Below are 72089 nucleotides of genomic sequence, written 5' to 3'. Positions count from 1 at the left end.
TTCTGTATGCTAATCAATAAAATCAATCAATCAATCAATCAATCAAGGTTATCTGCTATAAAAAGTCAGGCCAGAAAAATCTCCTTCATGTTTTCATGTTCACAATTCTGATGAAGTCTCATGTGTATCAGCACTGATAAATGATCAGAATTATAATATTTCTGACTGTCTGAGGCTAAATTGAATCGAATCAGGACTTTGAGAACCGGAATCGAATGGATTATAGAAATCAGTGATGATACTCAGCCCTAGTGAGCAGCCTAGGCATGACAGAAGTGGATGTAGCTGTAATAAGAAAAGAACTATTGATAACTTTTCTGTTAAGTTAAGGCCTGATCCGTCTGAAATTCATAGCCAGCTCTGACACGGTGTCATCAATCTTTGAATGCTGAAAAAGCAGCAGTGTATCCAGAAAAACACATTATATGCTGCAATAAATGCACTGCCCAAGAGTCCCCTCTCCCCACTGCCTTTCAGCAGCAGGCAGCAGCAAACAGGTCGTCAGAGGCCGAGATGATGATTAAGTTTAACATTTTCTACAATATTGACAAAGCACTTTAAGCACAAGATTGTTAGTTAATAACTTAGAAATGAATATTGTCTGTATGGACTGCAATTTCCCCCCAAAGAAGTGCACATGTAAAACTGCGGTGTTAAATGATGCGGTTGAAAAATTTGTGTGCGCCTAACTTTTGTGGCGGTACGCCTTACTTTAAAAAGTTAGTCTAGAGCCCTGTAAAGAGTTCTTGGACACAATTATCAATGAGACATAATCAGGCTTACAAGGAATCACCATAGCTGATAAGGAGCTCGTCATCAGCCAGCTAGCTGATGACACCACTCTTCTTGAAGAATGCTAATCAAATCCGTCTAGCCCCTAGTGTTATTAGTGATTTCTCTGAGGCATCTGGTTTATGTCTAAATCTAAAAAAAAATGTGAATTACTAGCAATTAAAGGCTGCACTGCAAATGCTATCTGTAACATTTCTGTTAAACAAAAAGTCACATACCCAGGACTGTAAATATCCAAAGACCAAAAGTCAAGATGCTCGTCAAACTTAAAATAAAAAAAAAAGTACGTTCTAAATGAAGCTTAAGACGTCAGTAATCACGTGACTCTGGCCAAACGAATCAAGCCTCGACACAGTGCTTCTGAAGCAGCGTGTTGATCTTTTTGACACACGCGCCGGAGCGTCAGCTTCAAGCGGACCATCACTACCTCTCACATCTAAAGGTAAGTGCCAAGGTAACTTTGAACTGAGTTCAGTCAATCTCGAGTTTTTCGAAGTTTTCTGAATGAAGTTTTCTGTTGCTCTCTGTGAGAGAAGACCGTTAAAGGCGAGGCTCTCCAGAGTGTAGCAAAACAGGAAACAGCAGCTGTGTGTGTGTAAGTGTGCAAACGAACAGATTAGAAGTGCAAGTGAGCCACGAGTATAGAAAGGTCAAGTTTCGTGAGTTGTTTTTCTCACCACTGATCACGGGCTCAACACTCTACCCATACTTGCATCACACGCGCGCTCTCAAGCATCAGTATTGTACAATTCTGGGCGTCACGTGAGTTGCAGGTGTTACCATATAACGGAAATCTCCATTGTTCTGTAGCAGTGGTTCTCAAACGTTTCACAATGACTTTCACCCTTACGAGCGACATCAAAGCGCAGTAGTAGTGGTAGTATATATGTGTGTGTGTGTGTGTATATATATATATATATATATATATATATATGTAGAGAGAGAGAGAGAGAGAGAGAGAGAGATACATATATATATCTATAGATATATACATATACATATATTGGTGGGTCGGCCCACTGTGCATTTGATTCTAATAACAGGCCTCAGTCTCTCCTGCTGTACTGCTACATTTTGTATCAGTGCTCAAACCTTTTGTGCTTGTTTCCAATAAGTTGCCCACCTCGGGAAGCAAAAATGTGTTCTTTTACTTGTCAGATGAACATATGAGACACTTTGACTCTTCAGTGCAGTGTGGAGCCTAACAAAGATCTGTTTTGTGTCCCAGCTGATCAGCAGGAGGAGAAGAGTCTGACGGAGCAGCAGAGGAACATTTTCAGCTACTTGGACTCAGCTCAGCCACTACAGAGAAAACAATGAGCTCAACACAGAAGGTGACAGACAGAGCAGGGCGATATTACCAAAAATATTTATCACGATATACATTTGAAAATTTGCGATAACAATATAAGTGACGATATAATTGACACTAGACAAAATACTTTACAACTCCACAACTTTATTAGTGCAAAAAATCCCATCAACGTATTTTCACTTAAACAAACAGCTGTTTTTTTATGTGCATTAAAGTTATATAAAAATGTAACAGTGCAAATTCCTTGCTGACAGTTTAACCAAAAGGCATTTCCAGTGGAAACTGGCCGACATTTGCTCCGAGGAATTTGCATTTGCACTGTTAATATTTTTGGTCATATCGCCCTGCTCTACTTTCATGTGTTACTGTTTAGGCTTAAATTGGTTTGATGTTTGGTGCCTTTTTCTTAATGTAAAAAAACCCTCAGGTTACAATCAGACATTTTTCTTCACTGAACCTGTTGGGTCTAAACTCAGACCCCGCTGTCTCCAGGACTTATTCCTATGAAAGAAAAACAAGGCAACAGCGATCGATCAATTTACTTGCCCCCCCCCCCCCAGAACCTCGAGAGGCTGGGGAGGGGGACAAATAAATTCCTTTCACCACAGAGTTAAAACAATGTAGAGATGGTAGCATAAAAATGACAACATTTAACAATTCACTTTAACAGAACCAAGCTGGCCATTTTACCAGCTCAGCTCTAATTCATATGACAGATAACATATGGTATAAACATCTAGATGATGGGAAAGTGGTATTCTTGGACTTTAGTGCTGCATTTGATTTGATAAATTTTGATCTTTTGATTGATAAACTAAAATGTTATTGATTTTCACCAGCTGCTCTGTGCTCGATGAAAAGTTATTTGTCTGGAAGACGGCAAAAGGTTTATTATAATGTTTATTTCTCCGAGAGCTGCGACATGAACTGTGCTCTACCCCAAGGCAGCTGCCTCACTTCTCTATTCAGTTTTCACAAACGATCTGCAATATGTCTTGGCTTAATCTTCGGTATGCCAATGATTCCACCATGTTTTATTCAGCCAGTGACAACTCTGAATTGATCAGCATGTCACAACAAAATTTGCTGAATGTGTTTGACTGGATAAGTAAAAACAACATGATTTTAAATGTATCTAAATCCAAATCTATGTTAATTAGAAGCAGATTAGTCAACAGCCCACAACTGAGTCTTTCCATAGCCAGTGTTAGAACACGTCACCCAGATTAAACTACTCGGCGTTACCATAACTCACCACCTTTCATGGTCTCAGCACATCGACTGTTTTTAAGAAAACGGGACAAGGCATAGCTATGGCTATGAAATGCTCTTTCTGTATCACTTCTTCAATTATGAAAGATGTCATTAATGCACTAGTAATGTCTCATCTGGAGTATTGTTCAATCATTTGGTCAGCAGCTAATAAGACAGATCTTAACAGACTTCAGTTAGTCCAGAATAAGGCGTCCAGATTAGATGTTCATACTATACTAATTAAAAATGGACCGATCCTCGCCTCACAAAATGCGCTACTTGGCGTAACCCAGCTTTGCTTATCAGAGAAGTATGTGTCACTCGATAGAGCGGCTGTTGTCTGCGAGACCTGTCGGCGAACTGGTGGAGCATTCGGAGCCTCACTACATGCTTCCAAACCGCAGCATTTTTAATCTTAATCTCTTCCATACTGAGGCGAAAAGGAAGCGATTTGTCCCGTACTTCAGCTAGAATGGAGGAAAAAAAGACTGGAGTTAGTCTGTGTCCTTAAGCTGCAGCTGCCTCTTCTTCTCTCATGTTTTCTAAGTAGCTGACAGCTGGTAACTGTGCAGGGGCGGGTCTAGCAAAGCTTTGCCAGGGGGCAGGTAGGGCATTAACAAGAAAAGGGAGGCACAAAAATACTTTTCTTTGTTATTTCAGTTGTCCATTGTGTGTGTGTGTAGGTGGTTGTGGGTGTGTGTATGTTCAGTCCATGAGTTTAACGTGGGTCAGATGTCAGGAGGCAGAGTTCAGGAGTCTGACAGCTGTGGGGAAGAAGCTGTTCCGGTACCTGGTGGTCTTAATCCGGAGGCTCCTGTAGCGCCTCCCAGAGGGCAGGAGCGTGAAGAGTCCATGTGATGGGTGACTGGGGTCTCTGATGATTTTCCCAGCCCTTTTCAGACACCGCTTCCTGTAGATGTCCTTTATGGCAGGAAGTGGTGCTCCGGTGATGCGCTGGGCAGTTTTCACAACCCTCTGCAACGCCTTCCGGTCCGAGGCGGAGCAGTTCCCGTACCAGACTGTTATACAGTTGGTCAGGATGCTCTCGATGGTGCAGCGATAGAAGTTCACCAGGATGTCTGAGGACAGGTGGTTCTTCCTCAGAGTCCTCAAGAAGAAGAGGCGCTGGTGAGGCTTCTTGACCAGCTTGGAGCAGTTGGTCGTCCAGATGAGATCCTCGGAGATGTGGACTCCAAGGAACTTGAAGCTGCTCACACGCTCCACAGCCGTCCCCTTAATGTGGATGGGTGGATGTGGGTCAGCGTTCCTCCTGTAGTCCACGATGAGCTCCTTGGTCTTCTCGGTGTTAAGCAGCAGGTTGTTTGTGTCGCACCACTCAGCCAGACGATCCACCTCCTCCCTGTAGGCGGCCTCGTCGTTGTCACTGATGAGGCCAATCACCGTGGTGTCATCTGCAAACTTAATGATGGTGTCAGAACCATCGGCAGGTCTGCAGTCGTGGGTGAAGAGGGAGTAGAGGAAAGGGCTCATTTGGTATAACGGAATAGCTTTAGTGTCTTGTTTTTAAAACTTGAGTATGAACTTATACAAAATGCAGCAAGATATTTATTTAAAAAACAGTTTTATTGATTACAAAAAACGCTATATCAGATTCATATCGGTATCTGCAGATATCCATATGATATCGGAATCGGTATTGGACATTAAAAAGTGGCATCGTGCCATCTCTAATACTAATATCTATAAAATGCATTATCAGCTTTCTTGGCTTCCTGTACAGGCTAAAATATTCTATGGCTTACTTGTAGGTATAAAGAAAGCAATTCTGTTAAACACACCACATTTATTTCTGCTCAGCTGCAGTATCCAGATGAAATACATAATGATATTACACGATTTTCAACAAACTGCAATTTAGTAAATGCTCGAGTTAAAAGTAACTTTTTGTAAAACTGTTACATTTAGAGCAACTTTCAAGTGGAATAAATTGCCTTATAAAATTAGAGAATTAGCAACTATTCAAAACTTCAGTGAACATTTAAAAGCCGATTTACAGAACTTTTAGTTGTTGTAATATTGTAAGAGATGAATTGTTTTTGATAATTGTGTAATGTGCCTCAATGTTATTGATATTATTATTATTGTTATTATTGATTGCTTATATTTTAATTGTCAAACCTCACTGTGGATGTAAGAGCCAAATTATGTGGATATCTTGAATCCACTTTATTGTATAATATTTTATGTGATTGTATTTGACGGAAGATGAGCAACATCTGTTGTGGAAGCTAATGGGGTTCCTTTTGAATAAACAAATATAGAATTTATTATCATTGAATAATTATGTATAAATCTATAAAAATTATACAAATATGTATTAGAAACAACAAGTGTGTGTGTGTGTGTGTGTGTGTGTGTGTGTGTGTGTGTGTGTGTGTGTGTGTGTATACAAACCTTTAAGGTGTTTGGTGCCACACTCCACCTTCAGGTTTAAAACTAGTGTTAATGGAGGGAGTTTGAAGGTTCAGTTTATTCCACGACTGCATTTCACTCACTGCCTCTGTTTGTATCTCTGTCACTGCAGGACCAACATGGACCGAGAAGTCAGCGCTCTCAGGAGGCCGACAAACCTCACAGTACAAAGGGGGAGAAGAAATACACCTGTGATGAGTGTGGGAAAGATTTTACTCTGAAGGGTTTACTAAAACAGCATCAGGTCATCCACACTGGAGAGACCGTTCAGCTGTGACTTGTGTGGAAAGTCTTTTTCCTGGAAGTGTTCCCTAAAAGAACACCAACTCATCCACACTGGAGTTAAAGCGTACAGCTGTGATCAGTGTGGCAGAGCTTTTACTCAAAGTAGTCAACTACAGAGTCATCTAGTTACCCACTCTGGAATTAAGGCATACAGCTGTGACATCTGTGGAAAAACTTTCAGCCAGAGAGGGAACCGAAATAGACACCTACGTATTCACACCGGACATGATGTGTACTGCTGTGAACAGTGTGGCAAATACTTTGCTACAGATGCACAGTTACAACAACACATGTTTACCCACACTGAGGGACGACCTTATAAATGTGACCTGTGTGAGAAGACTTTTAAATCTCCACATTACCTGAGACAACACCAACAGATCCACACCAGAAAGAGACTCTACAAGTGCAGTTACTGTGAGGTATGTATTGTTATCTTGTCATTTTAGCCTGACTGTTTGGAACAACTCTGCTCATTAAACTGTGTTAGCATGTTAGCAATTCTACTGCATGGAAAAGCAGCTCTTAGTCATTATTCAGATTTTGATTTCAGTTATGATTTTAGTATTACTGTAGTATTATGGTGGTAGTATTGTAGTTATTGCAGCCCATTAAACATAGTGTGTGTTAAGGGAAATCTCCCAAATAGAAGGCTGCCAAAGTAAAACAGAGACACAGTGAGACAATATAAACAATCACATGTACATGGGGTGAATGTCTCTAATGAGAGTCACACCAGTACTCTTCTTTATTGCAGGTTATATAGGCATGTAGGTTACACAGCAGACGGAGGCAGTCTCCGCCTGTTCTCAGAATATAGATTGCTTAACTGACAAATGCATATCTTACTAAACATTCTGTCCGTACTATACTAAACGTCTGCTTAAGTGGCATTTTCCGTTCCTCTTTGCACAGGAACTTGTCTTCACAGGCATTTGATAAGCATAGGCAAGGTTTCATGTTTATCAGGGTGAATCGTCATTCAGAGTTTACACAATCACAAGCAAAGCATATTTGAATAATAAACAAAATCTTTTCACATTTCCCTCCTGTTGTTTAACTTTCACACTAGTTAAAACACCATTGGTTTATTATCTGTGCATGATTTCTTGCAGCGCATTTTTAATCAGCACGTCATACATTAGTGTATCACAGCATTTCAGTGTCAGGGGGATCATCATCATCTTCGTCCATGGGCAGTGTCAGGTATGCCTGCACATGAACTGCAACAACTTTATTAATCATTGATTGTACACATGGCAAAATACAAGAAGTAAAACAACAGAGTAGGAGTAGAAGAACTCCTACAAAAACCAGTCCTTTTATTAAAAGAGATTTCCAGGAACCACTCAACAGCCAGGTAAGCCAATCCTCAGTGTTTGTGACATAGTCCTGTTGCTGAGCGTCCCTGAGTTGTTTCAGCGTGCGTAAGGCGTCGGTCATGTTGGAAGAGTGAACATTATCTGGAATGTATGTACAGCATGTGTTGTTAAAGAGTATACAGAGTCCTCCTTTCTCGGCCAGAATTATGTCCAATGCGACTCGGTGTTGCATCACAGTTATGCGCAGGGCATCAATCTCTTCATTTTGTTGATTGTTGATTTTGCACGAGGCATTCAGGAACAGTCCAAAGTGGTAGTCCAAAGTTTCAATCCTTAACATGTTCTTTCCGGTGCCCACCCATGGAAACAGTGAGTGGAGGACCTTTTGTCCGGTGGTCCAAAGCTTAAATTCCTCTGGTACATCACTGCCATAGATGGGGTCATGTGGTTGCACTGTGGAGACGTCTCGTCGTCGTCTTGTAGTCTGAGAGCTATTTACAGCTGACATCCTGAAGGTGTGGTCTGAAATGAAGATTGGGGCACAGGTGCCCGTCCATCCGGGCGGCAGTATGAAGTAGGCACGTTGTCCACACAGCCAGGCCATTCCCTGCACCCAATAGGTGCCGTTGCTGGGCGCGGACGTGTTTACAGGTGCGCCCTCTCCGTTGGTTGCGGTTTGGTTACAGTTGGTGGTGTTGCCTAGGGGTCTGTTACCGTTGTCTTGTCGGTAACACATGGAGTGGTTCTTCCCTGGGGTTTGGTCCAAGAACACTGGGAAGTGAACGGACGTGTTCCGATTCGTCACGTTGAAGTTGATCCAGAAGAGCTGGTCACACGTTCTGTTGTCATGTCCAGCGTTTTCGACGATGATTACCTCGTATTGGGGTGGTCCCTGAAATATACTAAAGAAGTTAAGCGAGTAGATGGTAGATGAGCTTGTCTCGTTGATGATGATTTTCTTATGTTGATAGCCAATGCCCGTGAAGCTGGCAGCGCACTTGGCTTGTGTTTTATTCATGTAGTTTCCATAAAAAGTGGGATGTGTTGAAGTGCATGGCATGTGGGAGCAGACGTAACATGCAGTGTTATTAGGCTTTCCCTTAGTCCTGTCATGTACGTAGCGGTACCATGCGTTATTCATCCATGGGTGAATGTGGTCTTGTGTCATGTCACGGAGGTGTGAATTGTCATGGGTCCATCTTGTCCGTAGATGGTGTTGTTCGTCTTCTGTACCATCCTCTAGAACCATGAGGAGTCCTGCTGAGAGTAGGAGGACAGCCACAAGGACAACAAGCGTCTTCATGGCGACCAAACACACCTAGGTCCTCAGGTGAGTAGACTACTGGCAAGAAGCAGAGGGCGGGATATACCCGATCAGCCCTCCCTTCACCAGTCAGATCACCTGAGGGTAGGGGTGCCGGAGTCTATGAGTCTGGGCTGTCACTCACTTTCTTGCAGTGGCTTTGGTGAATCCAAGATGGTCTCTCTGCTATCTTACAGGCAGTTGGTGTGGTGATAAGCACTTGGTATGGGCCTTCCCAGCGGGGCGAGCTCCAATTCTTTCTATGGAGAACTCGAATCAGGACCCAATCACCTGGCTTCAACCTGCAAGATACTGGAGAAGATTCAGGAGGCAGTTTATTGTTCAAAACAATATCTTTGTTTTCTAGTAGCTTCGACATCCATTCTGCTAGTGTGGTCTCTCTGATTGATTTATCTAAAGGTTCACTTGTGATTGGCAGTGGAAATGGTCTGCCATGAATGATTTCAAAAGGTGTGAGTTTCTGAGAACCCTGTGTTAGTCTCATCCACATTTTTACCAGGCCTATACACTCAGGCCATGGTCTCCCTGTTTCTTCCATACATTTTCTAAGCCTCTGTTTTATTGTGCCATTAGTTCTTTCCGCTAATCCTGCACTTTGCGGGTGATAAGCACAGTGATGTTTGATGCTGAATTCTAGTGCTTCAGAGACTTTGCTGATTACCTCATTGACAAAGTGTGTCCCATTATCTGATCTTATCAGAGTGGGGATGCCATATGTTGGAATAAAATGGTTACATAAGCATTTTGCTGAAGTTTCGAAATTTAGAGTGTAAAAGTGTTTTGGAGATTATATCTCTTATCCCTCCTGTTGACGCATTCAGAGTAACTCCATGTGTCACTAAGGCTGCTGTTTTGTGTAGAGATTTTGGAAGTATTGGTTTTCCTTCACAAATCATCAAGTCATCTCTTAGTTGCGCTCCGCATTTCAGCCATTTCTTTTGCTGAGCTGTGGGAGCTGCTTTTTGTTCATCCTTTGTCAGTAAAATTGTTTCCCTTTGTAATTTCATAGTCATTCTTCTGATGTGCTGCACACTTGCAAACTGCTAAATGTCGCATCACATGAGGAGTTTCCTCCCATGTAAACAGATGTGTGCCATGATAAAACCTTCTCCACACACTAGAAACAAAAACTAATTTCAACCGTTGTTACATCTTATTCACTTATTTTATAATACAGTTATTTTTTCAAATCTAATATCAATCAACTAATTTGCACATCAGCTTATAATGCGCTAAATTGACAGGTCAACAGAAATGCACGTTCAAAAGATTATCACAAAAGAGAATTTCCTCCATACAGTAAATTACTTGTGTTGCATCAATCAAGCAGAAAGCATCTCACAATTTATTGTATTACCAACTAAATTTATTGTCTGGTCACTGCTTGGTCATACCAGACTCTCTCTGTGTCTTTATTTTTCCTTCTCTGTTTTCACAAACGTTTCACCTATTGTCCTGCAAGCTGGAGAGTTAAATGTCAGTAGTGGGTAAATTCAGCAGTTGATAACAAAACTATTAAGTTTTTCCTGTTTTAACACCAATGTGAGATATAGAGGCGCACATATAGTGTGTGCTCTAGTGTAAGCTGCTCTTCATTGCATGTATGTGTGTTAGTACGCTTGCATGCAGGGCCTCTGGGCCTGTCTCACCCAAAAGGGCATTTTCTTAACAGTTGCCTTTCACTCGCGTGTGTTAAGAAAGGCAAATGTGCTTGTAGCAGTTGTGAGATTATTATGCTGTCATATATTACATTATACCTGTAATCAAAATGAGTGAATCATGATACTGCTGTAGGCCACATCATACTTCTTGTGTAATCAGTATGTAGTTTTAGTTTGCATCACACTTCTGAGTTAAAAGAATTTGAAAATCATTAGATTTATTAGATAGGTTTGTATTATTCTATACTGCTGATTCACTGTTGATTTACTGTGAGTGAGTTACACTGTTTCATGACATTTCATACTGCCGAGTTATGAAGAGAATATTGTATTCAGAGAGTAGGGGCTCTCTTTTTTTTTTTCTTTGTGATAGTAAAGAGAACAGAGCACATGCCACGGGGCGTCACCCCACCCTTGGTGGAAGCAGAAAAACAGGGAGCCAAGGTCATAACTCAGGCTCACAAAGAGTCAGAAAGAATGTGAATACTTAGTTTTGTGGCTGTGGCGCATTTTGTATGGCTTCTTTTCTTTGTTTAGTAGCTTTCTGCCTTCACCTGAGGGTGTGCCCTAAGCATGTGACTTCAGGTCTCCATAATTGGAGTTTATTTAAAGATAAATAAGATGATTTCATATATTGCTCGCAGATCATGCACTAGACGGTATGTTGCAGTATTAGCCTGCTTCAACACTTAAACAAAACATCACTCTTTGTTTTATTATTATTATTATCCTGTCTCAAAACAGAAAACAAAATTGTAGTTGTTCTTGGCTGAGAAACACAAAACCTCTCTTTTTTTTTCTTTTTTCTTTTTTTTAAACAAGAAACTAAGTTTTAATTTCTCAGCCTTGTCACATAAAACAAAACAGACAACCCAGCTCTCAGCTGGCTCTGGACTTTATCATCATCAAGGACACAAAAAGAAAAAGAAAAAGCTGCTGCCAGAAACAGAGCAGAAGTGTGAGGAAAAAACTGAGCTCACAGACAGCTGCATGTGTGACCTTTAATATGCAGCTTCTGCTCTAAAAACAAATAAAAATAAAAAATGTGTAACTTGCTCATCAGCTTGGTAGTGTCCACATATTTAATTCATTTTATTCAGCTTCTCAAACCTGTAGCTTTAGCTGTTGTATACAGGGTTTGGCTCATTAGTTGTTAGTATAGGTTTGCTCTTCATCTTAACAAAGTCTCATCTAAGATGACAGGTTTACAAGCAGGTCAAGTGTCTCTATGCACCTGATTAGTGTAGTTATTTCCTTATTTTCTTCATCTCCTATATCATTGTACTGAGTTTGAGCAAACCTTAAGCTTGGATCAGACTACTTTTAACAATCTTCCACCTCACATCATAACTGACTGAAGTGCCTCTTCCTATTAATAGTATGTCATTATTAATGTTATCATTGTATTGTTTTTCCTTTTTTATAACAGCAATAGTATATCACAATACACTACTTTACTACTAATATACAATAGTATATTAGTTTATATTTTATTATGTATCCATCATGGGTCTGTGTGAACCTGCAGCTTCACACCTTCCCAAGCTGGAGACATTTTCCTTGGCTGAACAATGACGCAGCCTTAATATGCCTTATGCGTCTCTCTTTTTTATTTGATATATTTTGTGTGAATTATCTGGTTTCACGCATTCTATTCATTCAGCTTGGTTGTCTTCCCAATTTTGTTTCATTGCTTTAACCTTAATTTAACCTTTTGTTTATTCCACTTCATTCCTCTTTCCATGCTTTAAAACATTACAACTCTTGTGTATGCTTTGATTTCTTTTTAGCTTCCTTTTCAGTATTTATTTCTGCTTGGAGGGTTTCTTATAATTTAGTTAATGCATTTTCCCTCCCACGTGGGACATTTAGTTTTCTTTGGATTTCTCCATCTATATGCACTAATTTGTCCGGCGCCTGGACATTTCTTTTCTAGCCACTGCTCGTCAGCAGTGAGTTTTGTTGCTTTATTTCCCATTTTCTTATATGTTTTGTTTTATATGTTTATTTCTACTTATTTTATTTATTTCTTTATGTATTTAGCGCTTAGTAATACACACACACACCTGCGGCGCTTTCACTGGCACGAGAACAGAGAGAGGTGGCTGACACACCCTTCTACTTTTGAGCTATTCTCAAAAGCGGTGTCGACTTTATGTGATAAAACACGACCTTCCTCTCAGTTCACCAGTACTTCAGCAACCAACAGTAAACAAATCAGTGGAATAGTTCAGCCTCCTTATTGTGCTGTAAAAAATCAACTTATTCCACCACAAAAATAGACAATAAAAGACAGACAGTTTCAACGCGCGTTCACGCTACCAGCTTCCTTAAAGCGAGCGTAGTGCTTCCAGCCTCTCTTGGGCGAGGTTATAGGCCTATTTTACCCTTTCGGGGAGCTACCAATCATTCTTAGACGAGCTCAATATTTATTTTACTGCTTCCAACCCTCTGCGGGCGAGCTGACTACCAGTCCTCAAGACGAGCTTAATGCTTCCAGTCTCTCTTGGACGAGTCTTAAGTTTCGCTTTCGTTTTTGCGCAAACCTTTATTATCTCAAAGTAGTCTGTCTTACCTTGGCGCTGGTTTCTTCAGATGCACCCGATCAGCCCCCGACGGTGCGGACCGCTTGTAAAACGTTGACCAAGACCCGAATTCACGCTCTTGGATTTTATCACGCACCTAGTGCATGAGCTGCCGGCAGACTTCAACGTGGGCTTCTCGCACCGACGGGACCTGGTGAGGCGCCTTCTGTGAGAGCTGCTTTAAATAGGCCGTCTCATCCGGCTTCGAAGGACCAAGAAATGTTGGAGGAAATCTCCCAAATAGAAGGCTGCCAAAGTAAAACAGAGACACAGTGAGACAATATAAACAATCACATGTACATGGGTGAACGTCTCTAATGAGAGTCACACCAGTACTCTTCTTTATTGCAGGTTATATAGGCACGTAGGTTACACAGCAGACGGAGGCAGTCTCCGCCTGTTCTCAGAATATAGATTGCTTAACTGACAAATGCATATCTTACTAAACATTCTGTCCGTACTATACTAAACGTCTGCTTAAGTGGCATTTTCCGTTCCTCTTTGCACAGGAACTTGTCTTCACAGGCATTTGATAAGCATAGGCAAGGCTTCATGTTTATCAGGGTGAATCGTCATTCAGAGTTTACACAATCACAAGCAAAGCATATTTGAATAATAAACAAAATCTTTTCACAGTGTGTTCACTGAAACAGTAACATTTTATATTTTCTGTACATTTTATATTTTATATATCTTATTTTATTGTTTACTCTATTTCATTTGTAAAACATGTATATACACACTCACACACACACACACACGTAGAAAAACATTTAGTATACACATTCAGTAATGTATATACCTTTATATATGGTACATATATTTATTACTTTTAGATTAACCATTTTTTATATTTTGCTTGTTGTTGCGTTATTGTATTTTGCACAACTCTGTTGCTTGTGAAGCTTGCACACAAGAATTTCACTCGCATGTACTGTACCAGTGTACCTGCACATGTGACGTGACAATAAAGGTGATTTGATTTGATTTGATTTGATAACATGTAATTGGACGTCTGCAGAGATGCTCTTTATTTCAGGCGACGTTCAGGATAAAAATGTTGAAGGACTGACTTACACTGTCTTTGTGTCTTTGTTTAGAAGCAGAGCGACACAGATGGATCCAGTTCTCAACCCTGTCATCACTGTGGTGGTGGGAAAGACTTTAGTTGTGACCTTTGTGGAAAAACTTTCAGTCGAAAACACAGCCTAAAAACACATCAACGTAGACACACTGGAGACAAACTGAAATACTGTGAAGAATGTGGGAGAAGCTTCATCACATCAGGTGCGTTAAAACAACATGAACTGATTCACAGTGGGGTCAAAAAGCATCTCTGTGATCAGTGTGGGTCATCCTTCACCACTGCAAGTGAGCTTAAAACACACAAACGAGTCCACACAGGAGAGAAACCGTACAAGTGCAGACACTGTGACAAAAGCTTCTCACGTTCAAGTAGTTGTAACAGGCATGAACGTACACACATGGAAGGAAACTACAGCTGTGACCAGTGTGACAAGAGCTTCAGGAATCTCAGTTCATACTCCCAACACAAACGATCCCACGTTACTAATAAACTGTTTCACTGTTACCAATGTGCCCAAACATTCACCTCATTGTCTGCTCTGTGCAAACATCAGCGTGATCACTCAGGGCTGAAATCACTCCCATCACTGGATCACAGTGAATCTGAAGAGACAGAAAGATCCTCTGGTTTCAGTGTCAGACTCAAAAGGCTTGAGATCAGGCTCCACAGAGTTCAGATAGAATCATTTAAACTTGTGTTGAACTGAACTGGTTACTGGGCTGAACGTCTACATAATACAGATTTACATGGGATCTTATTTTCTGTCGTTTTACTGAGTCAGTTTTGTCCTTTTTTTTTCTGTCCTGGTTTTGCTCGTCTGTAAATAATTGAAACTCAGTCAAATAGTTCATTGTTCTCCAGCAAAACATTTTGGAAACTCGTGTTTAAAACTCTGACATGTTTTGGCACACAAGGCTTCATCGGGGAGTTCACTCATGATTGGACCATGAGAATAAAGGTTTTTAGTTCTTTCAAAGAGAGTCTTGGAGCTGTTTGATGTTTTTGTTTTTTCTGAAACCACCTGAAAGAAAAACTGTTTTTCTTGCTTTATGTAGTGTGGAAGTTTTTAATGTTTCTTTCATCTGTGATGTTCTTGAATGTGTTGACATGAAGATGGTACAAATAAACTGTCCTTTTAGCTTTAGCTCCTAATTTATTCATTATTTATGGATGTAGCACAGCAGCAGTTTCTTGATTAACACATGGAGGGCTCGGGATCTGATGGTAAATAATGTTTTGTGCCCTTGTACACATCATACAGCTCAGCTGTTCCACAGATGTCAGGTTTACACAGTGGGATGGTTTGTAAGAACGCAGCTCTCCTGTGGATAAATCCTTACTCTTAGCCTCAGGACCTCACACAGTCCCAGCAGGTTCGGTCAGAAGATTTATACCTTTTTCATTTCTATATGATTCTTCTTGCATCTAAACAAAGATGATTATGATGATGATGAGTCATTTATGAAAAAAGAAGCAAAAAACAATATTGTTGTGTGAGGATTTTTATGGCAGATTTTGTGCATCAACATTTTTGTACATGAAAATGTTGAAAAGATGTAAAGGAGGAGGAGGGCACAAGAGCTCAGCACGTGATACTGACTGGAAGCAACACAGCTGCTGTTGACAAAGCAGCAGAGTCAGATATGAATGTGTATTGAATTCATCGTGTAAATATACCAGATTTATCCACATACGCTAGTTTTCACCCTTTTTTTACTTTCAGTAAGTTTACTTTTAGTTTATTTTTATTTTCTTAAGACGCAGGAGAATCTGATTCATCATGATTGAGCATTTCATTAAAGTAATATTTAAAAGACATTTCTCGTTTGTTCTTTCAGCTGCAGCCTCGCTGGTGTTTAACTGTCTGACAGTAAAGAAGATAAAAGATACGTGCAAACACAAACACATGAAAAGTATTTGCAGAAAAGCTTAAAGCTCTTGTTCGTCTGTTTTGTCGTTCATCGCCAACATGGTGAAGATGTGAAGCTGCCTTTCTGCTACAGTATCTCCTTACTAGGGCTGGGCTATATCATACCGTTCACGGTAATACCGGTGTAATTTTGGGCAACGATAGGAAAATGAAATATCGCGATAGAATATGGGTAAAATGCGCATGCGCAGTGCCTATGTTTACATACGCACATGGCGGCGACGCAGAATGAGAAGAGCGAAACGGATGAACCAGAATTGGTTTGTAAAAATGCTGCAACTTCAGTGGTGTGGAACTGGTTTGGCTTTCGTCCGTCAGATACACAACAAAGCACTATTTTTGGTAGAGCATGCTAGCGGGCCGTCGTTATTACCGTGTTTTTTGGAAAATACGGCACACTTAAAATCAATCATTTGATTTTTCTGAAAATCGACAGAGCCCCTTATAATCCCGTGCGCCTTATGTATGAATTCTGGTTGTGTTTACTGACCTCGAAACGATTTTATGTACACGGCGCTCGAAAATCTGTCAAATGTTTCAGTACGACTTTGCTAAGCTACGAACCCGCACCGCTTGATGGATTGTCGGAGCATTACAGCTAAGGCAGGCGCCTCGCGGAGTGATACGTACTGTGCTTCAACATAATATTACCGTATTGTGTGTGTATAACCTCTTTTTAAGTTTTGTGGATATTATACATGGTTATGCTCAGGATATGTCGGCCAGTTTCCACTGGAAATGCCTTTTGGTTAAACTGTCAGCAAGGAATTTGCACTGTTACATTTTTATATAACTTTAATGCACATAAAAAAACAGCTGCTTGTTTAAGTGAAAATACATTGATGGGGTTTTTTGCACTAATAAAGTTGTGGAGTTGTAAAGTATTTTGTCTAGTGTCAATTATATCGTCAGTTATATCGTTATCGCAAATTTTCAAATGTATATCGTGATAAATATTTTTGGTCATATCGCCCTGCTCTACTCCTTACAGACATTTGCTCATATCGTGGGACTTCTTATAGAGTGTCTTTCTTTGACCATGTCTCACTGTGTTTTATTCTTGACGTTGCATTTAAGTCTTGCATGACTTTATTTTAATTAATGTTAAAATGGTTGGATGGCTAGACGGACCCCCTGAATTTATCATCTGAAATCTTTTTATTCCTTTATTCCACTGCTTTCAGGCATTTCTGTGCATCCAAATTTATATATATAGATATCAAAGCACTTATATCTTTACAGTTTGTTAATATCTTCATAATCTCCAATAATGTTACACCCCAGTGCTTTCATTTCAACCCCAAGTGTCATTGTCTTTGAAAAAGCACAGAGTATAATGCATCTATTTTGCAAAAATAAATAATACAATAAATGTTAAAAGACTTTCAAAAGGGTACCCTGTTTTTCCCTTCGTCGTATCGTACAAATGAAGATAATATAATTATCCGAGGAACAATTGTCAATAAGCAGAGAAGTTATTAAAATATTAATGCAAGACATGGAAGCAGGTGGTGTTGTTCCCAAATTAGGAACAATATTTTAAAATTACTTCACAATTCTTCTTGCACTTCAGATTGTTACAAACTATCAGAATATAAAGAAAGTCAGAAAATGGACAACCTCAGCTTATAAAACTGCTGTTTTTTAACCACAAACCACTGGATCAATTTCAAGGGTTTTTCACTTGATTTTTATTTAACCATAAAACACTGCAGAGATGCAAAGAAATAATCATTATAACAGTGTGCAAATACTATGTGTCCAAGCTATAGACGTCTCTGAAGCGACACCTTAAGAAACTCCTGCATAGCTGCGGGGTGCACAGTCCACATTTCACAGTGACAGCACAAAGACCCACACAGCTGGATTTAGATATTTAACATTCTTTCAGTAAAAATTAAACCCTGCATGAGTCCATGAATATCTGGCATTAATCAGATGAAAGCCTCTGCTGTAGCACCCTGTCATCCATTCATCCAAGAGATGTAACCAAGCTAAAAGACACTGCCTCTATTACAGACCTTCCCAAAGTGTGGGGCCCGCCCCCTAGGGGGAGGGGGGGCATGCGGCATGAAAATGGAAAAAAACAAAACAAAACAAACAACGCTTGGACACATGTAAACGCAAAAAAGAAGTTTTAAAAAAATCTCCGTTTTCGGTGATTTGAAACGCCGTTCAGGTGTGGACGAAACAGCTGCGTTTTCAAAAATACCCGTGTAGGTGTGGACGTAGCGTAAAAGAGTTAGCAGTTTATTTTATTACTACCTGTAATTTATTGCAGATTACTCGTATGGTAAATATTATTATAAATGTTTGAGGTGTGAAATAAACCGCAATGGAGCAAAATATGGCTGTGTGTGGTTGGAGGATGTGTTTGTGCATGCAAACGAGAAGGGGGGGCGACCATTTTCGTGTGAAACAAAGGGGGGCCCAGCAAAAAAAGTTTGGGAACCACTGCTCTATTCGATAATTATTTTTGAAAAATAATTTTTAACATCTGATTAATTTCAGATTTTTAATGTCAGATTTTACACGGTCAGGTGTAGCCAAGTTTAACTCAGAAAATTAAACTGTAAAGGGACGGCAATTGTTTTTTAATACCCGTACACTCTTTAATGTTATTTACTCAAAGCATCTATCTGAACTTCCTGAACTTGTGATTTCTTTAGATGCTGAAAAGGCTTTCGATAGGGTGGAGTGGGAATACTTGTTTGCAGTTTTAGAGAAATTTTGTTTATTTCCTGGATTCGGCTTCTTTATTCGTCCCCTAAAGCCAGTGTTCATACTAATGATGTTTACTCTGATTATTTTGCGCTGGGTCGTGGTTGTCATCAAGGTTGGCCTCTGTCACCTTTACTCTTTGCCATTGCCATCGACCCTCTGTCCATTACATTGAGATCTTCTTCTGTATTCAGGGGAATCATCCGTAATGGAATTACACATAAAGTATCACTGTATGCGGATGACTTGTTATTATATATGACTGACCCTGCACGCTCCATCCCTGCTGTTTTAAGTATTTTGGAGAACTTCAGTTCGTTTTTAGGTTATAAATTAAATTTAGGGAAAAGTGAGTGTTTTCCTGTTAATACGGCAGCACGTCAACTTCAACAGTTCGATCTACCCTTTCGTCTCAGTCCATCTGGGTTTAAGTACTTAGGGATTAACGTGACTCGCTCTCTATCTGCGACAACCATTTGTTTCCCCCTTCACTTTTGGACTCGACATTCTCAGTGTGGTGTGACAAGGGTATAAAACAGTTCAAACATTTATATGTGGATGGTGTTTTCGATAGTTTTCCCAATTTGTCTTCTCGTTAGAATCTCCCTATTACCCATTTGTTTCGCTATTTTCAAATTCGAAATTTTGTTGCCAAGTGTTTCCCAAATTTCCCCTCTTTACCTCCAGAACAGCAGTGGGAAACTATGTTATCATTTATTCCTCATCACAGAGGAACCATTTCGAAACTCTATGATGCTATTCTGTCTTTTAGTAACCACTCTAATGTTAAGCTTAAGTGTACATGGGAAGGAGAACTAGGAATTCGAATACATGAGTCGTCTTGGGAACAGGCTATTGCGAGGGTACGATCTTCCACCTCTTTTGCTCGTCTTGGACTTATTCAATTTAAGGTTATACACAGGGTGCATTTCTCTAAGTCTAGACTTTCTGAATTGTATCCAGAAGTGGAAAATAAATGTGATAAATGCCATGGTTCTCCTTGTCACCTTAGCCACATGTTTTTTCTGTGTCCTGAGCTACTAGGTTTCTGGACAGGGTATTTTGCTATTATGTCAACTGTTCTTGGGGTAACTCTTCGTCCTTGTCCTCTGATTGCTGTATTTGGGATTCCTGATCGCTCACTTACACTTGATTCCACACAAAAGGATATTATAGCCTTCCACGCTCCTCCTGCGGGAAACAATAGCGGCAGCTGTCAGGACACTAAACAATGGCAGGCATGCACTTAACGACAAAACCTAAACTGGGTGACTAACGTGGAGTCTCAAGCAATGATCCCGCGTCGGTGGGAGCTCCAAGACTCTCCTAAGTAGCTCCCCCGACGAGGCCTGATCAGCAGCAGGTGTGTGGCTTCGGGTGTGGCCAGTCCGCCAGCAGGACCACACCCACCAGGCCTGAAGGCCAGTAGCGGTTTTAGATACGGGCGACAGTCCAGTCCAGTATATAGAGAGACGAGACGACGAGGCTCCAGTTACAGCAGTGCAAGTAAACGAACAATAAATATTTAAGAGTAAAAAAAATTAATATACAGGGATCAATAATAATTTAAAATGTATATTTTATATTTTGTTGATTTAAAGTCTCAGACACAACCCGTTTTTAAAGTTTAAAAAAAGAGAAAGAAGAGGAGGAGTGTAGCGACTTCCACAGTCGCTAGAGGCCGGGGATTGAGCCTGCCTATTTGCCTGACGCGCTGTCAACTTTAGGCAGTAATGCAAGAGGTGGAATTGCTTGCTTGTTTATTAAAGTGCTTGAAAAGTTTACAGAGCAATGTGATCGGCTCGCAATACAAACTCTTAAAACATCACATCTCTAATGCAACAAGGGGAAACTCGTTGTGTTGCGGTCAACAAAAAATACATCTACCCAGCCCTGCTCTGTCAAAATCAAACCAGTGAAGGACTGAAAACGCCCTCTTAATGTCACCGCTACCCAGGGGCGGATCTAGAAGGGTGGCATGGGGTGGCAAGTGCCACCCTAAAATGATCCCTTGCCACCCCAAGTGCCACCCCAGTTTAGCCTATGACAGTGTTGTTTACTAAAATAAGATAGCATTAACACTTTGAGCGTAGATACAGCCAACAGTGAATATAAATGCTAAAACTGAATATATTGCATAGTGTTCCCCCCTCCACCATTAACGAATGGTTCAGCCCATAGCAGGACCGGCTTTTTTTCTTGTTTTCAGTAGCAAGATGCTTATGATTGTGCCAGAGCACATTTTGAACAACACCATGGGAATTTCAGATTTTACACAGGTGGTTGGATGTTACACTCTGGAAATGGAAGGAAGGTGAGAGTTATTAACCCTCTGTGGTCCACGGACACGTTGCATCTCCAAATCACATGACGGATTTAAGCTGACACAGCAACAAGCTGCAGCCATGCTGAGTCTCTATTTCAGCCCACATTGAAAGTTCAGACTTCCAAGTTTTTAAATTTTAATTACAGGCCAGTAAATCCAGAGTTATGATAATATATATAAGCCATGCTTTTTTCTAAATACTGTCGTCAATTTGTGTGTGTGTGTGTGTGTGTGTGTGTGTGTGTGTTTAAGCGTTTTCAGCGCAAAAACAGTAAAGAAAGAAAAAAAAGCAACCTCTTTCCTATCGGTGGAAAAATGTACCATGTCGACCAATTAAAAAAAACAGTCAACACGTGGGATTTGGTTGTTTAGAAGGGGAGGGAAAGTTTGGGGAGTGACGGTAACGGCAGCGAGAGCAAGCGAGTCCGTGTGTGACAGAGAGAGCTTTTAGATGTGGGAGATTTGTGACGTTTAGTGTGGAGTGTATAGTTAGTGTGTTGTGTTGTCTTCTGTAGTTGTTCTGTTGTGTAGTCGTTGTTTTGCGTGTCAGTGAGGGAACTAATGAATGTCACAAAGGCACATTTGCAATGTAAACACTGTCCAATGTAAACCAGAGTGATACACCTCCTCAGTAGCGGTTTTTGATTGCCCGGGCGGCATCACGGGCATTGGCAAAACAAAAAAAAAAAAAAAAAAAAAAAAAAAAAAAATTGCTCGTACTCATGCTGCCCCGACGTCATGCCAGCGTATACTGGGGATGTCATAGGCACCGATCGGTTTTCTATCGCCCATTTGCTGGGAGTAAAGGCGCCCTCCGTTTCGAAGGTGCGCCTGCTGCTTGTGGCACAGGGAGGAGAGAGGCGGCGGCGGGGATTCTCTGGCTGGCTGGAGCAGCGTCTAATAACCAACTCGCAAAATAAAACAAAATAAAACAAACCAACAAACACGAAAACACCAGACATAATGATACAGACTTATAATTTGCACCGATGTTTTTTCGAAATTCTATAAAGTGAGCGCGAGCCCTCGGTGCGCCCGCTTGGTGCAGAAGTCAAAGTAAACTTTATTGTCATCTCGCTATATACAGTCCAGTATAGAGAGGCGAGACGACGAGTCTCCAGTTACAGCAGTGCAAGTAAACAAACAATATATATAAGAAGAGAAAGAAAATAAATATACACTTAGGGACTCGGGGTAAAGGGATCAATAACTATTTACAATTTATAATTTACAGTTTGATGATTTAAAGTCTCACACACAACCTGTCGAAAGGGAGGAGACCTGCTGCTTCCAAACAGAGCACATTTCATTCATAATGTTGTAAATCCAAGCCCATTATGTATTCATGACTTGAATCCTGGGTTGTGTCAAATCCCAGAAATAAACCGTGAGACAAAGTGAATCTGTGAACTAAGGTGTAGGTCTATTAGGTTATGTAACATAACCTAATAGACCTAAAAAAAAAAAAAAACGGCAGGTGTATTAGCTACATTTTTAGATAAATAATTGTATATGTTTACAAATGTACAATTTATATTTGCATTTCAAGTTATAAACATTTACTCAACATGTCTGTGGTTTTTACAGTAAAAATACTACTAGGATTGTAAGTTCTGTGTGTGATTTCAGATCAGTAATAGTACTATTAATAGTAATCGTAATACTAATGCAGTATGTCAGTGAAAAAACAACTAAATTCAGTTGAGCTGAAAAGAATGATACCAAACAAGGCAAGGGGGAAAAAATTAAATGAAACAATTTGAGGGGGAAATACAAATGTAAAATCAAAAGGGGTCAATAATGGCGGGTTGTATTTCAGACCTCAGAAGGTTAATCTAACAAATCATGAAAAATTAGGTTTAAATTTTTGTTCATGACAGTGCAGATTTCTGACATTTTGTGTAATTTAAGCATGTAACAGTGTGATTGTTTTCTAACAAAAACAGTGTGAAACTTAAGTTAGACCTGTGTTTGTAAATGATGAACCCCCAAGTTGTGAACCTTTCTGGATTTTATACTTATTGGGCTACATGTTTATTTATTATACAGGCTATACAGTACATAAAATCAAAACTCACATGTTTTATGTAACTAACGTGTTTAATTATGTGGACTACAGACAATAATTAAGTTATAGACTATAGTTATATGAAAAATGTGTATGCTTACTGCATTTGAATTATTTTAACCATATATAACCACCTGTATAAGTGTTTAAAAAAGGCTTTGATTTTGCCACCCCATTTGATTTCTTTGCCACCCTCATGCCACCCTATGAAAATTTCTCTAGATCCGCCCTTGCCGCTACCACCCACATGACTCCCGTTACACATCACCATAGCAACCAAACAAATGAAAACCCAGTGATCATTAAAATTCAATACATTTAATTATGGCTCCTACAAGGACAAACGAGCAAAAGATACAGGTAAGCAGATGTGTCATTGGATAATGGCAGGTCATGATTCCTAAAACATTCAGAATACTTTCTTAATTATGTGGGTTACAGTTCCTCCAAGAAGAAATGGTAAAAATAGTTACAGTAACAGACTAAACTCCAAACAATATATACAATAATATAATAGTAATTAGTCAGTGTCAATTGTTGATTTGTCCTGTTCTCATTGGGGGGGGGAGGGGGGGGGCAGAGGGAGTGTTCGCCCAGGGCGCCAAATAGGCTAGGACCACCACTGTAGACAGCGATAAAAAGAAACACAAAAAATGGCAAGAAGCTGTTGTATTATTAACTGCAATAGCCGGTCGCATGACAGCCACGGGAAGCCGACGAGTAAAGAGGTCGTTTTTTTTTTATCGGATTACGTCGTTGAAAAGAAATTTTTTAAGCCATGTTTCCGAAGTAAGAGCCGACGGATGGTCTGGATATACCAAATATAACGTCTCAGAACACTCCAGCTCATGTTAGTCTGCTCCAAGCATTCCCACAAAGGTCAGTGTTTTGTAGTAGTTAATACGTATTTTTCTTAACATAATTGGTGATATAGGTTACAAGCAAGTCTGGCGCTGAACAGAAATTGTCGCGCTGCTCCTTTATTTATTGTGCATAAATAGTGAATTGTCCTGACACAATATTGCGTTTCGCTTCTGTTATTGCCACGTTACATTGACAAAAACATCTACTTTTATTCACAGGATAAAACAGTTGTTTTGTATCACTAATTGTCCAGTGCGATTACAACATACAATATTATTGTCACTGCTACATTTCTGTAATGCGTACCAGAGATTATTTCCACTATTAATTACCGTTGAGCTCAAAGGTTATATTAATAAACGGTAACGAATGTGTATTTATGACGACGATTTGTGAGACTGGTAAACTTACCTTTGTTTTTACGATGGTCTTTCGTTCTACACGGTGCATTTCAAGGTCCTGTACCCATCCGTCGGTAAACTGTACCCGGGCTTGTTGCAGTGACCTGAAGTTACTAAAAACTTCATGAGTGTATGCACTCACTCCAAGAACCGTATAATTATAAATCTGAGCGTGGTGAAAGTTGGGCAGCACGCTGACGTCTTTTGTCCACTCTTCTGACCCTTTCACTCCTTTGATTTTTTCCTCGTACCTTTTCTTTGCCTTTTCGTCTGATCACACGATCGTGAAGGCAAGAAGCTGGATAATGGGCTCTCTTTTCATCGTTTTTCAACCTGGAGGCAACCTGAGGGATCCCATGTATCCGATATTACTAAACAAAGACGTCAGGCTTGCATTGCAGCGGTGAGACGAGCGGATCGAGTTCTGTGCAATCCCCAGCTTTTTGTTGGTTTGGTCTCCGCATCTTCTTTCCGGTGAGTTCTAAATTAATTCATATCATATGCTTTTAGTGTTATTTTCAATGTGCTGAGGTCATAGATAATGAGATAAAACATGCTAATGTATGATGCTGCAGAACCACGTCATGTCATCATGTCGACTGAGTAGCTTATGATTTAGCATTATTGCAGGCAAACCAGCATATGAAATGGATGTAACAAATCCAGACTGGGCACCAACACTGCTCATGGACCTCTAAAAACATACTAAATTGCTCTCATTGTACACTAATCCGCACATAACTTCCAGATGAATCACACACCTGTCATGTGCACTAATTTTATCTTACAGGCTTTTATTATGCAGCTGCAGAGTCTGAAGGTGTGCCCCGTGCAGAAGTAATCGATGAAGATCTGACAGAAGACCAACAACAAAATCACCATGTCATGGAGGCAGTGGACAGCAGTTGTGTTGGACAAGTGGAGGTTGAGGTACCAGCTGCAAATGTGGACAGTGGTGATCGGACAGACAGCATCACGGAAGCTAAAGGGCAGACGAAGTATTGTGTGTGCAATGAACAGGGCAGAGCAGAAATAAACACAAGACTGCTTGATAAGATTGTTAAGGTTTGCTGTGTTTTGGTGAATATGTGCCTCAGTGTGGTTGTCAAACCAGGGCCAAATGAAACTTGCTCTTGTTGAGTATTCATAAAGCTGTTGTGTTGCTTGTGTAGTTCATTGTAAATAATTGTACTTTGTGTGAAGTAGTTTCAATAAAACAGAAAAGAATAGTATACATGTTTTTTTTTTATTCTTGATCTTATCACATGTACTTAGCAAGTACATAAAAATGAAATGCAAACTATTTACATGGCAACACACAGCTGGCATCAATCTTGAACCACAAAATGAAACATTACAGGCTATTTAGAGCAGCACATTGTTTGGAGAAGTATTTCCCAACAAGTTCAGGAAGACACACTTTAAGAAAAAAGTCTTGTGCTTGCTTTAAACGTGGTTCCCAGAAATCCACATCAGGTCACAGTGCAGTTTCATTCAGTCGTTGTGAGTGCAGTACGTGAAACACACAAAAACCACTTTTAATAAAAGGTCTGTAATGAACCAAGGCTAATATAGATGGGTTGGCTGTACGTGCAAATCAAAAACTGTAACAAGGAAGTTGTTTAGAAAGTTATCAAGTTCAAACCGACTTACCTTTCAATTTTTTCAAAGTACCGTCTCTTGGCGTCTGGGTGCAATCGGTCGCGATATAGCCCTTTGTCGGTGGAGTCAGCGCATACACAGCAAACCAGTTTAAGAATTATGCTTATTATTATTAATAAGAACCTTCAGACTCTGCAGCTGCATAACAAAAGCCTGTAAGATAAAATTAGTGCACATGACAGGTGTGTGATTCATCTGGAAGTTATGTGCGGATTAGTGTACAATGAGAGCAATTTAGTATGTTTTTAGAGGCCCATGTGCAGTGTTGGTGCCCAGTCTGGATTTGTTACATCCATTTCATATGCTGGTTTGCCAGCAATAATGCTAAATCATAAGCTACTCAGTCGACATGATGACATGACGTGGTTCTGCAGCATCACACATTAGCATGTTTTATCTCATTATCTATGACATCAGCACATTGAAAAAACACTAAAAGCCTTTTAATAGTGATATGAATTAATTTAGAACTCACCGGAAAGAAGATGCGGAGACCAAACCAACAAAAAGCTGGGGACTGCACAGAACTCGATCCGCTCGTCTCACCGCTGCAATGCAAGCCTGACGTCTTTGTTTAGTAATATCGGATACATGGGATCCCTCAGGTTGCCTCCAGGATGGAAAACGATGAAAAGAGAGCCCATTATCCAGCTTCTTGCCTTTACGATCGTGAGATCTAACGTTGCAACCGACCACACAACACGTACGAACCATAGCTGAAGCTGTATGCTTTGTCTGGCCAAGTGTCATGGCGGAAGGGGGCGTGGCCCACCTCCAGTGACATCACGCTCCAAAGCCCTATAGGAAAAACCTTAAATTAAGACCAAGAACACTAGAGGTGAGACATGATCATTAATTAATATTAAAATTAATAAATGACAGATTTAGTGATATTTTCATAAACACCTCCTTTCCTTTTTTGTTTTCCATTTTCTTTAGTTCGTCTATAAGATTGCTAAACAAGGGGGAGGATGCATCCGGCCTCCTCGGCTGTAATTGGTCCAGCCCAGAGTCGATCATGACCAATTGGCCAATCCAACACCTTTCATTATATATACCCTTCCTAAAAAAAAAAAAAAAAAAAAATCCATCGGCCCATAAAAACAAAATCGCCAACGGCCAGTCCAGCTATGTTACCAGGCCTCTGGAGAACTTCAAGAAATGTTGAGGTCATTTAGCCATTTAAATCAGCTGTGCTGGATCAAAGATACATCTAAAACCTGCAGGACACCGGCCCTTGAGGCCAGGTTTCGGACCCCCTGGCATAGATCTTGGTTATGGAACTTCATTTATTTATTTATCTTCACACCAAATTATGGCTTTATAAGTTCTACTCTGAACTCTAGTAAATTTTATTTCACCATCAGTTATTTCATAATTTATGGACTTGAATCTTGCTTTAACTTTGGATTGAACTCCTTTATCTAAGACACAAAAAATGTTTACTGTGTAGACAGAGTTGGTTTTCAAACCTTTTTCCATCACTTGTCTGTTAGGCTCCTAATTACAGATTAAAAAGATGAGAAAAAGGCCAAACCTCCTCAACCTGGTGAAACCAAACTACGGACCAAGGACCAAGGTTTTCACTGTTAACCGTGCAAGTTTCAGTTACTGCATCAAAATCCCCAATGCACTAATCAATGGAGAATTTTGGATGGACCTTGAGGCGAACCAGACTGCATGAAATACGTTTATAGAGCAAAAGACACTGAAATGTTTTTTTGTTTTAAAGCAAAACTAAACTTTGTCATCTCTGCTATATACAGTACAGTATATAGAGATGAGACGACGAGGCTCCAGTTCCATTCAGTGCAAAAAGAACAACAATTAATATAGGAAGAGTAGGAATAAATATACACCATAAGACTAAGGTAAGGGGAGTAAATATACACTTTGAGGTAAAAAAGGTTAATTTCAGTCTAACTTTACAATTTAGAATTGTCATTTAAAGTGACCATGAAGTGGTTAAAAATGACCAACGTAGCAGCTTTACAGTTTACAGTATGAGTGATTTAAAGTGACCTTGAGTGAAATAAAGTCACCAACATAAGCACAATTGAGTGTAGGATTGTAGGACGGCTCTAATGGCTGTAAAGATAATATAAGATTTCTTTATTTTTCACATCAAAACATTTAATAAGACAAACTTTAAAGTTAATTAAATATAGCTAACAGTTAAACATTCGCTGGATTTAACAGCTGGAGCACAAGATAAAAATGCACTGAATGCAAACTAACATGTGGGCAAGGTTACATGAAACGAACTGAGCCTAAATTAGAAACCAAAACTAAAAGATTAAATCATTTGAATTAACTAAAAAAGAAAAAAAATCAGTCAGGAAATGAGTCTCTGTGCTGCCATATTTATCAAAATAAAATATCAAATGGCTTCAGGTTCAGGTTAGATTCAATTATTTGTAGGTACATTTGGTTTCCACTGAGCAACTCATCCATCTTAACATGAGAAACTTTCATTAATCTTTGGTTCTCTTCCACAGCATGTTTATGTCTCTTCTTCATCCCAGCTCCCTTCATAAAAGGGATCTTTTCCTTCCCACTGTGGCCAAAGCACTTGCTGAAAGGGAGTAAACTGATTGTTGGGACAAAGGCTTTTATTTCTGCGGGCCGCCACTGTAAATAAGTATTACACAGAAGTAAAGCCCAGGTCTAGCTCAAATTTAAAATAAACTGAACTGAAATAAATAAAAAAAAAAGATAAAATGATAATAAAAGAGAAGTTGTTGGGGTTTTTTTTTTAATGCAACTAACATGATGCCAACTGACTTGATCAGCCAGCATCATGGCTAATTATACTGGTCCTATTGTTGGGACCACAGCTCAGAACGCCAGGGCCTCTGCCACCTGGTCCAAAAAGCACTAAATCCATATGGCACCTCCTGTTGGTGGTGAATGTCTGTAGTTTTCAATGGTTGCCACTTATTAAATACAAAGTGTATCACTGCCAGTCCAAAAGTCATAGCTATGTCATAAGAACCAGGTGTGATATTAGCTGACACTCTTTACAGGGGTAAAGAGTCAGAACTATGTGGAGCCTGATCAGGTTTCTGATGCAGAAGAGGTTCTTTCTGTCTGTTCAGATTCGTTGTGATCCAATGGCAGCAATGATTTTAGTCCTGCATGATCATGCAGATGTTTGGTCAGAGCAGATAATGAAGTGAATGGTTTTGCACATTGGTCACACTGAAATAGTTTATTTGCAACGTGCGATCGTTTGTGTTTGGAGTATGAACTGAGATTCTTGAAGCTCTTGTCACACTGGTCACAGCTGAAGTTTCCTTCAATGTGTGTACGTTCATGATCATTACGAGTATTTGCACGTGAGAAGCTTCTGTCACAGTGTCTGCACTTGTATGGTTTCTCTCCTGTGTGGACTCGTTTATGAGCTTTAAGCTCACCTGCAGTGGTGAAGGATGACCCACACTGATCACAGAGGTTCGTTTTAACGCCACTGTGAATGAGTTCATGGCGCTTTAATTCGCCTGCTGTGGGGAAGCCTTTCCCACATTCTTTGCAGTACTTGAGTTTGTGTCCAGTGTGTCTACGTAGATGTATTTTTGGGCTCCTTCGCCAATTGAAAGTTTTTCCACAAATGTCACAACGAAACGCTTTCCCACCACCACAGTGATGACAGGGTTGAGAACTGGATCCATCTGTGTCGCTCTGCTTCTAAACAAAGACACAAACACAGTCAGAGTCAGGGAATTTCTTCAAAATTTTTTTCCTGAAGGTTGTTTGAAATAAAGAGAATCTCTGCCAATGTCCAGTTACATTTTACTATGTCAGTGATAACTAAAAAGTAAAATATAGTTATTGTAGGTCTACCAAAAAGAATACTACAATAACACTCATGTACTTTCAACTACTGCGTTCACAACGAATGCGTTAAACACGACCAGAGCTTCAGGTTAACATGTAAAGTCAATGGAGGAGCGCGATGACGCGCGACTGGGGGTCACGTGAAACTTCAGATTTGAGTCATGAAAACGCTTTTCTGCCTGATTCGCGCAAACAAGTAGCCTGACTGATGCGTTTGAAGCGCGAAGTAAAATATGCACTGCAGTTTGTGTGGTGCATTTTGTGCATTCCCGCTTATTGCGTCTACCGCTCGAGTTGGAAAAATCTCAACTCCAGTGTAGGGCTGCCACAAACGATTATTTTGATAGTCGACTAGTCACCGATTATTTTTGCGATTAGTCGACTAATCGGATCATGCATCCATTGGACGTAAAACGTACAGCTTATTGCACCAGCAGCATCTGCTCTTATATAACATTAGCTTACAGTTTTAAGTGTTTAGGGTATGTGCTAACTAAAAATAAAGACAAGATGATAGTTTATTAAATTTAATGAGATTTACAGATTGTTTCGGTAAAGTTTAATAAACTCCTTGCTATCTAAAATATAACAGGACACCGGAGTATATTCTCGAACATCTCACACTTCTGATAATCAGTTGTCTGCTTGACGTTTATTCAGCCGTGTATAAACTATAACTTTAATCTCAGCCAAACCGATTTACTCAGGAACAAATAAAATACTAAAAAAAAAAAGCCAAACAACAACATTTTTAAGTTATCTAAATGACTTATATATCATGTTTAACCTGAGTAGCGAAAGACGGTGGTGGGTTTGAAAACGATTTGCCGGGAGTCCGGTGTTCTGACGGGCTCTAGTGAGCCTTGAACCCCGGCTAGCTATCGAGCTAGTGGGTAACAGACGTCTCCGAAAACGTCGGAGCGCTTTTGAAAATATGTGGTGTCTTGATAAACTGAGCAGATATTTGAAGTTTACACAGTTACATTCTCGCCTGAAAATATGTTAAATGTTTATTTTATGACCCAGAAAGAATAATAAGAGTAATATTAAAACTAACTAGCTGCCGCCATTGTTGAAAACTGAGCAGGGCCGCGCTATGAATTCTGGGACACAGATTCTTTTTCTTCGGGGTTTAACGGCAGCTGGCATCCTTGTACATGCAGTGCTGCCATCTTCTGTTTCAGTCCGTTATTACACTCTTAAATCCTACTACTTATTCCTGCGTCTTTTGTGATCTTACAAAGCTTCAAACGACGCGTCGACTATTAAATCAGTCGTTGACGATTTTGATAGTCGACGTAATCGTGACTAGTCGACTAATCGTGGCAGCCCTACTCCAGTGTCAAGTCGCGCCGCGAAAACCAATCAGGAGCCTCCAGGGCAGAAACAATGTTCTTATTTTTCTCCTCCTTCTCCCTGAGGCTCTTCCACTTTAAGCTGGGTCCTTTTTATTCCTGTCTCTCTGTAAATAGTTATATTTTATATATTTATGTTTAATGTTTTTCAGTTTGAGCATCTTAATATTGTTTCAAATAAATTTTTCTAATGACTAATGTGTAAAGCGTCCTTTACGCCGCTGCTCTGCTCTCCACAGTGAATAGAGAAAGGAGACCCTCTCTTCAAACGGTAGATCGACAGCTGCAATCTTGCAAACATACTGTCTAGGACTACTTCCTCCCACATTTCCGCTTCACAGGCGTGAAAATTGCATATTTTAAAGCGTGACCAGTTCGCTTTGGACGTGCTTCGAGGTGCAAATGTGCACACGACCAGTGAGGGGCGTGAATGCACCGTTACTCTAAAATTGTCAGTTGAAATAACAAACTTAATGGGGGGTTTTTTGCAATATTAATCTAATCTTTTTACAATTATGTAGTAATTTAGTGTTACACTTTTATTTTCTTTATATTTCACCACTTTATCATCATCTGACAATGTCTTCCATTAGATTAGGTGGCACTCATGGGGATCTTTTTATGGTTGACATTTTTAGTTGACCTCGTAAAAAAGCTGAAGCAGAAAACTTGACTGGATCTCTGACAGTGGTTGAACTTCCCTCATAGTAAATCCCTCAGGTGAGTCAAAGATAACTAAAATGTGTTTTGAACGGAGACAGAAGAATTTGTGCCTCAAAAGTTTAGTTGTGGATAGTTTCAAAGGCCCACTTACCAGCTGTAATGGAAGTGTTATGAAAACATTAATGTTAATAACCAGCAGTGGCATCACAGGCAAACAGCCTACTTATGAGTAGACTATTTAGTTGTGGTTGTTTTTTAAGTCTTATATCTTTATAATGACACTACAATTCTTTTTATTCTATGTAGACCAGACAGAAAATGAGTAACTGTAAACTCACATACAGCCACATTTTTACAGAAATAATACTAAGTCTTTTAATACCATGAAAGTGCCATTAAATAATACAGTGACATAAAGGTTTATTTTTTGACCTAATCATGACAGAAACAAAACAAAAAATTATATTGAAATGTGATGAATCTCCTGTACATACAGCATAGTTGCTAATATTGAAACAAAATTTAATAAGCAGAATTGTTGAAACACTACAACTACAAGATAAAAAGTAAATACATACCTCACAGTAACTGCACTTGTAGAGTTTCTTCCTGGTGTGGATCTGTCGGTGCGCTTTGAGGGAACTTGGATCTTTAAAAGCCTTATCGCACACGTGACATTTATAAGGTCTCTCTCCAGTGTGAGTGAATTTGTGGATTTTTAAGTCTCTGTTTGTCATAAACACTTTTCCACACTGTTCACAGTAGTACACATCCTCTTTAGTGTGAATGCGTAGGTGTGCATTTCGGTGCCCTACTTGGCTGAAAGTTTTTCCACAAACCTCACAGCTGTATGCCTTAATTCCAGAGTGGGCAACTTGATGAGTCCATAAGCCGCTGCGGTGAGCAAAGACTTTACCACACTGATCACAGCTGTACTGTTTAACACCACTGTGGATACGTTTGTGCTCTTCCAACCCTTCTTTCCGAGAGAAACACTTCCCACACCGATTGCAAGTATGTTCTTTAACTCCACTATGGATGAGCTGGTGTCTTTTTAAGCTTCCAGGCTGTCTAAAAGATTTTCCACACAAGTCACAGCTAAATGGTCTCTCTCCAGTGTGAATGACTTGATGTTTTTTTAATGAGACCTTCCAGGTAAAACCCTTCCCACACTCGTCACAGCTGTATTTTTTCTCTCCCTTTCTTCTGTGAAGTTTGTCGGCCTCCTGAGAGCGCTGACTTCTTGTTCCATGTTGGTCCTGCAGTGACAGAGATACAAACAGAGGCAGTGAGTGAAATGCAGTCGTGGAACAAACTGAACCTTCAAACTTCCTCCATTAACACGAGCTTTAAACCTGATGTTGAATCATGGCAGTTGCCAAATACCTTGTGGATTATCCCAACCTTCTGGTGACAGGAGCATACTATACTATCAATTACTCTTTTTTTCTATAACTTAACCATTAGAATATTTGTAAATGGCTATACCTAGTGTTTAGATTGAGATATTAATTAAAACTATACCAGACCCCTTATGACAAAGAAGCAGCTAAAAGCAGTAAATATCATCTCTCTCATGTTTCTCATCCCCACCCAGAACAAGCAGCAATGAGTAGAGTGAAGCTGATTAGAGCAGGATTATCAAGATGCTACAAACTCAATCTCAACACCCAGAAAATTACCTGACACACTGACTGCCAGAGGGAGGGGAAAGAAGAAAATCAGAACAATACTGGACCATGCAAACGTATCCAGCTACTATTCTGTTTATTTTCTATACTTCTAGTCATATTTCATTGCTGATCAGCTGACAGCTGTTAAGGTGGCACTCCACTGTTTTAATCCTATTATATTGTCGAAATGGGAGCTTTAATGACTTCACAATATTTCTCATAAAGACCAGGGCTGCCACTCTAAGATGTTTGACAAGGTTTGTTCAGCTGCTAGTGAGGGGAGAGGCTGTTGTTAATGAGTATCTAATCCAATTGTCATTTTAAATATCTGATTATTAAGAATTTTACAAACCCTACTCAGTAGATACAATATCTATAGTAGGAAAAAAACAACAAAATAACAAGTAAACAAAAATACATACAAGTATAAAAATGCTGTACATACAATTTAGGTTGATATTGCTAAGAACATCTGGCAACTTAACCTGCTTAAATAAATTATATTAACTAAATTATTTTTTTGTAGATCAAATTATGTTTAAATGGGAAATTATTACATTTAAAATTTTGGAGTTTAATATGAATTTCAATTTTCTTAATCTGATATTTTAGTGTCCTGTTAATGTGTGATCTTCTTATTTCATCTATTAACTTGATTCTTGTTTGTATAGGTATGAATGTGTAGCCTGGGGCTAACACACAGCAGCCAATGTGGAACCAGCTCCCAGTTTAGATTTGGGAGCCAATGAAGTGCACCCAGTGTCAACAACAGAGAAACTGATATTTTTCTCACCTTTTCTGTGAAACTCATTGTTTCCTCTGTAGTGACTCAGCTGAGACCAAATAGCTGAAAATCTTTCTCTGCTGCTCCGTCAGACTCTCCTCCTGCTGATCAGCTGGGACAAAGAACAGATTTTTATTAGACAACGAAACGACTGAAAGGGACTACAAAGAGAGAGAATACTACACTGGCTTCCCTTCATTGACTCTCTGTTAAATCAAGAAGTGAATTTTAAATCTTCCTCCTCACATACAAGGTCTTGAATAATCCAGCCCCATCTTAATGACCTCAAAATACCATGCTTCCACTGCAGACCACTTTGCTATCAGACTGCAGGTCTACTTGTCGTTCTTATGATATTTGAAAATAGAATGGGAGGCAGAGACTTCAGCTTTCAACCTCCTGTTGCCCCTCTCTGCTGCAGAACTAGGTCCCAGTTTGGATATTGTAGGCAGATTCTACTTTTGAGATAAGCTTCACAACACTCATCTTTGATCAAGATGGATGTCAGTGCAAACTTTTTACATCACATTTAGCCTGAGATTGAATTTTGTGTTATTTCTATACAAAACCTAACACAAGTATTAAAAAAAAGTGCTTTTCATAGGTTTTTTTGAACCACAGAACTTTTTAGCCTGAAACACAGTTTTTTGCAAAGTCAAACTTTAGTGTATTCATTGTACGACAGGGCACAGACATTTTTCTTTCCTTCTCGGTTTTGTTACTTTAAAATGATGAAATGATGAACCAAAAGTGCATTTATGCCTGTATTTCCCGAATAAAAACTCGAATAACAAAAAACGTACTTAAAATTCTCCTGTTTAATAAAACTTATAGTTAATGTTGGATCAAGTGACCCTGAATGCTTCATTAGTTATGCTGCAACAGGCTCATGCTGCTAAGGCCTTCCCATGATGCAAAGAGCACGTCTTCACACACCTCTTTTTTTTAATCCACATGTGTTAATGTGTCACTGCTGCATTCTTTGTTATTATTAAACTCAGTGTGTCTTCTGTCCCATCTCACCCCTCCCATAGCACATTGGTGCATCTCCTTGAGCCCGACATGCACAAACACATGCACATGCTCAGTGGAGTTGCAGCTTCTATGTAAGGTTTTATCAATTGCTCCCTGGGGATAAATAAAGTCTTTCTGATTCTGATATAGCCTAAAAGACAGCATGTTTGCAAACATTAACCAGATTTGTATAGCTAGCTACATAGAAACAGTGAATATCAGCTTCCTCTGTTAAGCTGGGCTTTTACTCCAAGCTCTGTACATGCTCACAAAAACAGGCATGTCGGGCATCACGTGACTCTGTCTTTGCACAAAATGACCCCTATGAGTGCACAATACTCTAATAAGAGACCTTATCAGATGATGATACAATGCAGATGACAAGTCTGTAAAGAGAATCAAAGTGTAACAGTAAAATTGCTACATTGTTGCACATAACACGCTCTTCATTTGTAACCTCACAGCTGTCCAGTAGAGCTCTGAAACTTTAAAATGGACACATTTAAACATTTAATGTTATTTAGGCATCCTGCGACAAAATATGACCAATAATTTTAACACCTGCTGCTATCAATTAAAAACAATAATATTTGGGGTTTTAAAAATTTAGTAACTCCCCTGCAAACAACCTCCCTGGCTTTTGGAGTATAGATGGCCGAGTTTCCCAGTTGCAGCTTAAGCTTAATTCTCTCCTGGCCTCAACACACAGACCGCATGTCTTTCTTTTTGTCTCCTGCAGTTTGTGTTTTGTCCCGTGTTGTTGCTGGTATCTCTATGCTCCTCTTTTCTCTCCTCATCACTCTCACTGCTGTCTGCAGATCATTTTAGGAGTTCACTTCCTCTCATGTGTTCATCCACAGCAGCTGGACAATAAAGTTTATTGTGACCCTGATACTGCAGCAGATCGCTCTCATCCATTTCCTGTTATCACTTCAAATAGAAATGAGGCTGTAGAGGTTTGGTGCATGCAGAAAAACAGCTGCAGGGACAATGAAAAGACTTTTCTGCTCCAACTTTCTGCCAGCAAACGCGCAGTCAAACAATAAACTGCGAACAGACACCGAGGAGAGCAGCAGAAGACCTCATTCAGGAGCTAAACTCAACATGAACTGAACTCACAGTAAAGTTAGCTCGGTGCTTACCTTTAGATGAGCCCACAAACCGAGAGAAACTCCGTGATGAAGCTGGAACTCTTTCCAAACACAGGAAACCGATCAGGGAGCAGAGACCCACGTGGTTCACGAGGTTGTCAGGTACGATCGTAGCTACAGGTGACGCCACGCGCTGTTTTCTGAAACCGTTTGAAAGCATCGGGATGAGCGTTTTTTTACGGTCGCCATCTTGGTTGCGAGAAAACCCACGTAACTTTGGAAGCACGGATCCGGCTGTGAAACGGCTTGCTCATTGGCTAATAATTTGTGATTGACAGGCTCCTATCCAATGAGCATGCGGAGAATATAAAATCCGATTCTTCCTATTAAAATACGGTATGACCAAGAGGATCTCTCAGGGATGGAGAAGTGAACTTGATTGAACTGTGATTAGCAGAGCTGTAACAGCTTTGGTATCGATCTGATACTGAGTAACTACAGGGCGGGTATTCCTGATGCAATACTTATACCCAATAAACGCAGCTTATGCGGGCTCCATATTGTGTCATGATTTCTGAGATTAATCATCTTCAGTTTACAAATTATGAACACATATAAATGAGCACTACATCAGTTTAGCCTCTGTACAAAACCACAGTGGATTTCCAAGCAAGTACAGAGGTTTTACTTTAATTCAAACCAAGGGCGTAGATTTGGTTTTGGCATTGGTGGGGACGGATGATTCAACCACCGAACCCCGCCCTGTTTCTTTTTTTTTCCTTTTTGTCTTTGCTTCTTGATAAAAAGAGGAGAAATATACTTGCCTACATATGCTATTCTACATGCTTTTGAACCATTTAAAATGACAATTCTTAGTTTTATATGTGAATTATATAATGTTAAATTACTGTTAAACAAATGACTGACTAAGTATTTTAGACTTTAGTTTACTTCAGCCATATTCCATATATATCAGTTATTATACAAAAATAAAAATAGCTTCAAATACAGTCATGACAATAAAAGAATATGACTTTAAGCACTTAACAACATTACTTCAGTTACACTACATTAACACTGAATGACCTCGTAGTTTTGGTCCATAAAACTACTCGTCTAAGATTACCACAAAGTAAAAGATCTCTCAGCAAAATTATGCAACATTTTAGGCACTATTGCCCCGATCAAATCACACTATTGGGATTTCTTATTCTATACATGAACTACTGTTACAGCAACAGACATGGACTACTGGTGTCCCACACTACAACTCAATGTCCACTATGTGAAGGAGCCAAACACATGCCTTCTCCTCTCGTTAACTGAGATAAACTGCTGCCATATTTGTTTCACTACTGTCCAGTCTCTCCTGGTGGACATGGCATCGCGTTATTCATAGTTACATACAATTTTAGACTGATGTGGACCAAAGCCTAAAACGATGTGCTGGGAGTTTGCTGTTCTCCCAGGCTCAGATATTTAAAGTTTACACAGCTACATTCTCGCCTGAAAATATGTTAAGTTTATTTTGCGACCCAGAAAAAGTAATACTAAAACTAAGTAGCTGCAGTAGTAGCTAGTAGCCATTGTTGGAAACTGGAATTGGCTGGGCCAATCAGGGATATGGTTTTTCAATTTTGTTGTCTGGGTGGAAAAACGGGGGAAATTCGGGAGAATGGTGGCGTTCACGCGAGTACGTACTCACGTACTTGAGAATTGAGAAAGGGCCACGACAGAGTTATTCCATGTACTGTAGGAACACATTCAGCATTGTGCAGTCAATCCAGATCATTTCACATGAATGTGAGTGTGATCGTCAGAGCAGCACTGATCAGTGCCAGGTTATAATGTCCACAGTGTACACAAACACTACGTGTAGATGAAATGCTAATTAAAGAAGGACTGTACGATCTGATATCTCTGTGGACATTATACAAGCACCTCATGGCGCATGTTTTTGGATAGCTGGAAAAGTACCCGGGAAACAACCCTGAAATATAGGGAGAACACGCAAACTGCTCACAGGAAGAGGCTGAGGTTGCAAAAGCTTCTCCATTCCTCCTGTCAGGCCTGAACCACTATGCTGCCCATTTTCCAACCCTGCAAACAAACGAGCTCAAAGCCCGAAAGCTGAACTCTACAGCTTGTTGTGGTCCCCTGTGGCTTTAGGTGCTGACAAGCCTTCCATCTGTTCTCCAGCATTTTCATTTACAACCATAAAATATCTCCACATGTTGCTCCTCTTGCTCACTCTCTGCAGCCCAAATTGGTTTTTTGAGAACAGCTGAGTCACGTGACCGCACAGCAGCAAACCACAAAAACGTAGGAAAAAGGGGCGGAGCAAAGTGAATCTCCCGCATAAGAAAAGGTGTTTCCACACACAGAGCTGCTTTTTCATCCACTGAGAGTAAAGTCTTAACTTAACAGTAAACTTAGAGGAGAGAAACAAACTAAAGTATCGATCATAAATCACTACCAACGTTTGGATCGATATCTGCATCGATCTGCCCACCCTTGTCTCCTGGATCGTAGCTGAGATCAGCGTGAACCACGTGGGTCTCTGCTCCCTGATCTGTTTCCTGTGTTTGGAAAGAGTTCCAGCTTCATCGCGGAGTTTCTCTCGGTTTGTGGGCTCATCTAAAGGTAAGCACCGAGCTAACTTTACTGTGAGTTCAGTTCATGTTGAGTTTAGCTCCTGAATGAGGTCTTCTGCTGCTCTCCTCGGTGTCTGTTCACAGTTTATTGTCAACACGTTGAGAGAAGCGTGAGAGAGTGTTTGGAGAAAAACACCAACTAATCATTAGCTCAGCATGCTGGGAGAAGTTGGAGCAGAAAAGTCTTTTCATTGTCCCTGCAGCTGTTTTTCTGCCTGCACCAAACCTCTACAGCCTCATTTCTATTTGAAGTGATAACAGGAAATGGATGAGAGCGATCTGCTGCAGTATCAGGGTCACAATAAACTTTATTGTCCAGCTGCTGTGGATGAACACATGAGAGGAAGTGAACTTTTTTTTTTTTTTTTTTTTAATTAGCAAAAGAAAAACACTAACTAATCATTAGCTCAGCATGCTGGCAGAAAGTTGGAGCAGAAAATTCTTTTCACTGATAAAAGCTCATTGATCAATGACCATGAGTACCTTTCACGAAGAGTTTGGGAATGGCTGCAATCACATGGTCATGAGAATTTGCATATTAATGATCAAGGAACTGACCTCCCAGCCCATTGTTCCTTCGGTGGTGCTAGTTTCAGTCATTATGTAGGTGGGACTGGGGGGCTGAAGGTGTGGAAAGTGTGGGGTGGGGGAGTAACAGGTCTGTCCCTGTTTGTGGAAACCACAGGAGGAGCTGTTCAGGCTGTTGCTGGGTGTGAATTGTTGATGGAGTCTTTAAACTTGTAGTTGCTGTTTTCCAGACTGAAGCAGAGTCGTTAGCTGAAAACTGGTTTTAGAGGTTCATTCAGGACACCTTCTCAGGCTCTTACAGCCTTACCTGTATCATAACAAAGTGTATAAACCCCAATCCACCTTTAACATGGTCCTTCTCCCAAACCTTCAAATATGACTTTCTGGCCCTGTCATAGTAAAGGGCTGCTTAGAATATTAGAGCCAATGTCACAAAGTTCCTCCTGAAGTATAAGTGAGTGAGAGAGTTTCCTCACTTTGCAGCACAACACATCTCACAAGATTTCTACAAGCAATCAGAGTGAAATTTGTACTTTGTGTTGTCAGATGAACATATGAGACACTTTGACTCTTCAGTGCAGTGTGGAGCCTAACAAAGATCTGTTTTGTGTCCCAGCTGATCAGCAGGAGGAGAAGAGTCTGACGGAGCAGCAGAGGAACATTTTCAGCCATCTGGACTCAGCTGAGTCACTACAGAGGAAACAATGAGCTCAACACAGAAGGTGAGGAAAATATCACAGTTTCACCAAATAATCAGTCACGTCTAAAACTCTCATACTCCCAACCTGTTATATGACTGTGTTGTATTTTATTATATACTATGGATTTTTTTGCTCTATTGTGTTGACAAACATCAGGAAGTCACAAGCAAAGGGAGACCACACCATTGCTGATATTTTAAGAAAGAAGGTGTATTAACCAAGTTTATTAATTAATTAATTAATGTAGTTTAAAGCCATGTCAGAGGTTTTCATATATATATATATATATATATATATCTACTAGGGGTGCAACGATACACAAAATTCACGGTTCGGTTCGATACTTTGGTATCACGGTTTGATATTTTTTCGATACAAAAAAATTTCATGCTTTTTTAAGTTGTCATTTATTAAAATTATAAATATATATTTTAACTCAAAAGTACAGTTTTTAAATTTAATGTTGCTGAAACAACAAAGTAATAAAAAAATAAATCTATCTGATCGAGAAATCCCTCATCTTTGGAAAAGAGAGTTTATTACAGAGAAATGGCTCTTTCCAAAATAAAAGCTATACTATACGCTTCTTCTGGGGTATATTCTCAGCAGCATATTAAACATATCAGGTCCCCATAAGGAGAATCATGTGCTAACAGCTGTCTAAATGACTCGGGTAAAGTTTGTAGCATGCGTGCTTGTTGTTTTTGTCTGCTTCCACTTGTCTTTGCACTAGGATGATGTCGGAGTAAATGTGCAGTCATATTCATTGTGTTCCCACTAGTGCTGTCAGCGTTAATCTGAAATGACGTTAACGCCACAACACGGCAAATCTCCCTTAACGAGCTACCGCGGATCGACCCGTGCGTGGGGCTGGACAGCGTCAACACGTTAACGAGCTAACTGCTAACGCAGTAGTTCCCACCCATGTAATTGAGCATTGCGTGGCACATCCGATATACTGTTTTACTTTTGTACATGAGGCGCTTACCTTCAGGGTCATACTTCACATGAAGACCAAAATAGTTCCAAAGGCCAGATCTGAATGCGGGCGGGGGAGGTTCAATTTGCCATGTTGCAACGAGCTTAGCTTCTGTCTTGCTAGCTTGCGCTGCGCTCAGTGGATCTGAGCTCGACAGTGCAGCCTAGGCGGAGTAGTCGAACGCAGATCCACTGAGCTCTCAACACAGACAGCGTCGTCAGAAGAAAAGTTGATCAAATAAATTAAAAATGTTGTATTGTTCGATACACATGCGTACCGAACCGAAAGCACTGTATCGAACGGTTCAATATCGATACAAGTATTGTTGCACCCCTAATATATACACACACATATACATGGAGAAAGACGCAACCCATAACGGCAATGTATAATATCACACTCGGACTGCCCATAAATGGTTATTGGAGGGAGTTCAGTTTGTTCCACGACTGCATTTCACTCACTGCCTCTGTTTGTATCTCTGTCACTGCAGGACCAACATGGAACGAGAAGTCAGCGCTCTCAGGAGGCCGACAAACCTCACAGAAGAAAGGGAGAGAAAAAATACAGCTGTGACGATTGTGGGAAGGATTTTATTTCGAAGGCTCATCTAGAAATCCATCAGGTCATCCACACTGGAGAAAGACCTTTTAGCTGTGACTTGTGTGGAAAGTCTTTTTCTTCGAGGGGTTCCCTAAAAGCACACAAACTAATCCACAGTGGAGTTAAAGCGTACAGCTGTGATCAGTGTGGCAAAACTTTTACTCACAGTCCCAACTTAAAAAGTCATCTACTTACCCACTCTGAAATTAAGGCATACAGCTGTGACATTTGTGGGAAGACTTTCAGACATATAGGGAGCCGAAATGCACACCTACTCATTCACACCGGACATGATGTGCACTGCTGTAATCAGTGTGGTAAAGTGTGTTTAACAGGAAAAGCCTTAAAACAGCACATGTTTATTCACTCTGATGAGAGACCTTATATATGTGACCTCTGTGAGAAGACTTTTAAATCTATGCATTACTTGAGGCTACACCAACAGATCCACACCAGAAAGAGACTGTACAAGTGCAGTTACTGTGAGGTATGTATTTATATTTGTATCTTGTCATTTTAGCCTGACTGTCTGAAACCACCCTGCTCATTAAATTGTGTTAGCATGTTAGCAATTCTACTGAATGGAAAGATGGCACAGAATGATTAAGATTTTCATTTCAGTTATAATTTTTGTGTACATGATCATGAAAAACTAAAAGTGCTGAAAATGATATGATGGTGTTGTTTAATATTCAGGCAGTTTCATGGAATATGATATTGTTATTATTTCTGCATAAATGGCTGTTTGTTTACAGCGGCTCATTCCTCTGTCAGGGTTACATGGAATACAATACAACATAAATTAAAATAAGTACAAAACCAAACCATTCAGTAATCTTCTCTTATGGTTAACAAAGTTGTATCGTTACTTAATTGTATTGTAGTATTGTAGCAGTAGTATCATTGTCTCCTAATAGCGTTCATACTTTTAGACACACGTGTTAAAATACTCATTTAATTTTGTACCTGCAGTGTCATGAGGTAGTATCATCTTTTCCGCAATATAAGGCACTTAAAATCCTTTAATTTTCTCAAAAATTGTCAGTGCACCTTACAATCCAGTGTGCCTTATGTATGAATTTTGGTTGTGCTTACTGACCTTTATGATGTTGTAAAAATGTTTTAGCATGACTTTGGTAAGCTACGGTAGATTTACGGCTACCATAGTCCGGAGCCTCACAGAGCAATTAGAGTCCAAAAGTCCGTCCGCTTCACGTTCCATAGTCAAACGAACACTGCGGCACACTGAGAGTTAAAAACTGTCTAAATTCTTTTATCTTTAATAAAATGATCAGCGTTGCTGCTTTACCAGGTGTAACATTTACACTTAACATCCAGGCATCTATGAAAACAGAATTTTTAAATTTAATGGAGTTAGCATAAAGTTAGTGGAAGTTAGCTCGCTAGTTTCGCTAGTTACCTAAACATAATATAGCATGGTCTGACTGAGAGATTTCTGAAAAAAATAAATGAAGACAGAAAACTACAGAGCAGTGACGCTTGTCGGGTTATTGAAGTTGGGCTAGCTGGTATATGCAATCGCAGGCAACACAGCTATATTAGCATAACATAAAGCATAACACAGTGAAGCTGGAGGACAAACGCTAACTTTTTGAGTTGAATAAAGTTTGATTCATCTGTCACTGCTTAATGCGCCTTATAATCCGGTGCACCTTATGATCAGAAAAATGTGGTAGTGTTTTTCTTGTGTTCCAATCAGCTGTGTTATAACTGCACAGTTACAGTGTTATTAATGCAGTATTAAATTAGTAATATTGCAGTGTTACATTAGTAGTTAGCACTGTGTTGGTAGCCTATTAGTATTACAGTGATATTCTACTAATATTATAGTATTATTCACATTATTACCATGTACTTTAGTGTAACACAGATATTACTGTAACAATGAGTATTACTGTAGTATTATGGTGGTAGTATTGTAGTTATTACAGCCCAGTAAATTTGTTGTTTTTAACTGAAACGGTAAAATGTAATCTGAAGTTGACAGAGTTGCTTTTTATTTCAGGCGACGTTCAGGATAAAAATGTTGAAGGACTGACTTACACTGTCTTTGTTTAGAAGCAGAGCAACACAGATGGATCCAGTTCTCAACCCTGTCATCACTGTGGGAAAGCGTTTCGTTGTGACATTTGTGGAAAAACATTCAGTCGACAAGACTACCTCAAAGTACATCAACGTATACACACTGGAGACAAAATTAAGTGCTGCAGAGAATGTGGTAGAGGATTCCCCACATCACGTGACTTAGAACGACATGAACTCATTCACAGTGGGGTTAAAATGCACGTCTGTGACCAGTGTGGGTCATCCTTCACCCTTGCAAGTGGCCTTAAAACACACAAACGTGTCCACACAGGAGAGAGACCATACAAGTGCAGACACTGTGACAAAAGCTTCTCACAAACAGGTAGTCGTAACAAGCATGAACGCACACACATGGAAGAGAACTTCAGCTGTGACCAGTGTGATTAAAAGCTTCAGAAATCTCAGTTCATACTCCAAACACAAACGATCCCACGCTGCAAATAAACTGTTTCACTGTTACCAATGTGCCCAAACATTCACTTCATTGTCTGCTCTGTGCAAACATCAGCGTGATCACTCAGGGCTGAAATCACTCCCATCACTGGATCACAGTGAATCTGCAGAGACAGAAAGATCCTCTTCTGGTTTCAGGGTCAGACTCAAAACCCTTGAGATCAGGCTCCACAGAGTTCAGCTGGAATCTCCTGTAAAGATCTGATGAGGCAGCTATGAATAAAAATGTGCCTCTCGTTACATTTTAAGCTTTCTAAACTGTTCTACTGTAGTGTTCGTGTTGAGTGGTTAGCTTTGTTCCAGCAGTTGGATGAAGAAATTTCTTTCCTGTTATGTTTTTATTTAATGCATTTTGATCCACGTTTTCTGCAGAGGTTTATTTTTTTTCAGGTTGTTTTTATGAAATCCTGCAACAGTTAAATACAATTTAAAAATTTTAAATAAAGAAATCATTTAATGACAGAGTTTGAGCAATGATGTCATTTCCTGTATTTCAGAGCAAAAACTGAAGTTACGAATGGAAACATCTTCATAGTCAGAGTCAAATTAACTGTTTTCAGTGACACAGATGGACGTTTATCAGAGGACGAGACTTGGCTGTTCTCACAGGGTTCCTGCAGCTTATTGCAAACTCTGACCTAAAATTCATGAAAAATAAGATCTTTATTTTTTTTTTTTAATATTTGATGAAACTTTCTGTAGCTATTAAAACATCTGATTTTGTGTTTATCAGCATTTCCATAGTTGGCACTGCCTCTCTTCAGAAGTTGTTGATGTATATTGACATGACAGCATCACACAGTTGCTGCAGATTTTTCAGCTGGACATCCATGATGTGAATCTATATAGAAACTGAACATTTAACACTTTTCTGAAAACTCTCTCTCTGATCAAACTGACCGGGATGACCTCAAACTTTCTGCTGCTGATTGTACTTGGCTCTAAAATCCATAGAAATATGGTATCCAACCAGATACTTGCTCCAGATGGCATTACCTTTGCCTCCAGTAACACTGTTAGAATCTTGGAGTCATTTTTGTCCAGGACATCAAACAAATATGTAGGGCTGCTCATATGCGCAACATCTCTAAAATGCGAAATATTCTGACTCACAGTGACACTGAAAAATTAGTTCATGCATTTGTTGGATCTCGGCTGGACTACTGTTATTCATTGTTGAGGAGTAGTAGGTGAGGGTTAGCTCATTTAGGTTTAGCACCTAACAAGATGTTGTAACGGTCAGTAATAACAAACAAATTGCCATGAGACCAAATATATACACACAGAAGCAGCTCAACTTATATAAACTGATAATATCTGTGGAATTAAACCCACACATCCATCTAAATATATCCATGACCTAATATATGATAACTCAAATTAAGCACAGTGGTAATGCAGTACTATAAGCAGAATAATTTACTCTAACTCTGCCCCCTTTTGTTTTACAAGAAAAATGTTATGTCCACACGTAAAATACCCTATACAGGTATTTTTGAAAATGCAGCTGTTTCTATGCGTTTGGGCCTTTTGTCCACGCATAAACGGCGTTTTGTATCACCGAAAACAGATTTTTTTTTTTTTTTTTTACACACAGTTACTGTCCCTCCATATAGAAAGGCAGAGGCGTCACGGTGTAATTATTTTATGTGTAGTTGTTTTTTTCCTGTGTAATAATATTTAACATTGCTATCAATACATTTCTCAAAAATGCCTCTCTGTGCAAAATGGGTTCAAAAACATAAACAACTGTCGGATACTGTTTGTCCCAGGGGAACAAATCGTGGCAGGATCAGCCTGGTATTATTCCACTGTAACATTACTGTATAAAGAGCTAACATTTCCAAAATGTCAGGAGTAGTTAGTCATTACAAGAAGTGTTTGTGAACTAAAAATCAAGTATGTAGGATACTGTTTGTCTTTAATTTGGAGAGCCCAGCTCTGCTCCCAACGAAGGGAAAACCAATTCTGCAGGGAGACCTACCTCGGCACTTGTGCAGGTGAAACCAAAGGGAAGATATGCTTCACCATATTTTCTAGTCTTTGTCTTAGAATGAAGTTGGTTTGGAAACATATTCAGCGATGCTTCATCTCCTGCTTTGCATTTGTGTGGGAGCCCCGTCAAAAACCTGTCCATTATCCTAGCAGTGTCCAAGTGTTTTTTTTTTCCTTTTATTCTCACAAGAAGATAAATATTCTCCCCTACCCCACCCATTCCAACATCTTCAGCCCCATTAGTCCCACCACCTCCACCATTCAAAATAGCTTGGACCTGATCACCACTTCACAAGCGTCTCCACCCCCCATGATGCCTCCATACTGGAGAGTGGAGATACAAACAGACTCTTTAACATACAGAACCCAACAAAGCAGCTGAACCAGACTCAGTGTCTCCATCATAAACCATACAGTGGATCACAATATGAAGCAGTTTAAGATGACTGTTGCTGTGAACTATAGAAAGAAAACTTCACAGAACATCTGAATTCACTCGATGCTAAACATTCATTTCATAGAATGAAGAATTGTAATTATACTCAGATCTACCTGTGCTTTAATGATGGGGCCTTTAAACTCACACATTCAACAGTTTTAACCAGCTTTCCTTCCTGCCTTTGACTGCAGCTGTGTTTGACACAGGAAGACATTATTACATTCTTCAATATTATACTTTACTTCCTGTGCATCACTTTACAGCAGCCAGACTCATTAAAATGAGACTTTGTAGGAGTTCACTTCCTCTCATGTGTTCATCCACAGCAGCTGGACAATAAAGATTATTGTGACCCTGATACTGCAGCAGATCGCTCTCATCCATTTCCTGTTATCACTTCAAATAGAAATGAGGCTGTAGAGGTTTGGTGCAGGCAGAAAAACAGCTGCAGGGACAATGAAAAGACTTTTCTGCTCCAACTTCTCCCAGCATGCTGAGCTAATGATTAGTTGGTGTTTTTCTCCAAACACTCTCTCACTCTTCTCTCAACGTGTTCACAATAAACTGTGAACAGATACCGAGGAGAGCAGCAGAAGACCTCATTCAGGAGCTAAACTCAACATGAACTGAACTCACAGTAAAGTTAGCTCGGTGCTTACCTTTAGATGAGCCCACAAACCGAGAGAAACTCCGCGATGAAGCTGGAACTCTTTCCAAACACAGGAAACAGATCAGGGAGCAGAGACCCACGTGGTTCACGCTGATCTCAGCTACGATCCAGGAGACAAGGATGGGCAGATCGATGCAGATATCGTCCAGATGTTGTTAGTGGTTTATGATCGATACTTTTTTTGTTTCTCTCCTCTGAGTTCACTATTTTACTCGCAGCTCTGTCTGTGCGAACACTTCTTCTTTTGTGGCAGACGGCAGAATCTGAAGAGACAGAAAGATCCTCTTGTGATTTCAGGGTCAGACTTAAATGTATTACATTAACTTTAATGTATTTTGATCCATGTGTTCTGCAGTTTTTTTGTTGGGTTTTTTTTTGTTTGTTTGTTTTTTTGTCAGGTTGTTTGTGCTATGAAATCCTGCAACAGTTAAACCAAAATGTTAAATGTTAAAAAAATAAAGAGTTTGATCCATGATGTCATTTCCTGTATATCAATCCAAAAACTGACGTGACAAATGTTCTCAGTGACACAGATGGAGGTTTATCAGAGGAGACTTGGCTGTTCTTACACTGAACAGGGTTCCTGCAGCTTACTGAAAATTCTGACCTGAAATTTATGAAAAAAATAAGATCTTTAAAATCTTTTATATTTTAACAAAGTTGCTGTAGGTACTAAAAATTCTGATTTGTGTTTGGGATATAAAAAGATTAATTTTGGAAAATGATCTTTTAAAGTTGTGGTTTGATTTGCTCAGTTTATCAGAGTTTCCTTTGTTGGCACTGCCTCTCTTCAGAAGTTGTTGGTCTATGTTGACATGACAGCAGATTTTTCGTCTGGACGTCCATGATGTGAATCTTATTTCACCACATCCCAAAGGTGCTCTATTGGACTGAGACTCAGGTAGGCTGTGGTCTGTAAATGATGTCAGTTGGTACTAAGGGACCCAAATTGTGCCAACCAAATATCTCCACGCTATTTTTTTTTTTTTTTTTGATTGATTGATTGATTTTATTGATTAGCATTTAAGTATCTCAGTGAATACAGAATACAAAATAAAGATTACCACAAAGCAAAAAATCATGAGACAAGGCTAATCAAAAGGTATTGGCTGAAGCATTTGCTTATTATGCCAACCCTTTTAACAAAAATCTTTGCATGCAGCTCCTGTACACAGGGCTGAAGCAAAGAATAAAACAAAGCAAAGCAAAAACAAACAAACAAACAAACAAATAAACTTTCCACCTTAGATAATTACATCAAAGCAAAACAATCAAGAGTTTCAGAATTATTATTTTTGCTCTTTTCATTCTTGATTAATATATTTTTCTAATACTCTATTTTTAAACATGTTTTTAAACAAGGAAAATGAACTACACCTTTTTAAATCACTGTCATAACTATTCCACAGGTTAACTCCTCTAACAGAAACACATCTCTGCTTTATGTTTGTCCTTATCTTGTTTTTTTAAGACATCTGTTCCCCTTACGTCATATTGACTCTCTCTGACTTTAAACAGCTTCTGAATACTGCGGCAAAGCAAGTTATTTTGTGCTTTATACATTATCTGTGCCATTTTATATTCGACTAAATCATAAAATTTTAGGGTATTCAGATTAATAAACAAAATGTTAGTTGGTTCTATATAGTTTGATTGATTTATAATTCTTATAGCTCTTTTTGTAACTTGAAAATAGGAAGAGTATTTGTTTTATATGCATTACCCCATATCTCCAGACAATAAGTCATATATGGAAGCAACAGAGAACAATAAAGTGTGTATAATGATTTTTGTTCAGGACATGCTTTGTTTTGTAGAGAATAGCAATGGTTTTGACATTTTTGTTGTCACATGATTTATATGAGACTTCCAGCTCAGCTTATCATCAATTATCACTCCAAGAAATTTATTTTCATACACTCTTTCAATTTCAATTCCATTAACCCTGATTTTAGATACATTTTCATTTGTCTAGTGCCAAAAATAATCAATTTTGTTTTCTTTATATTTAACGATAACTTATTTACATCAAACCAGTTTTTAATATATTTAACTCCTTTTCCGCTGTAGTCAGAAGCTGTTCTAGGTCTTTACCTGAGCAATACAGAGTGGTATCATCAGCAAACAATACACAATACAGGTAACTTTTCATCCACTTATATGCTATCCTCTTATGCCATATCTCTCTAGTTTATTCATTAATATAGAATGGTCAATTGTATCAAACGCCTTTTGTAAGTCTATAAAACACCAACAGTATATTCCTTATTATCTATAGCATTAGATATCCCTTCTACAAGTTCCATCACTGCCATCGAAGTGGACCTTTTCATTCTAAAGCCATATTGGTTATCACTTAGGAGATTATGCTTCTCTATATATTTATCAAGTCTATTAACAAATAACTTTTCTAAAATTTTTGAGAACTGTGGGAGTAGTGATATTGGCCTGTAATTGGTAAACTGACATCTCTCTCCGTTTTTATGGATTGGAATAACTTTTGCTATTTTCATTTGTGAGGAAATACACCAGTTCGAAAGGACAGATTACAAATGTATGCTAAAGGTTGCACTATATATTCTATAATACTCTTAACTAATTTCATGTCAATACCAAAACAGTCGGTGGACTTTTTATTTTTAAATGTCTTCACAATGTTAATTATTTCTCTATGAGTTACAGCACCAATAAACATGGAGGACACATTCTGAGTAATATGTTTATTTAGGTCATTATTATTTCTTGACTCTGGAATTTCTTTTGCTAAATTAAAGCCAACATTTACAAAGAAATCATTAAATTCATTTACAATGTCTTTAGTTTTATCAAGCACAATATCTTTATCTTTTTAAAATAGTCTGGATAATTCTTATTTTTGAGCCCTTTTGATTATGCTATTTAATATCCTCCATGTTTCTTGTGTGTTACTTCTATTTTGCTCCAATAATGTGTGGTAATATTCTTTCTTACTTGTTCTTATAATATTTACTAATCTATTTTTATATAACTTGTACTTTATTTCAGCATCTTTTGTCCTCTGTTTTATGAATCTCTTATATAGATTATTTTTCATTTTACATGCATCTTCTATCCCCTTTGTGATCCATGGCTTATTTGATCTGTGATGCTTTCTAGTGATTTTCATTAAAGGACAATGTTTTTCATATAGTGAAATTACAGTTGATAGGAATGCATCATATGCACTATTTGAATCTTCATTTGCAAAAACCTCATTCCAATTGTGTTCCTTTAAGTCCACCTGGAGGGCAGCAATGGCTCTTGTTGTTCTATGTCGTATCATATCAAATGTTTGATTCTTTTTTTTAGTTTTAATCCCAAAATAATTTTGAAAAATTGCAAAAACAGGAAGATGATCGCTTATATCAGTTATAAGAAGTCCACCTACTATTTCATGGTCAATTTTATTTGTGAATATATTATCTATCAATGTAGCTGTATCAGTTGTTATTCTACTTGGTTTTATAATTACAGGAAAAGGCAGTTACTATACATTGTACTGATGAAATCTGTTGTTTTCTGATGTCCGTTTGGGTTTAGCAAATCTATATTAAAATCACCACAAATTATTTGCACTTTTTTATCATTTAGGTTGCTAAACATAGCAGCAAGTTTTTCATTGAATGTGTCAAGGCATGATCCTGGTGTCCTATAGATGCAACTTATAATTATATTGCTAGCTTTTTCAACATGGATTTCAATAGTAACACATTCCATTACGTCATCTATGATGCTTGACATACATTCAATCAGACTACATTTCAAAACTTTATCTACATATAAAGCAACACCACCTCCTTTTTTATTCACCCTGTTCATTGTAAATAATTCGTATCCTTCCAGTCCCATTTCACTAACTTTCTCATTATCGAGCCATGTTTCTGATATTGCAATTATATTAAACTTTTTTAACTTACTTAAACATTCTGTAATTTTAGAAAAATTTTTATACAGGCTTCTACTATTGAAATGTATGACCGACAATGCATTTGCCATTTTAATATTCATATTAAATTGGTCATCTGTATAGTACTCACAAGTACTATTATTGTTATTGTAGAAGTGATTATCTGGGTCAATGTTAGTTTCAGGGTCATGCATGTTGTGCTCTGCATAGTTAAACGTTTTGAAGTTCATCTTCTCAGCGTGTGTGGCAAAATAGCCTCCTTGACAGTCCTTCTCATAATCAAAGTCTTCCTCTTCAATATCTCTGAATGGAAACCTATAATCTGTGTCCAAACTTGTCATTTATGTGTTTTTGTTGTTGTTTTTTCCATTGTTTTTTGAGCCATAAGGCCAGAAACACTTTCCATACCCATTGTTCATTATCCAGTCGTCACTTTTCCAATAGATTCCATAGCAGATTCCTGATTATTTATATTGCTCTAAGTCTTTTAGTTCTCTTATCATCACAACTTTCGCTTCGTCTGGATTGCCATTTAGTCTTATCATTACTTTGCAGTTCCTCGTCCATGTCGCTTGTATCTTATTTTGTTTTCTCAGGCTGCGTGCCTGTCTTGCAATTTCTGCAGTCTTTTTCGTTAAATGTTCATTTAAATACACACCGGTCCCTTTTAGTTTCTTTCCCTGTTTCAGTAACTCAATCTTTGTTTTGCGACTCACAAACCGAAGAATAATTGCTGGCTTTGTTTTACTGTCTTTTCTGGGGAGCGTGTGGCATGCTGCGATATGATGGCTCTGAATACTTACATTCTTCGTTTGAAGGAATTTTATCACTTGCTGTTCAAGCGTTTGCAGCTCCTCTACCGGGGCATCTTCACCGTCTTTACCTCCGCCAGCTGTTACTCTGGCGTAGGTTCGGTGTTGCGTCTCCAGTCCACTTATGACTAAGTCATCCATTCTTGTGTACTGTTCAAGGTCCTCGAGTCGCTGCTCCAAGTCGTCTATTTTCTTGTCCTTCTCCTTTATCAAGTTTTTTAGTTGTTTTATTTCATCCATTAGGTCATGTAGCATACCTTGTTGTTTAGCCACTTTGCTCAGTTCATCAGACATGAAATTAAGCGATTTCCTAATCTCCTCCAACTCCTCTTCAACTCCTGGGTTTGCTTTTTTAGGCGGCATTTTGAAAATGGTGAGATTGGTATTACCTTGTGATGGCCCGTTGAAGTCACTGTCGATTTACTTGTTGGTGCCTTGCTAGAGGAGCCTGGGCCCAGCGGTTGCTGGAGGATCCCGGGCCTGGTGGAGCAGGAGGATCCTGGGCCTAGCAGCTGCTGGAGGATCCTGGGCCTGGTGGCTGCTGGAGGATCCTGGGCCTGGTGGCTGCTGGAGGATCCTGGGCCTGGTGGCTGCTGGTGGATCCTGAGCCTAGTGGCTGCTGGAGGATCCTGGGCCTAGTGGCTGCTGGAGGATCCTGGGCCTGGTGGCTGCTGGAGGATCCTGGGCCTGGTGGAGCAGGAGGGCCCTGGGCCTAGCAGCTGCTGGAGGATCCTGGGCCTAGTGGCTGCTGGAGGATCCTGGGCCTGGTGGCTGCTGGTGGATCCTGGGCCTGGTGGAGCAGGAGGGTCCCGGGCCTAGTGGCTGCTGGCGGATCCCAGGCCTGGTGGCTGCTGGTGGATCCTGGGCCTGGTGGCTGCTGGTGGATCCCGGGCCTGGTGGCTGCTGGTGGATCCTGGGCCTGGTGGAGCAGGAGGGTCCTGGGCCTAGCAGCTGCTGGAGGATTACCTATAGAGCTGAAAAACTGGAGTTGCACAACTGTTATATAGGCCCATGATTACACCAGCAGCAGGATGGATCCATGCTTTATGTTGTTTAAGACAAATTCTGCCCCTAAAATCTGAATGTTGCAGAGATTGAAAAATGTTGCCTGGACTGATGGGTCTCAATCTTTTCTTGTCCACTTTTGTTGATCTCCAATGTAAAGTAACCTACCCATCACGTTAATCACACTCTAGAACTTGTTTTAAATTATGGCATAGAAACTAAACATTTAACACTGTTTTTTGTAAACTCTCTCTTGCCCGATCACTTGATTATAACATTTAAATTTACAGTAATGGAATGAAGCCAGATAACACACATATAAAGACCTGGGTGACCTCTAACTTTATGCTGCTGATTATACTTGGCCTACAATACCTAGAAATATGGTATCTAACCAGATACTTGCTCTGGTTGGCATTACCTTGGCCTCCAGTAACACCTTGAAGTAATATTTGACCAGGATAGTAAACAAATATTTAGGGCTGTGTAATGGACTGTGTTGAAAAAGGAGGAGGAGTCACAAGAATTATTAGAAAAACAGGGTTTTCATTCATTTAACCCAAAAATTATATTTACAAAAGTAATTGATGTTGAGCTCATTAAAAAGGTCAAAGAAACAAAACTGAACTCAGGCAAAGAACTGCAAACTTAACAAACCAAATGACTGCACAAAGAAATATAACCGACCTAAACAAACATAACAGTACTAAAACAAGAAATGGCACAGAAGGTTATATATAAAGTCTGATCAGATCACTATGACACACGAGGAGTAACTAAACAAAACACAGTTGTAAACAACAAACAATACAGTATAGTCTGGTTTGTTAATAAACTAAACACCAAAAAAGGAATTCAAAACTACTAAACCCTAAACTCAAACATTAAGTACAAATACTTTGTTTTCAATTAAAGAAAACACCCTTCACCAGGAAGTGGTGGTACAGTCCAATTATCGCTCTTTGTATTTAAGGGCTTTAAACCCAGGCCACCACCTTTTGTCTGGCAACTCCCCAGATCATGGCAGCTAAGAAGTAAAAGAAACAAATGTTAGTCAAAAATCCAACTAAGTAATGAAATGGTATAAATTCATAAGTAAACTAAATGTGTGTGCTTACAAATAGAACTAAAGTATCCAAACCAATCGGTAGTGATGGCCAAATGAAGCTTTCTGAAGCTTGTATTGAAAAACGGTTCATTACTCGAAGCTTTTCAACACAGTCCTCTCTGGTGACATCTGGTGGCCAAAAATATGAAGACCAGCTTGAATCCACACAATAAAACTAACTGCTTCATTATGATTGCCCACTCTACAGAGTGGAATTCTGTCTGATATCGGGCCGTCGTTGTGTTGCTTTGAACGTGTATTTTGAGGGGGTTAAAAAAATGTGGGTTTTTTTGTGTAATAAATCATTTTGACCAGTAAACTCTCCTTGTTTAAACATGCACCTTGGTGTGTTCTTTCTTTGCTTGTGACTTCTTGATGTTGGTAAACACAATAATTGGAAAACACCATGTTACATATAATATACATATAATAATGTACAACACATTATGGAGTAGGCTTCTGCTGTGAGGTCCTGCTTCCATTATATATGCAATTAATCGCTAGACGGGTGTATTTATCAATAATATTATATTGGGGAAATTTTTCTATACTTATTTTTGACCTGGGGGGAGACTGGATTAAGAACTGGAAAGGGAAAATGCTCATGAACTTACAAATTAAAAACATGATGCATTTAAGAAGAGAATTTGTTTCACTGTGCGATGGCCGAACCTGTTCCTTTTCGTGGAGATAATTTCTCCTGCATTAAGGAAAATCCCTTCACATGGCACAGAAGAGGCTGGAGTGCAGAGAAACTGGTAGAGATGCAGTTATTCACCTACCCGGGCCCCACAAACTATCAGCTAAAGAGAATAAATACATTAAAATGCTGCACATTTGGCAGACTAACATTTTAAGATTAACTAAACAATAAAATATATATTTTTATAACATTAAATGTAAAGAGTCAAACAGAAGGTTTGAAGTTATTTAATGGTATTTATATTTTGAAAAGCAGATTTTTGACATTTTGAGTTTTTCCCGTTTCCAGATAAAATAAACACGCACAAAACAAAAGCAAACAGCCAGAACACAAAGCTGGAAAACCCACCAAGTTGACCAAAATCTACTCAAAATACTCCCACACAACAGAACCTCCTCTCCTCGGTCCACTACCTCCATGATCCAATCTGGAGCCACTAACCCTAAGGGTACGTACATCTTTCACCATCTTACAATGCTGGCATTCCCCAACTCTCTGTGAATGGTACTCGTGGAATTTGATCAGTGGCTGTTGATCAATGGTCATCATTTGCATATCAATGATGAAGAAACTGACCTTACAGCCCATTGTTCATTCAGTGGGCTGTTTTCCGTCATTGTGCAAATGTACTGTTTACTAGGTTTGGGAAACCTGCAGTCAACTGAGATTGAAGAAGTCACTTGGAACACTGAAAACACCACGTCCAGATGAACAGAATCAATTATTTTGGTACAAACAATTCACCACAAAAAAGACTCAATATTCAGAAATGCTTTAAACTGTGCAGTAAATATGTGCAACAAACATAAAACAATGTAACTTAAAACATACTGCAAAACAGTGCTGGCTCTCATTTCAGTGGGAGAAATTTTCATGGACATGTGCAACTAGAATTTTACTTTGGAGGAAATGGGGTCAATGCAATTCTTAAGCATGTGTGCAAATGTCCGATGGATGGATGGAACTTTATTAATCCCTCGGGTCGGTTCCTCCGGGAAATTCAGTTTCCAGTAGCACAGCACCGACAGAAGTTGCATGTTACAGATATGATAAGGGAAATGAGAGTAAGGATATAAGCACACAGCCCCACTCCACTGACGACTTGCTGTTGGCCAACACCCTCAACAACTTTTACTGCTGGTTTGATGATCCATCAACCAGCCTTGACACCTCCACCTTCCCCAACAATAGAGACACTTTGGTCCATCATCCCCCCACCTCCCCACACCCACCAGCACAGAGCCATCACCACCATCAAAGACTTCACCCACAGGAGCTCCCTCCTCACTCCACAGCTATGAGGATTTCACACCACCATCTTCCACTACAACCCTTCATATTCATGAAGCAGATGTGAGGAAGCAGTTTAACCCTTTAGACCTACCACAGAACCAAGTCTGCCTGAGTTTATCTTTATATTTTTACATGTTGTGCTGCCATTTTTGGGAGTATTTCAATTTGCTATACATCAATACAACCATTATATCCCAAATTTTAATCATATGTATGCATTAAGTCAACAGTAACTACATCAATTCCAAAAGTGGTATTTTTACACAAATTTCTAGTTAAAGAAATTTCAGAGGTTCATCCCTCAAAATTGTAAAAGTAAAAATGTTGCATAAAACAGTTTCCAACCAGACAAAATTAATTTTGAGTGTCTTCATAGTTTCATTTTTGAGATACACCAATTTGTATATACTGCAGCCACCAACTTTGTAATTCTCATTTACATGACTTATTTAAACATTCTCCCCTTGAATGCAAAATTCTTAAAAACATCTTTGATCCTTTACGAGTAAATAAATCTGAAAGCTGTTTCATCCTAAAAGAGTACAACAATGTGTAGTTTATGATGTTCTAAAGGTTTCAGCATCTTTTTGAATTTGTCACATCTGGAAAGGTATGAGTGAGCTTTCGTATCGTACTGTGAGTGATGCTCGTCAGCACACAAACCCAGAGTTTCTCTACAGCAGGGATGTCAAACTCTATTGCACACGGGGCCAAAACTCACGGCACACTTTAGGTTGCGGGCCAAACAAGATAAACATTTTTTGAACACACTTAAACATTGTTTTTTAAACATAAATATGAATAAACACAGACAAGAATATTATTCCAGAAAAAAAATAAACTTAAAAAAAACTTTAACTTTAAATATTTTCCTCTTTTTAAAAATATATCCTGTCAAAATTATGCAAGTTAGAAATATGAACATGCTGCCAAAAACCCAGAATAAATAAATGAAAGCAAACACAAGGTTCGAGCCACATGTAGATGGAGCTGGGGCATTGCTTCAGGAATGGAACTAATAAACTGTGCGGGCCATTCAGTGTCGTACTTTGGCTTGAGTGTCCCATTACAGTGCAACTCCATCTGAATCTGCACAGGTGCAGTTTCCACATAAATAGGTTGCGAAGCAGCTCGAAATTCTCTTTTTGTGCTTCAAAGTCACCAAAGCGCCGGGCGTACTCAGTGCGCTCAGTTTATCAGCAAAGTGCGCCGACTTGGTTCAACATTACTTGGCAACAGGGAAAGTGGTGGGTCTTATCACCAACGGTGATGAGACGGCCTACAGGGAGGAGGTCAGCGCCCTGACCCACTGGTGTCAAGACAACCATCTCACCCTCAACGTCGCAAAGACAAAGGAGTTGATAGTGGACTTCCGGAGGTGCAGAGGAGTACACACCCCCATCACCATCAACGGCGCCGCTGTGGAGAGAGTGAGCAGCTTCCGCTTCCTTGGTGTACATCTGGCTGAGGATCTTACGTGGTCAGTACACATAAACAAGACAGTGAAGAAGGCGCAGCAGCGCCTCTTCTTTCTCAGGAGACTGAAAAGATTCGGCATGAGCCCCGCATCCTCAGGACCTTCTATCGCTGTGCCATTGAGAGCATCCTCACTGGATGCATCACCACCTGGTATGGCAACACCACCGCTTACAACCGCAAAGCTCTCCAGAGAGTAGTGCGGTGTGCTGAACGGATAATTGGAGGTGAGCTTCCCTCCTCCAAGACATCTACAGGAAGCGGTGCCTGAGGAAAGCGGGAGGATCATCAGGACTCCAGTCACCCCAGCCATAAACTGTTCAGACTACTTCCATCAGGAAGGAGGTTCTGCAGCATCCGGTCCCGTACCAGCAGACTGAGAGACAGCTTTTTCCACCAGGCCATCAGACTGCTGAACACGTCATAGACACCTCACCCTCACTACTGGAACTTCAACATTATGCACTCCATACTGTACATTAATGCCACTGTTTTGCACATACCTACCTCTGTATATTTTATATTTTATATATCTTATTTTATTGTTTACTCTATTTCATTTGTAAAACATGTATATACACACTCACACACACACACACACACACACACACACGTGAAAAACATATTTAGTACACACATTCAGTAATGTATATACCTTTATATATGGTACATATATTTATTACTTTTAGATTAACCATTTTTATATTTTGCTTGTTGCACGTTATTGTATTTTGCACAACTCTGTTGCTTGTGAAGCTTGCACACAAGAATTTCACTCGCATGTACTGTACCAGTGTACCTGCACATGTGACGTGACAATAAAGGTGATTTGATTTGATTTGATTTGAAGTGAGGCAAGTTGCACTGGTGCATTTGTGACAGCTTCACTTGAAATGCCTTCACATCATACATGCCATGTCTATGAACTGACAGATTTCCTTGCTGAGCTCAAAAACTCTATTGAGAACTTTTCTCTAACTCAGCCAGCGTACCTCTGTATGATAAGGAATGTTGGCAAACTCTGAATCTATTTCCCACATAAAAGACTGAAATTGAGGGTGATTTAAACCTTCAGCTCAGATAAAATTTACAGTTTGCGTTATGGTGATCATTACATGCTCGATTTTTAGGACTTTACCACACAGCCTTTCCTGGTGTATGATCAGTGAGTGATATGCTGTTAACTCACCGGTACATTTCTCCTCCTGCATCTTTACTCTCATCCTGCCGACTTGTCCACTTTTTCCCCAACACAACACCGGCGCTCCATCTGCTGTAAGTCCAACAAGTTTGTCCCAGGGCAGTTTCATGTCGGTTACACTTTCACATGCGTTTTCAAAAATGTCTTTTCCTGTCGTTGTCCCGTCCATCGATTTAATGTTCAATATTTCCTCTCCACGGATGTAGATGGCCAGCCGTGCAATGTCCATCATGTCTGTACTTTCATCCACAGCAAGAGAGTATGCAATAAAGTTCTTGCTTCTTTCACACAATTGTGTTCTTAAATCAGTGGCCATCTCACAAACCCGATCAGCAATCCTGATAGTACCTGACAGTTAAAGTTTCTGCAGTCCCCTTCAGCCTGTTACCCACTACTCTATCTCACATTTGGAGGCTCACATTTACCAAAATCTGCGTTTTGTCTGGATAGAAGACGTCGCACAGCTTCATCATGCAGCGGGCTCATTTGGCTGTCTCCTCTGCTACAATAAAATTTGCTTTCACAACAGCTTCACTTTGTGATTTACCAGTTTACTAGCAATGTAAACTGCTGGTAAACTGTTTACCACCAATGTCTGTAAACATATATTCAGTCTCCCATCGGTGCTGAAAGGCTCTGTTGTCAGAAATAACTTTTCTCTTTGCCATTGTGAGGGGCTAGCTTCGCAATAACAGAAGTTTGACTTGATTGACGCAGGAATGTTCCCAGGTAGCCTAACGTTTGGGAAGGAGGCTGCAGCGCTGCGTTACAGGATCTGTTGTTTGTGTGTTATTATTGTGTTATTAGCACCTCATATCGCCAGAGCAGCACTGATCACTGTCAGGTTATGATGTCCACAGTGTACACAACCACTAAGTTTGAGTGTGTGCTGTGAGAATTCAGTCAAAGCATTTAACTGGGGTGTGAAAAAATAAGCTGAACTCTACAGCTTGTTGTGGTGCCCTGTGGCTTTAGGTGCTGACAAGCCTTCCATCTGTTCTCCAGCATGTTCAATTACAGCCGTAAAATATCTCCACATGTTGCTCCTGTTTCTCACTCTCTGCAGTCCAAATGCGTTTTCTGTGAGTAGCCGAGTCACGTGACGGCATAGTATCAAATCCGAGCAGGGCAGAAGAAGGGGGCGGAGCAAAGTGAGTCTGCCGCATAAGAGGAGGTGCTGGCAAAGACAGCTGCTTTTTCATCCGCAGCGAGTAAAGTAGTGAATTCAGAGGAGTATCGATCGTATACCACTACCAACGTCTGGATCGATATGTGCATCGATCTGCCCACCCTTGTCTCCTGGATCGTAGCTGAGATCAGCGTGAACCACGTGGGTCTCTGCTCCCTGATCTGTTTCCTGTGTTTGGAAAGAGTTCCAGCTTCATCACGGAGTTTCTCTCGGTTTGTGGGCTCATCTAAAGGTAAGCACCGAGCTAACCTCAACACTAGATTTACTAACCCTTCTCAAATTTGCGTAAATCGCTTGACACACATACAAACGCTGCAAATCTGTGTTTATTTGACAGTGTAAAAAAAAAGCAGCCAGAATAACAACTGTACCAAGAGTACAGTCTAAAAGGCTCACTATACAAACAATCTGGAGACATAAATATGGACACGTGTATTGAAAAATATTGATGTATATATTAGGGCTGCCATGATTACTCAACTAGTACGATTACGTCAACAATCAAAATCATCAACGACTAATTTAATAGTCTACGCAGGAATAAGTAGTAGGTTTTAAGATTGTAATAACCGACTGAAACAGAAGATGGCAGCACTGCATGTACAATGATGCCAGCTGCCGTAAAACCCCGAAGAAAAAGAAGCAGATTCCGGTATCTAGCTGTGTCCAAATTCAGCAACCGCATCTTCCTGTGCCTGCATTTGTAGGTCGATTACGTTACAGCGACACCACAAAGAATGTCCAAATGTATGTATATATATGTCTGTACATACATATATATATATATATCTCTATATATATATAGATATATATATATATATACACATATGTATATGCATGTATATACATATATATGAGTGGAGATATATACATATATGTGTATATATATATGTGTGTGTGTATATATATAAATAATAAAATTCTCTATATATACGTACATATTGAATTTGTATGTATGCATATGTATAGAATTTGGACATTCTTTGTCGTGTTGCTGTAACGTAATCGACCTACAAATGCAGGCACAGGAAGATGCGGTTGCTGAACATCGGAATGTCATTCAGGCTGGAGAAGTGTAGTCGGATGGTAACAAAGAGAGGGAAGGTAGTCAGAACTGAGGGGATCAAACTACCAGAAGGCAACATTGCAGACATAGAGGACAGTTACAAGTACCTGGGGATCCCGCAGGCAAATGGGAACCATGAAGAGGCCGCTAGGAAAGCTGCAACCACCAAGTACCTGCAGAGGGTCAGGCAAGTCCTGAGGAGTCAGCTGAATGGTAAGAACAAGATCCGGGCTATCAACACCTACGCCCTGGACTGAAAGACAGCACGGAAGCACTAATGATGGCAGCACAAGAAAAAGCACTAAGCACAAGATCCATTGAGGCTGGGGTCTATCACACCAGGCATCTGTGCCGAGTATAACCTGGAAGTCCCAGGGTCAAAATGGGAGAGAATAAGAGAGCTAAGATCCTGTGGGACTTCCAGATACAGACAGACAAAATGGTGGTGGCTAACCAACCGGACATAGTGGTGGTAGACAAACATGAGAAGACGGCCGTAGTGATCGATGTAGCGGTTCCAAATGACAGCAACATCAGGAAGAAGGAACACGAGAAGCTGTGTGTTTCCTGCCGTTATTGTCTACTCATACATGTCTCTGAAACATCCGGAGTACATCCTGTGCTAATCTCACTGAACAGGCGTACAGGCACTTTGCAGGCCAAATGTCTCTAATCTTTGCCCTAGAAACAAGTCGAATATATATCTTTGTCTGTAAGCGTGTTTGACCCTCAAAAGACTCAATGCCATCTCTCATGAGCACATTTGCAATGGGTGTATGAAAATGAGTATAACTACTTATTTAATAAAAGCTTTTCACAAAGTACCACTACTAAAAGCCCGGTAAGAATAATGCGTTTCCCACAACTCACTGCCTCTGTTTGTATCTCTGTCACTGCAGGACCAACGTGGACTGAGAAGTCAGCGCTCTCAGGAGGCCGACAAACCTCACAGAAGAAAGGGAGAGAAAAAATACAGCTGTGACAAGTGTGGGAAAGATTTTACCGTAAAAGCTGCCCTAAAAATGCATCAGGTCATCCACACTGGAGAGAGACCGTTCAGCTGTGGAGACTGTGGAAAGTCTTTTACCACGTCTGGAAACTTAAAAATGCACCAACTCATCCACACTGGAGAGAGACCGTTCAGCTGTGGAGACTGTGGAAAGTCTTTTACGCAGTCTGGACACTTAAAATCACACCAACTCATCCACACTGGAGAGAGACCGTTCAGCTGTGACGAGTGTGGAAAGTCTTTTACCGAGTCTGGACACTTAAAAAGACACCAACTCATCCACACTGGAGAGAGACCATTCAGCTGTGACGAGTGTGGAAAGTCTTTTACCAAGTCTGGACACTTAAAAACACACCAACTCATCCACACTGGAGAGAGACCATTCAGCTGTGACGAGTGTGGAAAGTCTTTTACCAAGTCTGGACACTTAAAAACACACCAACTCATCCACACTGGAGAGAGACCATTCAGCTGTGACGAGTGTGGAAAGTCTTTTACCGAGTCTGGAAGCTTAAAAAGACACCAACTCATCCACACTGGAGAGAGACCATTCAGCTGTGACGAGTGTGGAAAGTCTTTTACGCAGTCTGGAAACTTAAAAACACACCAACTCATCCACAGTGGAGTTAAAGCGTACAGCTGTGATCAGTGTGGCAGAGTTTTTACTCACAGTAACAGCTTACAGAGTCATCTAGTTACCCACTCTGGAATTAAGGCATACAACTGTGACATTTGTGGAAAAACTTTCAGCCGGATAGAGAGCCGAAATACACACCTACGCATTCACACCGGACATGATGTGTACTGCTGTGATCAGTGTGGCAAACAGTTTGCTATAAACACGCAGTTACAACGCCACATGTTTACCCACTCTGAGGAACGACCTTATAAATGTGACCTGTGTGAGAAGACTTTAAAATCTCCATATTACCTGAAAGCACATCAAAAGATCCACACCAGAAAGACTCTACAAGTGCAGTTACTGTGAGGTATGTATTTATATTTTTATCTTATCAGCCCGACTGTTTAAAACAACTCTGCTCATCAAATTGTGTTAGCATGTTAGCAATTTTGCTGCATGGAAAAACACCTCTGAATGATTATTCAGACTCTTATCACAAGTTTTTAGTGATAGTGTTTGAGAATTATATTACTGTTATTGTAGCATTAAACTAGTATTAATTTAATGTTTTTACTCTTATCGTTTTTATAGCACATTATATTGAGCTGAGTGTGATAATGTAAATAGTAAAATGTAATTGGACTTTGGCAGAGATGCTCTTTATTTCAGGCGATGTTGAGGATGAAAATATTGAAGGACTGACTTAAACTGTGTTTGTGTCTTTGTTTAGAAGCAGAGCGACACAGATGGATCCAGTTCTCAACCCTGTCATCGCTGTGGGAAAGAGTTTCATTGTGACCTTTGTGGAAAAACTTTCAGTCATCGAAGGACTCTGAAAATGAACAAAATGAACTACTGTAAAGAATGCGGGAGAGGCTTCACCACTTCAAAGGACTTCAAACAATATGAACTCCTTCAAAGTGGGGTTAAAAAGCACGTCTGCGATCAGTGTGGGTCATCCTTCATCAGTGCACATAAGCTTCAAAAGCGAGTCCACACATGAGAGAAACCAAACAAGTGCAGACACTGTGACAAAACCCTTTCACAATCATGTGATCACACTAAGCATGAACACAGACACATGAAAGAGAACTTCATCTGTGAAAGAGTTTGAGTAATCTCAGTTCATGCTTCACTCACAAATGATTCCATGTTACGAATAACCTGTTACGTCTTGATTCCCGCTTTTAAGTAAATCTTGTAAACAGAATGAAAATGTGCCTCGCTACATTTTAAGCTTTCTAAACTGTTCTACTGTAGTGTTTGTGTTGAGTGGTTAGCTTTGTTCCAGTAGTTGAATCAAAAAATCTGTTTCCTGTTATCATGTTTTTAATGAATGCATCGATCCATGTTTTCTGCAGGGGTTTTTTTTTTTTTTCAGCTTGTTTGCGTTATGAAATCCTGCAACAGTTAAACCAAAATTTTATATGTCAAATAAAGAAATGGTTTACTGACAAAGAGTTTGAGCCGTGATGTCATTTCCTGTATATCAGAGCAACACCTGACGTTACCAATGTTTAAAGTCATAGTCAAATTATGTGTTCGCATGACCTTGTGAAAACTGCTTGGCGATGCATCTCTGTGTTATCTGCTAACTGTTAGGGCATAGAAGGACTAAACTCCCAGGATGACCAGTGCCAGGACCTTCCTGATGCAGAGAGTTGTGTGTGTGTGTGGGGGGGCGTATAAAAGAGAAGCTGAGGCATCCCAGGTTTAAAGCTGGCATAACTGAACTTTAATGTTTGATGTGTGTTTTGGCTCTCCTGCGCAGTAATTAATAGCTTGAACACAGCAGAGCTTGATATAAAGACCCGGGTGACAACTAACTTTATGCTGCTGATTATACTTGGCCCTAAAATACCTAGAAATATGGTATCTAACCAGATACTTGCTCTGGATGGCATTACCTTGGCCTCCAGTAACACCTTGGAGTAATATTTGACCAGGACATTAAACAAATATTTAGGGCTGTGTTGGACGGAGTTGAAAAAGCAGAAGGAGTCACAAGAATTATTAGAAAAACAGGGTTTTCATTCATTTAACCCAAAAATTATATTTACAAAAGTAATTAATGTTGAGCTCACTAAAAAAGGTCAAAGAAACAAAACTGAACTCAGGCAAAGAACTGAAAACTTAACAAACGAAATGGAAGGACCAATGGCAGGACCTTCCTGATGCAGAGAGTTGTGTGTGGGGGGGTATAAAAGAGAAGCTGAGGCATCCCAAGGGTAAAGCTGGCATAACTGAACTTTAATGTTTGATGTGTGTTTTGGCTCTTCTGCGCGCAGTAATTAATAGCTTGAACACAAACTTAACAAACCAAATGACTGCACAAAGAAACCTAAACAAACATAACTGACCTAAACAAGAAATGGCACAGAAGGTTATATATAAAGTCTGATCAGACCACTATGACACACGAGGAGTAACTAAACAAAATACAATTGTAAACAACAAACATGGCAGTATAGTCTGGTTTGTTAATAAACTAAACACAAAAGAAGGAAGTCAAAACTACTAAACCCTAAACTCAAACATTAAGTACAAATACTTTGTTTTAAAAGTAGAATGGGAGGCAGAGCCTTCAGTTTTCAGGCGCCTCTTCTGTGGAACCAGCTTCCAGTTTGGATTCGTGAGACAGACACTATCTCTACTTTCAAGATTAGGCTTAAAACTTTCCTTTTTGCTAAAGCAGGCTGCCGGGGATTCCCATTATGCATTGAGCTTTTCCTTTCCAGTCACCTTTCTCACTCACTATGTGTTAATAGACCTCTCTGCATTGAATCATATCTGTTATCAATCTCTGTCTCTCTTCCACAGCATGTCTTTCATCCTGTTTTCCTTCTTTCACCCCAACCGGTCGCAGCAGATGGCCGCCCCTCCCTGAGCCTGGTTCTGCCGGTTTCTTCCTGTTAAAAGGGAGTTTTTCCTTCCCACTGTCGCCAAAGTGCTTGCTCATAGGGGGTCATATGATTGTTGGGCTTTTCTCTGTATCTACTGTACAATATAAAGCGCTTTGAGGCGACTTTTGTTGTGATTTGGCGCTATATAGATAAAATTGAATTTAATTTAATTTAATTGGTTCTTTAGTACAGGGGTTAAACTGCGTCCTCACATCTGCTTCATCATCATCATCAACTTTATTTATAAAAGCACTTTAAAACAACCACAGCTGACACAAAGTGCTGTACATTGGAACTGTAAAATAAAATTACATGAGATATAAATAAAAACCAAATAAAAGAAGAGTGAAATCATTAATTAAATAACTACTTCAATTAAAAGAGAAACTAAGTCTCACTGAGGTTAAAAGCCAAGGAATAAAAGTGGGTTTTAAGACGCGATTTAAAAGTGGACAGTGAAGTGGCCTCTCTAACATGCATGGGCAAATTATTCCATAATTTTGGAGCCACAATAGAGAAGGCCCTGTCCCCTCTGAGCTTCCTCCTGGATCTCGGTACCTCCAGGAGCAGCTGGTCAGCTGACCTGAGAGACCGACAGGGTATGTGGGGATGAAGAAGCTCAGAGAGGTAAGGCGAGGCAAGACTGTGAAGGCATTTAAAAATAAACATGAGAATTTTAAAATTAACTCTAAAAGACACAGGCAGACAGTACAGAGAGGCTAGCACGGGGGTTATATGCTCTCTTTTTCGAGTTCCTGTTAGGAGTCGTGCAGCCGCATTTTGAACCAGCTGCAGACGTGAGAGCAATGACTGACTGACCCCCACATAAGGTGAGTTACAGTAGTCCAGGCGGGAAGAAATAAAAGCATGGATCACTGTTTCAAGGTGCTGCCCCGAAAGAAAAGATTTTACTCTTGCCAGTCGCCTTAAATGATAAAATCTGGACTTCACCACTGGTCTGATTTGGTTGTCCAATTTAAAATCACTGTCCAACTTAAAACCAAGGTCAGTAACAACAGGTTTAAAATAGACTTCCAGGGATCCTAAAACAACAGAGGTGGACTCTCAGGGACCACTGGGTCCAAAAACCAACACTTCTGTTTTCTTTTCATTAAATAATTTAGATACAGTAAAAAGAGCAGTGGCCCTAAAATTGAGCCCTGTGGGAAAGTTCTATTTGACAAATAAGACCTAAACCAATTAAGTGCAGTGCCACCAATACCCACTACATCATGTAACTGAGAAATCAGAATATTGTGGTCTACGGTGTCAAAGGCAGCAGTTAGGTCAAGCAAGACAAGAACAACATGGTTACCAGAATCGCATGCCAGAAGGATGTCATTAAAAACCCTTGATAATGCAGATTCTGTGCTGTGAAGGGTTTTAAAACCTGATTGAAAAACCTAAAAGATGCCATTATCATCTAGAAAATCTTTCAGTTGGCTAAAAACAATTTTCTCTAAAACCTTGGAGAGTAAAGGCAGCTTGGAAATAGGCTTATAGTTCGCTAAAACTGTGTGATCAAGGCCAGGTTTCTTAAGCAGTGGCTGCATGTTTGAAATTTGCAGGAACCATACCAGAAGACAAACTGCTATTAATAATGTCAAGGACATACTGTCGTATACTAGGAAAAATTTCTTTAAAGAATTGTGTAGGGAAAGGATCCCGAAGGGAACCTGTGGGCTTAATATGGCAAACCACATCCTCTAAAGTGGAGAGCGTCACAAGCTCAAACTGAGTAAAAACAGCAGCGTGAGGGACAAAGACAGAGGGGTCAGAGTCAGGAGCTGTGATAAGAGCCCTGGTGGTGACAACCTTTTTAATAAAAAAGTTCAGAAAATCATTGCAAATCTCAGGAGAAACTTCCAAACAGACATTCAATGGAGTAAATAACACACGTGGGTTATGACAGTTGGAAGAAATAATATTTGCAAAATATTCCCTTTTTGCCTCTTTAACAGTGTTCTGGTAGCGATGCCAGCAGTCTTTTAGAATTTGAAATGATACATGCAGTTTATCCTTTTTCCATCTCCGTTCTGCTCGGCGACATTCCCTCATAACATCACGAGTGCTCTCATTAAACCAAGGCTCAGGTTTAGCCTTAGGCTGCCTGGTTTTTAAAGGAGCCACAGAGTCCATGATTTTTTGACAGCAAGAATAAAACCAGGAATTTAGCTCTTCTGTGTCAGAGGAAACAAAGTCAGAAGGGCCGCCGAGCTGATTAAAAGCAGCAGAAAACTGCGCGGCAGTGGTGGGGTTAATAACCAGACAGCACCGAGTAGCAGTGCCAGATTTAACTGCAGTTTATGTCAAACCAACGTTGAATAACACAGGCATATGATCTGAGAGTGCACAGTCACAAATCTCCAACTTAGTAACAGGCAGACCATATGACAGGACAAGGTCCAGTGTGTGTCCGTGCTCATGTGTAGGGCCAGGCACGGACTGTACCAGGCTAAAAGAGTCAATAAGGCTTAAAAAGTCCTTTACCAGTGGCTTATCAGAACAACATACATGTATATTAAAATCTCCAACAATAAGAACACTATCATAGTTGGGCATAATCCCAGCTAAAAAAGTTCTTATTGTATTTCGGAGGGCCATAGATGACAGCGCAGAAAACCGGGTTTGTACGAGTCACCTCAAATGAGGTAAGTTCAAAGCTGGAGAACGAAGGCTGTAGAAAACACTAAATACATTTAAAATCCTTTTTGTAAACAGTCACTGTGCCTCCACCTCTGCCTGACGTCCGTGGCGAGTTAAAATAGCAACAATCCACAGGTAAAAGTTCAGATAGAACACTGGACTCACCAACACTCAGCCACGTCTCAGTCACACACAGAAAATCCAGATCATGGGAACTGAAGAAGTCCCGAAGAATAAAAGTTTTGTTTAAAAGTGATCTGGCGTTCACCAGGCCAATCCTAGCAGGAGCTGGAGTTGGCGCTCGGGGTTCAGGAGGTCCAGAAACCCGCCGCAGCGGAGGTTTAGCCTGGGAGGGCATGGGCAGCGAGGCCGAGGAGCATCACCATCTAAGCCGACCACAGGCACCAAACAGGCATCAACAGGATCCAGAAAACGCTGAGACGCAAACACCCTTGGAAAGAATCCATGCACGTTCGGAAAACAGCAGAATAATTCTTTAGGGAAACCTTTAGCTTCACCAGGCGACCGCTTTGTTTACCCCAGCGATGATGACGCTTTCGCCGGGAAGGTAGCGTGGGAACCCGGTACAGGTAACCCGGGGTTTCCGATGCAAATGGGGGCAGGGGTTGCTGCCCACAATAGTGTCTGGCGATCATACCACAGCAGAGACTTTGTTTCGTGGATGACACAAATTAGAAATAATATAAACAGGAACAAACTTGGCAGTGACAGACGAGCAGCCACACACACCGGCGCCATCTTGACTCGTTTTTTTCAGATACATAAATATGAAGGGCTTTAGTGGGAGAAGGTGGTTTGAAATCCTCATAGGTGTGAAGTGAGGAGGGGGCTCCTGTGGGTGAAGCCTTTGATAGCATCAATGGCTCTGTTGTGGTGGGAGTGGGGAAGGTGGGGGGATGACTGACCAAAGTGTCTCTATTGTTGGGGAAGTCTCTATTGAGGTGTGAAGACTGGTTGATGGATCATCAAAGCGGCTGTAAAAGTCGTTGTGGGTGTTGGCCAACAGCCAGTCGTCAGTGGAGTGGGGCTGTGTGCTTCCTGAAGTGAAAATCTGGCATTTAAAGATAAATGGGAAAAACTCGCTCACAGCTGACTAATGTACATTTGCATGCATGCTTAAGAACTGCATTGACCCCATTTCACCCAAGGTTTAAAATTCTGCCTGCAAATGTCAGAGGTGTACTCGTCTGTGTCCATATTTTCTCCAGCATACGGGGGATTCCCATCATAATGAATCTTTTGGTAAGAGGTGATAAAGAACCTAATCAAAATTTTCCATCCAAATTCCCTCCATCTTTGTGAGGGAGTGCATTTCCATTGTTGTTTCCATATTTGAGTCCATTCATCCTGTGTTATGCACACTAGTAGTAGTAGTCCAGTCTAGAAGTAATAAATTAATTAACAGCATCACTCTGAGACAGGATATTTTGAGATGTTTAGAGATATTGCGCATATGAAATAAAGCAGTCCTACATATTTGTATAATGTCCTGGTCAAATATTACTCCAAGATTCTGACAGTGTTACTGGAGGCCAAGGTAATTCCATCCAGAGCAAGTATCTGGTTAGATATTATGTTTCTAGGAATTGTAGGGCCAAGTACAATCAGCAGCAGAAAGTTAGAGGTCACCCAGGTCTTTATATCTTTAAAACATTTCAGCAATTTAATTAACTGGTGTGTGTTACCTGGTTTTATGGATAGACAAAGCTCAGTGTCATCTGCATAGCAACTACTGCAGGGGTCCCCAATCTCAGTCTGGTGTCCCTGCAGGTTTTAGATCTCACGCTGGGTCAACACACCTGTATCACATGATTAGCTCATTACCAGGCCTCTGCTGTGTAATCCATTATTGTACATTTAAAAGTTTTTAGGAAATTATCCGAGAAGGTTTTCAGAAAACACTGTTAAATGCTCAGTTTCTATGCCATATGACATTTCTGAGTTTTAACTAATTGCTGTGTGTTACCTGGCTTCATTCCATTATTGTAAATTTAAATGTTATTAGAATATGATCAGACAAGAGAGAGTTTTCAGGACTTTAATTGTGTTAATATCTTAAAGACAAAATTTTCAACAGAATTTTTAATACCTATAGAAAGTCTGATAAAAATTGAAAAAATCTGAAATATTTTAAAGATCTTATTTTCATGAATTTCATGTCAGAGTTTGCAATAAGCTGCAGGAACCCTGTTGAGTGTCAGAACAGCCAAGTCTCCTCCTCTGATAAACCTCCATCTGTGTCACAGAAAACAGTTCATCTGACTGTAAACATCGGTTACTTCAGTTTTTGTTCTGATATATAGGAAATAACATCATGGCTCAAACACTTTGTCATTAAACTATTTCTTTATTAAACATTTAGAATTTTGGTTTAACTGTTGCAGGATTTCATAAAAACAACCTGAAAAAAATTAACATCTGCAGGACACGTGGATCAAAATGCATTCAATAACCACTCAACACGAACACTACAATAGAACAGTTTAGAAAGCTTAAAATGCAACGAGAACATTTTCGTTTGTTCATAGCTGCCTCATCAGATCTTTACAGGAGATTCCACCTGAACTCTGTGGAGCCTGATCTCAAGGGTTTTGAGTCTGACCCTGAAACCAGAAGAGGATCTTTCTGTCTCTGCAGATTCACTGTGATCCACTGATGGGAGTGATTTGAGTCCTGGATGATCACGCTGATGTTTGCACAGAGCAGATAACGAAGTGAATACTTTTGCACATTGGTGACAGTGAAACAGTTTATTTGCAGCGTGGGATCGTTTGTGTTTGGAATAGGAACTGAAACTCCTGAAGATCTTGTCACACTGGTCACAGCTGAAGTTCTCTTCCATGTGTGTACGTTCATGATCGTTACGACTACCTGTTTGTGAGAAGCTTTTGTCACAGTGTCTACACTTGTATGGTTTCTCTCCTGTGTGGACACGTTTGTGTGTTTTAAGGCCACTTGCAAGGGTGAAGGATGACCCACACTGATCACAGACGTGCTTTTTAACCCCACTGTGAATGAGTTCATGCTGTTTTAAGTCCTTTGGTCTGGTGAAGCCTCTCCCACATTCTTTGCAGTAGTTCATTTTGTCTCCAGTGTGTCTACGTTGATGTATTTTTAGGGTCTTTTGATGGCTGAAAGTTTTTCCACAAAGGTCACAACGAAAGTCTTTCCCACCACCACAGTGATGACAGGGCTGAGAACTGGATCCATCTGTGTCGCTCTGCTTCTAAACAAAGACAAAAAGACAGTGTAAGTCAGTCCTTCAACATTTTTATCCTGAACGTCGCCTGAAATAAAGAGCATCTTTGCCAACGTCCAGTTACTTTTTACTGCTTACATTATAACACTTAGCTCAGTTTAATGTGCTACAAAAACTATGATAGTAACAAAAGTATTATAATAATTAGAGAGATACTGACCTAAATTACTAGATCGGACATCAGAGAAATAAAAAAATGTAATCCGATCCATTAAATATCACAAAAGCACCTCACAAAACTTGCGACATGGCGTAACCTAGCTCAAAACCTTAGCA

General features: G+C 39.9%; 4 protein-coding genes and 1 long non-coding RNA gene across 5 annotated transcripts in view; 2 read left to right on the top strand and 3 right to left on the bottom strand.

Moving 5' to 3' along the window:
* Positions 1–26582: 26582 nt before the first annotated feature.
* Positions 26583–33055, bottom strand: LOC116312883 (zinc finger protein 761-like). Its single transcript, XM_039617062.1, has 3 exons — positions 32464–33055; positions 29447–29717; positions 26583–26828 (listed from the first exon to the last, which is right to left on the bottom strand). The coding sequence occupies exons 1-3, from the start codon at positions 32620–32622 to the stop codon at positions 26707–26709; spliced, it is 552 nt and encodes a 183-aa protein (XP_039472996.1). The 5' UTR covers positions 32623–33055; the 3' UTR covers positions 26583–26706.
* Positions 33056–33083: 28 nt separating this feature from the next.
* On the bottom strand, positions 33084–37236 carry LOC120442008. Its single transcript, XR_005614457.1, has 3 exons — positions 36499–37236; positions 34352–34454; positions 33084–33144 (listed from the first exon to the last, which is right to left on the bottom strand). It is a non-coding gene; the product is annotated as an uncharacterized LOC120442008 (long non-coding RNA).
* A 3097-nt stretch (positions 37237–40333) lies between these two features.
* LOC120441871 (zinc finger protein 239-like) lies at positions 40334–44486 on the top strand. The gene is made up of 3 exons (XM_039617353.1): positions 40334–40351; positions 41803–42399; positions 43992–44486. The coding sequence occupies exons 1-3, from the start codon at positions 40334–40336 to the stop codon at positions 44403–44405; spliced, it is 1029 nt and encodes a 342-aa protein (XP_039473287.1). The 3' UTR covers positions 44406–44486.
* A 7799-nt stretch (positions 44487–52285) lies between these two features.
* Positions 52286–64397, top strand: LOC120441844 (gastrula zinc finger protein XlCGF8.2DB-like). The gene is made up of 5 exons (XM_039617292.1): positions 52286–52405; positions 60478–60519; positions 62253–63051; positions 63136–63351; positions 63715–64397. The coding sequence occupies exons 1-4, from the start codon at positions 52286–52288 to the stop codon at positions 63348–63350; spliced, it is 1176 nt and encodes a 391-aa protein (XP_039473226.1). The 3' UTR covers position 63351; positions 63715–64397.
* Positions 64398–70613: 6216 nt separating this feature from the next.
* The window catches only part of LOC120432747 (zinc finger protein 184-like), a 3316-nt gene continuing 1840 nt past the window's right edge, over positions 70614–72089 (bottom strand). Inside the window, exon 2 of the mRNA XM_039617351.1 lies at positions 70614–71780. Coding sequence (XP_039473285.1) covers positions 71091–71780 — 690 coding nt within the window. The 3' untranslated portion in view covers positions 70614–71090. The remainder of the gene's footprint in view (positions 71781–72089) is intronic.

Source organism: Oreochromis aureus, linkage group 9, assembly GCF_013358895.1.
Source record: "Oreochromis aureus strain Israel breed Guangdong linkage group 9, ZZ_aureus, whole genome shotgun sequence".
Classification (NCBI taxonomy): domain Eukaryota; kingdom Metazoa; phylum Chordata; class Actinopteri; order Cichliformes; family Cichlidae; genus Oreochromis; species Oreochromis aureus.
The sequence above is the reverse complement of the archived record's forward strand: the minus strand, read 5'-3'. Positions and strand labels throughout refer to the sequence as shown.

Coding starts and splice junctions, on each gene's coding strand:
- LOC120441844 (XM_039617292.1), top strand. CDS start 52,286: ATGGCTCTGAATACTTACATTCTTCGTTTGAAGGAATTTTATCACTTG. Junction 52,406..60,477: donor CCGCCAGCTGTTACTCTGGC/GTAGGTTCGGTG, acceptor AAAGAGTTCCAG/CTTCATCACGGAGTTTCTCT. Junction 60,520..62,252: donor GTTTGTGGGCTCATCTAAAG/GTAAGCACCGAG, acceptor CTGTCACTGCAG/GACCAACGTGGACTGAGAAG.
- LOC116312883 (XM_039617062.1), bottom strand. CDS start 32,622: ATGACAAACAGAGACTTAAAAATCCACAAATTCACTCACACTGGAGAG. Junction 29,718..32,463: donor ACAAGTGCAGTTACTGTGAG/GTATGTATTTAC, acceptor GTCTTTGTTTAG/AAGCAGAGCGACACAGATGG. Junction 26,829..29,446: donor GTCATCCTTCACCACTGCAG/GTGAGCTTAAAG, acceptor TTTTTCCTATAG/GGCTTTGGAGCGTGATGTCA.
- LOC120441871 (XM_039617353.1), top strand. Junction 42,400..43,991: donor ACAAGTGCAGTTACTGTGAG/GTATGTATTTAT, acceptor GTCTTTGTTTAG/AAGCAGAGCAACACAGATGG.